Source organism: Marmota marmota, unplaced genomic scaffold (genome assembly GCF_001458135.2).
Source record: "Marmota marmota marmota unplaced genomic scaffold, marMar, whole genome shotgun sequence".
Lineage (NCBI taxonomy): Eukaryota > Metazoa > Chordata > Mammalia > Rodentia > Sciuridae > Marmota > Marmota marmota.
This window is the reverse complement of record NW_026000108.1, coordinates 19,843,728-19,915,816: the sequence shown is the minus strand read 5'-3', so window position 1 is coordinate 19,915,816 and position 72,089 is coordinate 19,843,728. Positions and strand designations below refer to the sequence as shown.

Below are 72,089 nucleotides of genomic sequence, written 5' to 3'. Positions count from 1 at the left end.
ATCATTTAAGAAGAACTAACATTAATCCTCAAACTTTTCCACAGAATTGAAGAAGAAGGAACATGTCTACTTATTCTGTAAGAATAATAATTCCTTGACACCAAAGCCAGACAAGACACTACAAGAGAAGAAAACTATAGGCCAAATAATCTTAAGAATATTGTAAAAACTCTCCACAAACTATTAAAGGCCCAGTTCCTCAGTGTAGTGAAAGGATTATACACCACAGCCACATGGAATTTATTCCTCAAGTAAGAGACTGGTTCAATATCTGAAAAGTATTGAGTATAATACAACATATTAACAAAATGAAGCAGGGAAACCACACAATTATCTCAATATAGAAAAGGCCTTAGACAAAATTCAGCATCCTTGCATGATTACAAAGCGCTCAAGAAACTAGGAATAGAAAGAAGCTTCTTGAAATGATAGAAGTCATATATGGAAATCCCCACAGCAAATGTCATACCCAACAGTGAAAGATGAAAAGTTTTTCCCTAAGACAAGGAACAAAGCAAAGATGCTTCTCATTACTGGAGTGGCCAGAGAGATTAGAAAAAGAAATAAAAGACACATGTTTTATTCAGCTTTTTCACTGCTGTGACTAAAAGACCTCACCAGAACAATTGTAGAGGAGGAAAGGTTTATTTGGGGCTCACAGTTTCAGAGGTCTCAGTCAATAGACAGCCTGCTCCATTCCTTGGGGCTTGAGATGAGGCAAAGTGAAGCAACTCCCATGATGACCAGAGAGCAGGGAAGGACTCTACTTGCCAGATATAAAATATATACCCCAAAGGCATGCCACCAATGACCCACCTCCTCCAGCCACACCCTACCCACCTTCAGTTACCACTGAGTTAATCTCATCAAGGGATTAATTAACTGATTGGGTTAAGAGTCTCAGAACCCAATCATTTCTTCCCTAAACTTTCTTGCATTGCCTCACATATGAGCTTTTGGGGGGACACCACACTTCTAAACCATAACAGAATAAAAATTGAAAAAAATCTAAAAGTGGCTCTATTCATGAATATGATCTTATCTGTAGTTTTCTAGATTCCATGAAAGATTTTTTAAAGATTCTACAAAAAGAATTGTTCCAATTTAGCAAAGTAGCTGAATATGAAGACAATCAACCCACAAAAATAAGTTTCATTTCCATACACTAACAATGAACAATCCAAAAAAAATTATGAAAGCAAATCCACTCATGATAACATCAAAATATTCAGGCTTAACCAAGGAGGTGAAATACTTGTACAATGAAAATTGTTTTTAAAATGCTGAAAATTTTAAAGAAGACATAAATAAATGGAAAGATACTCCATATTCATGGATTGGAAGATTAATTATTGTTAAGATGTCAATACTACCCAAAGTGATCTACAATTTTAAAGCAATCCCTATCAAAATTCTAATATTTTTTTCAGAAATAGAAAAATCTATCCTAAAGTTTATATGAAATGTCAAGAAACCCCAAATACTGCCTCCCCCGCAAAAAAAAAAAAAAAAAACTTCAAAAAGGGAAGAACAAAGCAAAACTTCAAAAATGAAAGAACAAAGCAGTAGGACTCAGACTTCTAATTCCAAAGCTTTCTTCAAAAGCTATAATAATCAACTATGTGATACCAACAAAAAGACTGGCACATAGGTCAACAGAATAGGACAGAGTCCAGGAAATAAGCCCTCACATACATAGTCAAATTATGTTCAACAAGGGTGCCAAGGTCATTCAGTAGGGAAAGGCCAGTCTTTTCAATAAATGGTACTGGGATAGATATCCACATCTTAAAAAAAAAAGTGAAGTTGGACTCTTACCTAACACCACATACAAAACTTAACTCAAAATGGATAAAAACCTAAACAGAACATAAAACTATAACACTCTTAGAAGAAAGCATAAGGTGTCATGACATTTGACTTGGCAAAGATTTTGGATGTGATACAAAAACATAGGCAATGATTTAATAAAAGAAAGATTGCCCTTCATGAAAATTTTTAAAATTTGTTCATCAAAAGACACAATTGGATAAAGAGAAAAGTCACAGAAGGGAAGAAAATTTATACATGGGTTCTATCTGCAAAGTCAATCAACAAAGGATTGAAAAATTTTAAATGAATTTCTACTGAACATGTATGGATTTTTTTCTTGTCATTAATTTCTACCAGTACAGTAAAACAACTCTTATTTATTAGAATTTATAAGTAATCAAGAGATAAATTAGAGTACACAGGAGGATGTGCATAGGTTATACCATTTTATATAAGAGACTTGAGCATCCATGGATGGCTATCTGCAGAGGTTCTTGCCAATCAGTCCTCTATGAATGATGCTGGCCTTGGCCTTAGCTTAGATAGCTTTTACAATGTTGGGGTATGTTCCTACTATCTCTAGTTTTTCTAGTGTTTTGAGCATGAAGGATGCTGTATTTTGTCAAATGCTTTTTCTGCATCTATTGAGATGATCATATGGTTCTTATCTTTAAGTCTATTGTTGTGATGCACTATGTTTTTTGATTTCCATATGTTGAACGAATCTTGCATCCCTGGGATGAACCCCACTCGACCATGTTGCACTATCTTTTAAATGTGTTTTATTTTTATGCAATTTGTCAGAATTTTATTGAGAATTTTTGCATCTATGTTCATCAGGGATATTGTTCTGAAGTTTTCTTTCCTTGATGTGTCTTTGTCTAGTTTTGGTATCAGGGTGATACTAGCTTCATAGAATGAGTTTGGAAGAGTTCCCTCCTTTTCTATTTCATGGAATAATTTGAGGAGTTTTGGTATTAGTTCTTCTTTGAAGGTCTTGCAGAACTTGGCTGAGAATCCATCTGGTCCTGGGCTTTTCTTAATTGTTAGGTTTCTGATGGCATCTTCTATTTCTTTTTTTTAATATTTATTTTTTAGTTTTAGGTGGACACAATATATTTATTTTATGTTTATGTGGTTCTGAGGACAGAACCCAGCACCCCATGCATGCTAGGCGAGCACTGTACCACCGAGCTACAATCCCAGCCCCAGCATCTTCTATTTCATTGCTTGAAATCAATCTATTCAAATTATGTATGTCCTCCTGATTCAGTTTTGGTAGGTCAAATGTCGCTAGAAATTTGTTGATGTCTTCAAGATTTTCAATTTTATTGGAGTATAAATTTTCAAAATAGTTTCTATCTTCTGTATTTCAGTAGTATCCATCATGATATTTCTTTTTTCATCATGAATTTTAGTAATTTGAGTGTTCTCTCTCTTTTTCTTCATTAGCATGGCTAAGGGTTTATCAATTTTATTTATTTTTTCAAAGAGCCAACTTTTTGTTTTGTCAATTTCTTGTATTGTTTCTTTTGTTTCAATTTCATTGATTTCAGCTCTGATTTTAATTATTTCCTGTATCCTACTGCTTTTAAGGCATTGATTTGTTCTTTTTATTCTAGGGCTTTGAGATGTAATGTCAGTTTATTTATTTGTTGACTCTCTATTCTTTTAGTGAATGAGCTTAATGCAATGAACTTTCCTTTTAGCACTGCCTTCATAGTGTCCCAGAGATTTTGGTTTGTTGTATCATTATCCTCATTTACCTCTAAATATTTTTTTTATTTCATCCCTGATTACTTCCACTATTCAGTCATAATTTAATAGTACAGTATTTAGTCTCTAGGTGTTAGAGTAGTTTCAATTTTTTAATTTTATCATTGATTTCCTAATTTCATTCCATTAAGGTCTGATAGAATGAAGAGTATTATCTCTATTTTTTTACTTTGGCTAAGAGTTTCTTTGTTGCATAAGATATGGTCTATTTTAGAGAAGGAGCCATGTGCTACTGAGAAGAAAATGTATTTGCTCATTAATGGATGAAATGTCCTATATGTATCTGTTAAGTCTAAATTATTGGTTATATTGTTTAGTTCTACAGTTTCTTTGTTTAGTTTTTGTTTGGAGGGTCTATCCAGTGGTGAAAGAGGTATGTTAAAGTCACCTAGTATTATTATATTGTGGTCTACCTGCTTATTGAAATTGAGAAGGGTTTGTTTGGTTTATGTAGGTGCTCCATTGTTTGGGGCATAAATATTTATGATTGTTATGTCTTGTTGATATATAATTTCTTTAAGTAACATGAAATGTCCTTCTTTGTCCCTTCTGATTAACTTTGGCTTGAAGTCCACTTTATCTGGTGTGAGGATAGAAACCCCTGATTATTTATGTGATCCATGTTGAGTGATGTGTTTTTTCCCATCCTTTTCCCTTCAGTCTGTGGATGTCTTTGCCTATGAGGTGAGTCTCTTGGAGACAGCATATTGTTGGGTCTTGTTTTTTAATCCAGTCTGTTGTCTATTTCTTTTGATTGATGAGTTTAGGCCACTAATGTTTAAAGTTATTATTGAGATATGATTTGTATTCTAGGTCATTTTGGTTTATTTCTGGGTTTTAATTTGAATTAGTTCCTCCTTTAATTGACTATTCCTTTAGTATAGCTCCTCCCTTGGCTTGTTTTCACTTGTTTTTTCATTTCATCTTCATGGAATATTTTGTTGAGAATGTTCTATAGTGCAGGCTTTCTAGTTGTAAATTCTTTTAACTTATGTTTATCATGGAAAGTTTATAGTTCATCTTCAAATATGAAGCTTAATTTTGCTGGATACAGAATTCTTGTATAGATATAGTTGTAGTCCATTTTCCTTCAGAGCTTGGTATATATTATTCTAGGGCCTCCTAACTTTGAGTGTCTGGGTTGAGAAATCAGCTGAGATCTGAATTGGTTTACCTCTAATTTAATATTTTCCTCTCATAGTCTTCAAAATTCTATCTTTATTCTGTATGCTATGGATTTTCATTAGAATGTGCCTTGGTATGGGTCTATTGTAATTTTTATATTTGGAGTCCTGTAAGCCTCTTGTATTTGATTTTCCATTTGATTCTTTCTTTAGGCTTGGAAATTTTTCTGATACGATTTCATTGAAAAGATTGTGCATGCCTTTGGTTTGCATCTCTGTGCTTTCATGTACCCTGATAAAAAAAATATTTTGTCTTTTTATGTTATTCCATAGGTCTTAGAAGTTCTGTTCATAGTTTCTTAACATTTCTCTGTGATCAACTCTATTTTTAAGATTAATATATTTGTCTTCATTGCCTGAGGTTCTATCTTCCAAGTGGTATTCTCTGTTGGTGATGCTTTCCATTGAATTTTTAATTTGGTTTAATGCTTCCTTCATTTCAAGGATTTCTGCTTGATTTCTTTTCAGAATCTCTCTCTCTTTATTGAAGTGATCTTTCATCTCCTGAATTTTATATCTGATTGCACTCCTTACATCATCCTTTATGTCACAGATCAGTTTAACTATGTACATTCTAAACTCTGTCTCTAACATTTCTTCCTCTGTGGTGTCAATGGATTCTATTATTGGAGCATCTTGGTTTGTTTGAAGTGATTTATTCCCTTGTTTTCTCATGTTGTTTGGAATCCTTCAGAGTACAGTTTTCTGCCCTTTAGATTTATAGTGTCCCTGAAGATTTCCAGTACCTTGCCTTTAAAATGGAGATAAATAATTACAGCACCCAATGCAAACAGTGTACATCCTTAAACCAAAAAGTTCCTGTTAAAACATCTACAGTTTTGTAGCAATAAACAGAAAAGATGTGTTCAATTACTGTCTACAATTAAACAGTTTTCAAAAGGGTTTACAATTTCAAATGGTGGATAAAGAGAGAACAGAAGTAGTATAGAATGTGATGTTTATGAGGAAGGAAGAAAGAAGATAGAAGTAAAAAATATTATACAAAGAGTAAAAGAGGAATTAATAGAGGTTGGCTGTTAGCAGAAGAAAAGAGAGAAAGAGAATCCAGGGAAATAGATAAGTGAGAGGAATAATATATTTAAAGTAAAACTTTTTTTAAAAAAAAATTATTTTTTAGTTGTAGTTGGACACAGCACTTTTGTTTATTTATTTAATTTTATGTGGTGCTGAGGATCGAACCCAGGGCCTCACATGCGCTAGGCGAGTGCTCTACCGCTGAGCCACAATCCCAGCCCCTAAAGTAAAATTTTTTAAAAAAAATTAAAAATAGAAAAAAGTGAAAATAAAAGAATACACAACAAATCTATAATATACTATTTAGATATTCCAGTCCTCAATAACTGATGCATGAAAAATACTTGATTTCAAAACTATAGAAATGTGAGAGAGAAAAGAAAAGAAAAGAAAAAAGAATCTTGATGAAAAATTGAACAATTGTTTCCATTGGAGTTCAAAAGTTTCTCAGTTTTCCTTCTCAGCATTGGTGGGATTGTCTGGAGTTTCAGGTCAGTGCACCTCCAAGGCCTAGCAATTTCCAGTCCATTTTGGAAAATTGCACCCCAGGATCTCCTTTGGGTTCCACTCAGGTGGTATAGGAGCCTTTTTTTAGCCCACTACTTTGCCTGTGGTCTCCACGATTCCTGGTCTCTGATTCAGTCTCCAAAGTCAATCTCTTCTGCCCCAACTCTTTTGAATTCCTGGTCAAGTGCTTCTCTCCCAGTCAGTCCTGCAAGCAGCTGGATTGGAAGGGCTGGGGGAAGCCAGTGAGTTTCCATAACCAATATTCCCCTGAGTAAACCTCTCTCCATGCTTGATTTTCTTCTAGTCATTTAGGCACTCTGTCCTGCAGCATGGGCTTGCCAGTTTTGGTTTTCAGGCCAGACTTGGGTCTGCCAGTAATCAACTCCCCCAGCTTCTGGTCCCCAAGCAGTCACTGCAAAATGGTTCCATCCACTGTCCTCTGTGTGTGCACACTACCAAGAGTGATGGTTCCTTCCCTCTGGTACACAGATACTGTGTAAGCATAGCTTACTGTTTTTTTTAGCAGTGTCTCTGATCTCTAAGCTTTCTGTACCCTGACATGCCTCAGTCTTCCTGAGAACAGGGGTTCCTCTAATGCCTTCATTGCTTTACTGCATTCGCACAGGGACTGTTCTGGTTTGTGCCTCCACCTGCTGTCTGTCACAGCTGTGGGGCTGGGGCTCTTTCCCTAGTTTTATTATACAAGATCTCCTGAGTCCCTAATCTGTTTTGGTTGTCCAGTATTAATTTCCAGTAAAGTCCCCCCTAATTCTTGATCATTTACCCACCTTCCACCTTGTTGAAAAGCTGCCTGTCTGCTTTTCTTAGTTCATGCCATGAAGCCATTCGGAGAATGATCCCTCTATTCTGCCATCTTGCCACCTTCCCCCGAAAAATAAATGTTTAGAATATTCATCTGAGATGAAGCTAAACAAGCCTTACACCACCAAGGAAACACTTGTCCTTCCCACGGGGAAACAATGTGGTTACAAACAAATACAAAGGCATCTGTTGCAAAATTGTTGGAAGATGTACCAAGAAATACTGCTGCAAAATTGAACAAATTAGAATGAGCATGAGTGAAATTATGGCATTTGCCAGTAAATGTATGGAGCTGGAGAATACCATGCAAGCAAAATAGTCCAGTCCCAAAGAACCAAAAGCCAAATGTTTTCTCTGATATGTGGATGCTATAAGGGCAGGGGGGCTAGGGAAGAAATAGAGATACTTTGGATTAGAATGAAGGAAGTGAAGGGAGGGGAGGGGGTATGAGGTTAGGAAGCATAATAGAATGAATTGGACATTGTTACCCTAGGTACATATATGACAACATGACCGGTTAATCCTACATTGTGTACAACCAGAAGAATGAGAAGTTATATGCCATTTATGTATGATGTGTCAAAGTGCATTCTATAGTCATGTATAACTAATGAGAACAACAGCTACAAAAAAGAACTGCGTGGCTCAGAGGTAGAGTGAGTGCTTAGCATGCAAAGCCTGGATCAATTGCGAGCAACAAAAGATGAGGAATAAGAATTACACATGTGTGTGTGTGTGTGTGTGTGTGTGTGTCCCTAAGGAAAGGTGTCAGTAGAAGAGTTCAGTAGTGACTCAATAAGAAATTACTTTCATTAAAAAACAAAAACAAACAAAACATAGGTTTTAGTTAAAACCTATGTTAGTGTAACTCCTGATAGGGCAAGAGCTTTGGTAGGAATAAATAAACACATTAAAGGGCAAGTTTCGAAGATAAATTCCTATGGAGGAATTTGCATAAGTATGCTTCAGTGAGATGAGACATGACTTCAGAAATCTTAGGAACCTGTGGTAAACAGAATTATTTTGGTCTCAATTCTTCATTCTCTTGCTATAAAATTACATTTCCATATCCTTGACACAGGCTTTGGTGGACAGACTATTCTTGCTGCTCTTGATCTTGGACTTAGGGTGTGACTCATCTTGGCCAATGGGATATAAGAAGCTGTCTCATGAGCCTTTAAACATACTTGCCAATTTCACTTGGCTCTACCCAGCATTCTTTCTGCTGTCCATTAGCCTGGAATGAGACACATGGAGCAGGCCTTCTGCCCAGAATGCACTCCAATCACCCACAGCCAAAAGCAGAGGTGTCCCTGATCTGTGAGCAAGAAATAATGCTTATACCAAAAGCCATCGAGATCCCAATGTTGCTGGTCGTTTGTCATTAATGCAGCAAGAGTGAATTAATATAGTTCACAAACAACACAATTCTCTCAAGGCAAAGGTATTGTCAAAAAGATGCTACTTATCTTTCTTTGATTTTAGTTTTGTTTTCTTTTGTTTATGGTGCTGGGGCTGGAAGCCAGCCTTGCAAATGCTCTAACACTGAGCTGCATCCCCAGCCCTCATCTTTCTTTTACAATAAACAGTATTGCAAGTTTGCCAATAACAAATGAATGTCATTAAAACAATGCCTAGCAAATATTTTTGAAGAAATGCAAATATATTTCATCTGTCCCTTCAAGGGGAAGGTAATTTTTTAAGGGAAAGGTAATTTTTAACAATGAGTAAAAAAGTTATTGCTTTCTAAAATATATTTATGCTATGAAAGGATCATTTTGAAAACTGGTGTTAAAAGTCTTCCATGATTATTTCATGATGCTTCTCCAAATAATTTGTTTGTCATCTGCAGAAACAGCCAAAGCTAGACACTCAAAAAACTTGCAAACTGGATTTCATAGTGCTTAAAAACTCTCTACTGAACTTTAGACAAATGTATTTTACTGTGCAAGTTATGGCTAAAAAAAAGGAAAAGAATTGTTTTTTTCCAAACAAAGAATTTCAGTGGTTTTAAAACCCATTTGTTAAATATATAGAGATAAAAAAACAGTTAATTTGCATGAGCAAATGATTGACATGAGGAAAGATGGAAATTTCCTAGCTGAATTTCAATAACAACTCTTGCATAATTGATGGATGGAAATGAAAAATGAGCATCATGATTTGGTAAGCAAAGCAAACGATTTACTCCTTCCAGTTGAACCTGCATATCTTTGTGAAGTGTCTTTTTCAGCTGTGACAGACATAAAATCAAGTAGCAAGCTAAAATTAGAACCAGACCTTTTGATTGCTATGATACAAAATGTTAAATTGAGAGTTGCAAAAAATGGTCATGCATATTCTATCCTTTTGCTGCTAATCAAAATATTTTTGTTACTATTGATGATAATAATGGAAATAAATGATATTTTGAGTACAAAAGATTTATGTATCATAAATAAAAACACTATTTGAAATATTTTTATAACATATTTTTAAAAATGCCCATTTTTGCACAATTCTATAATGTCTCTAGTAATGGTACATTAAGCAACTTAGAAATAAGTGAACTTACTTGTATGCAGAATAAACCCTCAAAACCATTTTACTGATAGAAATTTCCCAAGCAGAAAAATTTCATTCCCACCCACCTAAAAAATGAATGTCTATTTCATCAGGTCCGTGGGCTAACATTCATACCTTCCTTTTCAACGTCTTTAGTTTTCCTTAGTGGCTTTTTTTTTTTATTTGAGCATGCGCACTTCCATGTTGCTTTGAAATCAAGCATAGGAGCATCCACAGTTGATCCTGTAACCATCCTAGCTGAGGTTCTATTTCTCTCCTTTTTATGTGCCCACCAATGGTGCCCATGTTTCTTGAAATTGACGGACATATTGCACCTCCCTTGTTTTTTTGTTCTCACCATACACGCACATTCCTCTCGCACCACATGCTCAGTTCCCTTTCTTAAGATGCTACAATATGACTTCATGCCTCTGAAACTGGTGATTCTGTTGTCCCTACAGAGCTGAGTGACAAATCTAAAAGTCTTTTTTGGTCCTTGATTTTCTTGTCCCCAAGTAAATTGATCACTCCTGCATGTTATATTTTAAAAGTATATTAAAAGAAAATCTCATGCTCACATTTTGCATTACTACAGGAAATTCAGTTTCTTGCTGGATATAACTGAGGATTACTTGGTGAGGGATGCCAGCCATCGCTCTTAAAATGGTTGTACAAGGCTGCTCTGCTGGCTACATCTTGCAGTCCTGACACTGTTGCCCAAGTGTGGACATATCCCCTGTGCCAGTCCCCGTGGCCCTGATATACAAGTTTATTATGAAGAATTATCACATCGGACAAGAAAAATTAAATATCCTATCAATCATGAATCAGAGACCAAAAATCCCAAAATTCACTGGGTTGGCCCTTTCATTGGGAGGTAGTGATGGAATGATGTGGTGGTGGGGGGTGGGGCAGGCAATTGATATTGTCTACCTCCTTGGCTCTAAGCCAGGACTCGTGTTGCAGAGGACCCTCTCCTCAATCAAATTATATTTTCTCCAAGTTCCAATGTTCCATCTGCAGCCCCATAAAGAGGGAGCTAAACTTCCAAAAGCCTCATACAATCTCTGCCCCCAAGGAAGACCAAGCTTTTACCTTATATAAAGCAATTTAGTTCAATGGTTTTCAGCCCTGGATACATATTAGAGTCACTGGGGGAGCTTCTACAAAATTTCCAGTGATTGGACTGCACCTGTGGAGATTCTGATTCACATGTTCTGAATTGGTGCCAGGATACGGTTATATTTTAAAAGCCCCCCCATGTGGTGTAATGTGCAGAGTAGAGCTTAGTCCCGGCTTCCTTGTTCACTCTCTCAGCTTCTCAATTCCAGTATAAGGTTATTCTCTTTTGCATAGATAAAGGCCTGAAGACTCCTATCTACCACCAGGAATGGATTTCAACTTGCCCACCCTTAACAAAATAAATAATAGACAAAAGCTTTGAAATTATTCACTTTCCTTAAAGGCTGCAAAGCCCAGAGTTAACAAACAGGCTGGGCTCAAGGTCAAGGGCTCCAGGTTTTTGTTTGTTTGCTTGTTCTGTTTTTATGAGGAGAGATTTCCCTAACCCATGGGGAGACCGTCTATATGGGTTGAGTGGGATTGTGCTGGTGAGTCAAGTTTCATCTGTCTTTTCCAGAACAAACCTGGGGAAATAAGTATTCAAATATTTATTCTTTTCTGGGGGTACTGAAGTAAGCACTGCTATTTCACCATTTTCACTGCAACTTTCTCCTAACTTGGCCAACAGGATGCTCATAAGCCGGTCTCCCTTCTCACCTCTGGTTTATCATCACCTTTTCTTCCTGTTGCTTCCCAAACCTCAGCAATTGGCTCTCCACTTTGCTTTTTCCCCCACACTTCCTCAGATGGACGGTTCAAGATGATACATTCAGCAACGACATCAAACTGCATTCAAAGTATTTTATTCAGTGCTGGGGATACATTAGTATTATGGTTTGGATGTGAGGTATCCAAAAGCTTACGTGTGACACCATGCAAAAATGTTCAGAGAAGAAACACTTGGGTTGTGAGAGCCTAGATCCAAGCAGTGAATTAATCCCTGCTAGAGATTAACTGAGTGGTAACTGGAAGCAGGTGGGGTGTGGCTAGAGGAGGTGGGGCATTGGGGACATGGCTTTGGGGTATATATTTGTATCTGGCAAGTAGATCTCTCTCTCTCTCTCTCTCTCTCTCTCTCTCTCTCTCTCTCTCTGCTTTCTGATGACCATGATGTGAGCTGCTTCCCTCTGCCACTCTTCATCCTGATGTTCTACTTCCCCTCAAGCCCTGAGGAATGGAACCCGCTCTCTATGGGCTAAGGCTTCTAAAGCCACGAGCTCTCAAGTAAACTTTTCCTCCTAAAATCATTCTGGTCAGATCTTTTAGTCACAGCAGCAAAAAAAAGCTGACTGAAACAGCTGGAGAGTTTAAATCAACATGGCCTCTGCTCATAGGGCTTACCCTCTACTGGGAGGAAACCAATAAATTCAAAATGGTAAATATATAGACGCAAGGTGCTTTGAGGGAAGGGACGGATTCCCACGAGTGTCAGTAACAAAGGAATTCATCTAGTTTGGAAGACTAGGGAAGGTAGCTCTGACATTTCAGTTGGACCCTCATGGATGGGTAAGTGAAATTCCCATGTATAATGGCCTTGAGCCCAATTTACTTGGGAACTCCTTGAAGAAGGAGTCTCAAACTTTTGCTGTATCCTCCTGCTCTAGTTTAGGTCTCAAATGTCTCCCAAAGGCCCATATGTTAATTGCTTTTCCCCAGCTTAGTGCTATTGGGAGATGGTGGAGACCTTCAAGAGGTGTGACAAGTGGGAGGTCTTAGGTCATGGGGGTGTATCCTTAAAGGGGATTGTGGGATGCCAGTCTCTTTCTCTCTTTCTCTACCCAAAACTCCATGAGGTGAATGGCTTGAATATCATGTACTCCCCATCATGATGTACTGCCTCACCATGGGCCGAAAAGCTTTGTGGCCAGCTAACCATGGACTGAAATGTCCAAAACCATGAGCCAAAATAAACCTTTCCTCTTTTTAAGTTTCTTATCTCAAATGTTTTACTATAGTAATGGTGAACTGACTAACACATCAACCTTCAGTATACACTTCAGAGGCTCAGCAAATCTTGACGTAAGATTTATCCCAGATAGCCAAACACTTCTAGGTGACCACCTGCTTGTCTCTGCCTACCCAGCACAGAAGCATATCCTGCCACTCTGATAGAAAGTTATCCCATCCCGTTCCTTAGCCATTCTCTGTGGGCCATAGTCTCCTATTCCCTCGGACACAGAGAATGGTTTGAAGATGGAAAAACAAACAAAGTCTTTCTTTGGGACTTTCCCCCTTTCAAATTGAGGGGACAGGAAGAGAAAAACATGCAATGATGAAGCTGCTGGTGTCCTTTAATAGGTGAGAATCAACAGAGAGAGACCAAAAAATATGTCATGCAGATGAGGTCGAATCCTGGAGCATTAGGGTCCAGTTGCAATTCCAATGCACCTGAAGCTGCCACAATTCCTGCAAGACTTACTTTAAATACTGTGAGCTATTCCAGTCAGGGAGTTCACACCGAGTTTGCTTTGGATAGTTGCCATTAGTTAAAATTCTACGTCTGCCATTAGTTAAATTCTAACTTGTCTTGTCTGGATGGTCTAACTTGTCTTTAATTAGCAGGAAAATTAGTGGCCATGATTTATTATAAGTAAAACAACAAATGATATGGCAGGGGATGAAACAATGAAGAAGTGGGTACCACTGTTAGGAAGGTCCATAGGGAATCACTCAGGGAATAGCTGTCATTCAGTATGACAATGTCCATGACAGAATTATATATAGGATAACATGATCTATTACATTATAATTCTAATTTTATCTTGTTGTTTACAATTTTTAGAAAACAGTATTCAAACGATGCTTGTTTCTGTCTTCTTACTACCCTAAGCATGAAGGTAGGTGGAAGATTTATTTTGAAATGCAATGAAGTTTTTAAAATCTTACTATCTCTTTACTGCATGCCTATTTTTCTTTGCTGAAGAGTACAAAAGTATTTGATAGAGGGAATGTTCTAGATCTAATGTTTGTGTCCCCATTCATATGTTGAGACCTAAATCTCAGTGTGGTGGCACTGCGGGGTGGGGCACATGGGAAGCAACGAGGTCATGAGTGTAGAGGTCCTTTATAAAAGGATGACCCAGAGAGATCCCTCCCCCCTACTGCTACATGAAGTCCTCAGTCTATGGACTGAGAAGCAGGCTGGCACCAGACACTGAATCTGCCAGCACCTCCAGATGGACTTCCCAGCCTTCAGAACTGTGAGAAAAACTTTTCTATTGTTTATAAACCACACAGTTTATGGTATTTTTGTTATAACAGCCCAGAATGCACTAAGACAACATTATTAGAGCAGGAAAACAACCTGTTTCCCTCCTCCACCATGAACAAATTGGTCTTTATACCTTCTTACCCATTTCCATTCCTCTAAACCATCTTTCTTTGGCCCTTTGCAGATTGTGTCAAATCCTTTCTAACACAGAGATAATGAATTAGGACCCATAGCTCTAATTGCAGATAAGGAGAGCTTCTTGGGATTTTCCTGGGGGTATATTCATTGTGGTTGGGGTGCCAGATAGCATTGGGGCAGCCTGGGAAGGGGGAGGAGCTAAGTCCTGAAAGCCTGGGTGACCCAGGGCATTTAACTAACCTCTGTGAAGTGGGGATGATGACATCACCTCCTCTAGGACTCCACATGCCTGTCTCCTAACAGTGTCCCACCAACACCAGCTGCCATCTTTCTCTAGTGTCAGGGCCAGTGTGGGTGGCACTACAATGCCACACCTCCATTCTGTCCTGGTCACAAAGTCTTCCCCAGCCTGAAGCACACCCCCAAATTTCTCCCAAATTATCTAATGTGTTTCTCTTGAAGTTCACTTTGATTCGCATGGATCATTTTTCTCTCCAGTAAAGGTGACTTTGAATTATATTTATTTCCCCCAAAGTGGTAACAACAAGGCTCAGTGGAGTAATCAACCAGCAATGTAAATAAGCTTGGAGATGTTTTCACCCACATAATAAGAACTAAATCATTTTGACCTCTATCTCATAGGATACCAATCAGCATGCTTCTCCAGGGAGACTTTCAGTCTACTTATACCACATCTTTCTGATTTAATGAAGAAAATAATTATTGGATTTTTATTAATTGCTCAAAGCTGTGCTGGGTGGAGCGGGGGGGAGACAGAACCAGAAAAAAAAAATTAACGCAAGAACTTATGTTGAATAAAATATCAAAAGTGTAAATCAAAACAGGCTGTGGTGGGTTTGCTTTGTGATCCTGCAACAGAAACAGTCATTGCATGAGCCTGAGGTTCCCGGCCCCATGTTGTGAGAGCTGGTGGTGGCATGCCAACAGATTAGGCAGCTGGAGTCTTTACATGTAGTCATTTTTTTAAATGTAGAACTTTATTACCTTTTTCTAACTGGTGCAAAATACCAGAGGATATTTTGATAAACAAAGGGGCCCATGTGTTTTCATCGGCCTTGAGCTCCAATATAGTTCTGCAGGACATTGCGTCTTAGTGGGAAGGTTGAATCTGGATAGAGCCCAGAGGACAGAAAAGCAGATGGAGCAGGAACACAAATGTGGGGGTGTGAGCACGTAAAAGTGGTATTTAAACTACAGGACTAGTTGAGGTCAGAGTGGGCAAAGCACGAGGATCCAGGAGATAAGAGGTCTTAAGAGAAAGCCCTGCGGAGATCATGAGGAGGCCGAGAAGGAGCAGCCAGAAGAGGGGACTCAAGACAGAGCAATGTACCAGAACTCAAGAATGAGAGATCTTAGAAAAGGAAGGAGTGTAAATACAGTGTGTTCATGGGTCTTGTGCTGCCATCACAGAACACCTGAGGTTGAGTAATATATGAAGAACAGAGATTTTTTTGGCTCGCAGTTCTGAAGGCTGGGAAATCCAGGAGCACGGTGGGAATCTGGCGAGGCCCTTCTTGCTGTGTTCTAACATGGTGAAGGGCAAGCAAACGTGCGTGAGGAGAGGAAATTGGACTTTTATCAGGAGACATCCTCATAGTAACTAACCCACACCTGCAATAATAAGCATGAATCTTCCTGAGACGGAGTCCTCGTGACCTCTTCACCTCTCAAGGGCCCACCTCTTAACCGTGTTACAATGCCAACTAAATTTCAAAATGAGTTTTGGAGAGGATGCTCAAACCACATCTAAGAGATACTATTTCTTCATTCATAAGATTCATAAGATTGATGGAGTTTAACAAGGTTTAATAAACTTGTAGTGGGTTGAATGGTGAACTCCCAAAATATGTCCAGGTCCTAACCCCTGAAACCTGTGCAGGTGACCTTATTTGGGAAAAGGATTTTTTGTAATTAAGATAATAATTTTAAGATGAGACAATCCTGAATTATCCAAGCAGGCCCCAAATCTAATGACGAGTGTTCCTATCAGTATGAGGCAGACGGAGATTATGCAGACAGAAGATGAGAACCTGCAAGGAAATCAGAGATGGAGGGATGCAGGACTTGGAAGGCAAAAAATTCCCTGGGGAATTTTTCCTCCCTTTCCAGAGGGAGGAAAGCCCGGCTCTCCCCCCTTCCCCACCCCCAACTTGGACTTTGCACCTCTGGGAACTTGAGAAAGTAACTTTGTCATATAAGTACAAGTTTGTTCATTGACACATTATTTGTAGCAATAAACTAGAAACAATCTAAACATGTTGGTCTTTATGTTAAATGAACTGAACTCCAGAGTTCAATAAAAACTTAACTCTCAGCTAGGAATTGTGGGGTATGACTGTAATCCCAGTGACTTTGGAGGCTGAGGAAGGAGGACCACAAGATTATCCTCAGTAACACAGCAAGGCCCTAAGCAACTTAGCGGAGACTCTGTCTCAAAATTAAAAATAAAAAGAGTTGGGGATGTGGCTCAGTGGTTAAGTGCCCCTGGGTCCAATTCCCAGTACCAAAACAAAACAAAACAACTTAACTCTCTTTTTCTTTTCCTTCTGGGTTAGCTCTTTTCCACAACTAGATGAAGTTACAAGTTACTCTCATACTTTTCTTCAGATATTTAAAATAATAAAAAGACTATTGGTAGTTTTAATTATAAGATTGCTCCTATTGTATTAACTTAATATCTAGTTCAGGCTAATATTAAAATTGTCATATTCTTATCCTAATCAAGGCCCTTCCCTACGCTCATCCAAGTTTTGGGGCAGGGGGCAGAGGGCAGGGGACATGGAAGGCTGCCATTTTTCTTCCCTAGCTCCTCTCTTCCCAGCCCCATGTAGAGTCTGCCCAACTCCTCCAGGGTTGAAGCACCAGGGAATGCATGGGAGGAAAAGAGGTTAAGTAGGAAAGGCCTTAGCTGTTTGTTGCAGAGGAATCTGCAATGGTAGGTGTCAGAGTACACTAATGTTTATAATGACCGCAGTGTCAATCAGCATGCTCTCTTGCCCTCCCATGAAATCAGACTGATTTAACAGGAAAAGCTTATTTCTCCCCCAAGTCATTGGCAACTCCCTCCAACTCCTCAGGAGAGGAGTGGCCTCTGCACCACATAGTCTTTTAGAGCCCCGCTTCCTCTAGACTGTGGCTTCTCCTCTTGTTGGGCAAAGAGAAAAAAAAGCACAGAGGACCCCATAGGTAGTGCTTTGGAGCCAGCTAGAAGGTGTCTGTCACATTACTTCTGTTCATGCTCCATTGGTTGTGACTCAGTCCCAAGGTCCCCCCTCACCAGCAGGCAACACAACTGGAAAATATAGTCTATGCACCATGGAGTTGGGATGCACAGCAATGTCTTCATTGTATGCAGATTCCCAGAGGTGATTGGTTGTAGGGTGCATTCATGGACCCAGCATAGGTGCCCCCATGTGATTGTGGCTTCCTTAATGTAGACAGTTCCCCCCATTTGGCTAGCTATTTCAAACTCTTCCAAAGCCTGGGCACATCTGCCCTTCGCTCTTGCTGTTGGAGTCACAGCACCCTTCCAGAGAGTCCTTTGGTGGAGTTCAAGATGGCTCCAAGCAAAGTCGTCCCAAGGTGCGCCCAGCTGGTCCACCTCTGCTCCTCTCAGTGAAGGGTTTGCTACCGGTGTGGGCCTTTCGACTTGGCCACTCGGGCTACTCCACCCATTCACCTGCCTGCAGGATTTGTTGGAAGTGGGTCAATTACCAATCCTCAGGCTCCTGTGACTCCATAGGCACAGGCCAGGCTCTCAGATGTGGCTTGAGGTGGGAAGGTGGCCCCTCTTCTCTGCACTCATCACAGGAAGACAACTCACAACACAGGCAGCTTTCTTAGGAAGACCCTCGATCTTGACCCTGAAAGATCATCCACAGGACACCACCAAACAGGGTTTTAAAAAGATCCTTACAAGCCTTGCCTAGATGGTCTAGCATCTCGCTTTGAAATGTGGAGGTTCTGGATACATTGTTTGACTTATGTATCTTTTCCATGCAAATTTTTCTTGGGTCTTCAGAAAAGGGTGACCTAAGTGTCATTCTTTTGACCCTCAATCAAACAACAACAAAAAATCTTATTCTACTCCTTTTCATAGAACTTTGATTCTGTTTTCAGTCTTGCAATTACAGAGTGGCTGAGGGCAAGTTACGTTAAAGGTTTGAGCCTTAGTTTCTTTACCAATAAAAGGGACAAATAGCATGCAACTCATAGGTCAAGGTGGAGGTTAAGTGAAGGATTTTCTGTAAAAGCACCTCAGACCACACTCAGAGTAAATGTTCAGCAGAGCAGATGTATCTTTGCTTCTATTTTAGAACAGAGATAACCAAGCTATTTCCAACTGCAAATGAATAGATAAAATAATTTGTTTATGATTAAGAAATATTATTGAAGAGAGGTCCTAGCAAGAGGATAATTTGCTAGAAACCAGACCCAAACTTTCCCTTTCCTGATCCTGGGTTGAATGCTCTTCTTTTGTAGGCAATGGACCACTTATTTAAGGTAAACTAAAAGCTAAGAACAAAAGTTAGGTTTATATTTTGCTTACTTTCAAGCACCCCCAAACCCAGTCCTATATAAACAACATCAAATTATAAAGTCCACCTATTGCTCCCTGAGAATGTCTTTTCTGAACATGAAGTATCCTGGGTAGACTGGTGATAGGATCTGAAACAAAACAAAGAAAATAGATCCAGCATGCAATAGGCACTTGGGTTCCTTGTCAGTGTTTGGATAAGCTGTGGCATATCCAGAGACTTGCCAAGTTTGCACACATGAGGACAGTGCAGTGGGTGGTCCTGGTGAATTAAGCAACCCCTGGATGTGTAGTTCATACACTAAAATCACAAGCCAAACCAAAAGGCTTGCTGTGATCTTCTGGGTGGTTTCTCTCACACTGTTTTCTGTACAAAGCATCTTCTTTTGCTGAGAAACTGGATGTGTCTGAAAAATGGATAGATCTGTTAATTTCAGGAATCAGGGATGGAAATTTCATCTGTTTCAGATTCCACTGGTTTGAATGGCAATTATTAAGAATACAAGTAACAACAAATCTTGGCGAGGATGTGGAGGAAAAGGTACACTCACATTGCTAGTAAGACTACAAATTGGTGCAAACACTCAAAAAACTTGGAATGGAACCATCATTTAACCCAGCTATCCCACTCCTCGGTTTATACCCAAAGGACTTAAAATCAGCACACTACAGTGATGCAGACACATCAATGTTGATAGCAGCTCAGTTCACAACAGCTAAACTGTGGAACTAACCTAGGTGTCCTCTAATAGGTGAAAGATTAAGAAAATGTGATATATATATATATATATATATATATATATATATATAGAGAGAGAGAGAGAGAGAGAGAGAGAGAGAGACAATGGAGTATTACTCAGCCATAAAGAAGAAAGAAATTACAGATTTTCTGGTACATGGATGGAACTGGAGAATATCAATCTAGGTGAAATAAGCCAATCCCAAAAGAACAAAGACCGAATGTTCTCTCTGATATGCAGATGCTAGCTCACAATAAGGGGTGAGGAGGGAAAAAATAGAATTTCATTGGATTAGACAAAGGTGACGGGAGGAGAAAGGGGATAAGATTGGGGAAGACAGTAGAATGAATCACTTTCCTATGTTCATATATGAATACACGAAATTCCACCTCATGTACAACCGTAAGAATAGAAAGTTATACTCCATGTATGTATAATATGTCAAAATACACTCTACTGTCATATATATTTTTAAAAATTTTTTAAAAATCATATTCCACTAGCTTGAATTAAGCTCCTGCCATGTGCTAGGACCTTCAAAAGTTCTGAACATACTTTAGAAGTAAGACAATGGAGACAGGCAGATTGGACCCAAGTAGAGCCTTTATCTCTGATAAAGATGAGCAGTATGTCTGAAGGTAAGTGGATTTTATAATTATGAACCCCCAAATTAGATGCACCTCCCCTGATCCAGGTATCAAGGAACCAAATCCATATTCCCACTAAGGGAGGGTGTCTGTAGTGTGCAGGGCACAGAGAAGCAGCCAGAAAGAGGAAGAGCCAAGCTGAGCATGTGTGTTAGTTTCTCCCCATTCACCAACCCACTATGTCCTTCTCTGACTCCTAGATTGAAAGGAGTAAGAGGGACAGGGACAGGCCAGTCTCCTCAAGCAGTGGAGGGGGACAGCAAGGGTGAGGGAGAAGCGCTGAGGGTGCTGCGGGAGGACAAGGGACAGCATGTGCAAAGTCAGCAAGCAGCTCTCCAGCCAGCCACCTCTGCCTCCTGGTCCAGCCAAGACCAAGCCTGGCAACAGGTCTCAGCTCTGAATCCTTCATACGCCCCAGGGAGCCCCTACCCATCTCTCAGAGCTGCCTCCTACTGAGGAGCTTCTACTCCCAGGATCTCCCTGGGTCTTCCCAGCAACCTTACTGCTTTGTGTAAGGAACTTTCTTTAGTTACTATTTAGAGAATGAGGAAAAGGAACCCCAGACAGTCTTCGCTGAAAACTGGCCCATACCATACGCCTGCAGGTAGTCTCCAACTGCCAAGTTCATTGCATGCTATTTTAAGTTTTGAACCAAGAACACCAAGTGAGGAGTGTTTGGAACTGAGTCATATTATTGGCAGTTCTCTAGAAAAAAAATATCTAAGGCTAAAGGATGAAACACAAATTTCCTCCAGTTACCCTGGTTCCTGTCCTTCCAAAGTGTTAATTTTGACTCCCACTGGATTCTGTGAGCTGCCCTTAACTCCTAATGTAGTCCTGTCCTTGTGTCAGCTGGTTTGAGTGGCGTTTCTGTTGCTTGCAACTGAGACACTGGTATAGAAAGAGGCCACGTGGTTTTTTCAAAGGTACACACACACACACAATGACACAACTATGACTTGAAACTAATGCTCTGTTTCCAAGTCCTGATGCCCACTGCACCCTACCCACAGCCTCTCAGCATGAAGGTCCCAGGCTGCAGTTGCCCGTTTACTGACTTTTGGTAGCTGCCCACATTGTCAGGCTGGGCCATGGTCAGAGTCAGAAGCCCATAGGCTTTAGAGTCAGCCACACCTGGGTATGAATCCCGGTTGGCCATTCTTTAGCTATATGACTTGGTGCTATCGCTTTGCCAATGCTTGAGATTCAGTTTCTTCGAAGGTAAAATGCTGATAACATGGCACTTCCCTGATGGGGTAACTGTAAAGAGTTAATAAGCAGATGTCTGGGAAATGTTTGACAGAGTGCTTATAGAAACTGTGAAAAAATACTAGCAAAAATATATAGTCAGTCCTACTTATTTGCAGATTGCTTATCTGTGAATTCATCTACTCACTAAAATTTAACCCCAAATTAGTCCTCATGGTGCTTTTAGTCACCCAGCCTGTAAGTTCCCAGCTGAGGTGGAACAAGGAGAGTCTCTGCCTGAACGTTTCAGCCACACACTGTAAGTGTCCTTTTCTTGGACTGTGTTTTTCGTATTTTTGTTCATCTTGTTGGTGATTTTGCTTTTTAAAAGCACACAGCACAAAAAGGCTGTGATGTGCCTTAGAGAGAAAATATGGGTGTTAGATAAGATTGGTTCAGGTCCGAGTTTACCTGCTCTTGGCCACGAGTTCCGTGTTAATGATCAACAGTGCATGTTAAATAAGGTGCCTTTAAGCAGAAGCACACAGAAAACGAGATGAAAATGTGAGCAGAGAGAGGCCTGGAGGAATCTAGCCCTGTGTCTCCTGGAGGCACAGCAGTGTTTGCTAATTCAGAGTTCATGGCAATGTTACGGAATGTAACCACAGTGAATACTGAGAATCAACTGTGATAACAGCAAAAACAACAATATATCAATGGTCATCTGTTTTCATTAATGACACAATAACCAGAACTGTTATTATGGATAAGGTAGGACAATGGAGCATTGACTTCCAGTCCCTAGGTCTCAAGATCACCAGGACTCCATTTGGTCTCTGCACCTTATTCAGCCCTTTCTTAGGTTCACGTGATCTGGCAAGCTTTCCTTTCAGACCCTCCAAACATCCATTGCAGGCTGAGGTCAACTGGCTTTGATGAAGGGCTGTAAGATGTCATTTTTATCATGATTTGTTTGGCTGCTAATGGGAGGTGTTCACATGATGAAAGGGTTAGGGGAAATCATTTCTGGGAGAAAACACCAAGAAAATCAGCGTCATTTTCCTCCATGAAAGGGGAATAAGCATTAGGAGAGCTTTTCCGTAAGTGGAAGAATACTCTGGGACAGTCAGGCGTAAGTAGCTACTGTCTCTCTTTGGTTGAGCTATTGGTACAATGAAGATTGTTTCTGGAGTTGAAATTTCTAGAATATTCCATGGATTCCAAGTTAATAATGAGTCCTGAGCTACTTTTTTCCCTTTAAATTGACTCTGCTATTTTCTGTTGGCAATAAGAACAACATATGTTCACTTTTTTAAAAAAAAAGATTCAAACAATGCAGAAAAATGTACAGAAAAAAGTAAAGTTTGCCTGTAAACCTGTCACCCAGAGATGACTTATTAATATTGTGATGAATGGTCTTCCAGAACTTTTTTTTTCCTATACAATTCCTCTTACAGAGGAATCCTTGAAACAAATCTTCAAATTTCATCTGACACCTTTGGCGTGAGCTCATAATATGGTTTTGTTCCCCTGGAAACAAAGGAGCAAGCTGCTCCAGCCAAAGACTGGGCCTCTTTTCTTTAATGACAGAAAATCATCTACAAATCTCTGGAGTGCTTGTTTAGCTATCTTGTATGTTGGTTGTGTACACACACACACACACACACACACATTTTTATATTTATATCTCTGTCTTTAAACTAGAGAGAAATTTATTTTCAACCCAAGTAGGAAAAAGGAAGCTGTAAGTGAGTTTTTTCATTGGTCCATTATTGCTACCCTGGGGCAGAATTCCTTTTTTACTTGTTCAGAATAACTTTTGCAGGGAGAGGGAGCCTGCTTCTTATCTCCAATCCCAACCAAGAATACCAGCCTCAAGCCCAAGGATCATGGGGGAAAATAGATTCCCATCTTCAGGTAGGGACTGAAACAATACAGGAAAAAAATCACAGTAACACATAATCATGTAGCGTTTACTAGGTACTGGGTGCTGCCTTAAGGCCTTTGGGCATTAACTTACTAAAACCTATCAACGAACCAAAGAGGTTGAAAACATTTCATAGGTGAGGAAATAAAGGCACAGAGGGTTAAGGGGATTTGCTCAATATCCCAAAGCTGGTAAGTGACAGAGTGGAGCTGAGAAGCAAGGTCTGTGGTTCCAGAGTCTATGCATGCAACCATCATCCAAACAGACTCTTAGCATCTCGTGTTTTGGGGTATTGCATTGATAGAGAATACAAGGCTTGAGAAACTCCGGTATAAAAGGCATATGAAACCCTTGAGTAAGTCTTGAAGATTGCTTATCGGAAGAGTAGCGGATGAGAAGAGGCGTAGGGAACATGGTGAGGTGGGAAGACTCCGAGCAATGGTGTTGAGGGATGGGCGTGTGAGTGTTCCAGGTACTGCACTTCTGAGCTGGGTGCACTTGGAAACATGACTTCACGTCTCTAAGCCTCCACTTGCTCATTTGCCAGACCAGGCTGGTGATGCTCATCTCACAGGGTTGCTGACGAGATGAGACACTTCCTGGCCCCCTGTCTCCTGCACTCTGCCTTTTTGCTTTCTGGTGCCTAGGGAACCAGGTGCAGCCACCGTGCCCAGTTGCTTCCTGCTTGCCCACAAGCAGAACTCAATTTACTTTTTAGTTTTCTCCAAAGAATGCGCTGCACAGAAGCGGTTATGAGTAACGTAGATTATACTGAAGATTGTGCAAGGGCGATGATAAAGAGCTTTACCTATCACCCCTATAGCGAACATCTTAATGCTTCCTTCCCCAACTCTCTGCTAAGTAAGCTGCCATAGGAGTGGGTGGGTTGTGGGGCGGTTTGAATGCCAGATCCCTCTTCCTTTATTTGTCCCAAATCCACAAATCTACAGTTTCAGATTCCTCCTTCTCTTTCTAAGATCTTATTCCCCAAGCAATTCCATGCAATCATATTACTTGGGCTCTAAGCCAGCTCTGAATTCTACGCTCATGTATGCAAACTTGACACACTATTTAGCAACTAAGTCCTCCATAAAGGGTCACACTCTCTAGGATACTTATTTTGCATAAAAATTCTTCCAAACTCATGGGTTTCACATAACTGCAAGCATACATCACCTTGAGGTGACTGCACCCAGCCTGATGGTTCCTCTGGCCACAGGCTTCAGTGGGAAGCATCACAGCAGGAGATGGGAATGTTGGCAAAGGTGTTGGCTCTCTGCTTGGAGATGGACAGGAGAAACTCAGTTACCTCTTGGTGGCCTCTCCATGTGCCCACCCAGGTTTCTCACCCGATGAGAACTCAGCTCCAGGGGCGAGGATTTCAAACACTGAAATCAGAAGCTTCAGCTCCCGTAAGGCACAGCCTTGGTCATTCTATGTAAAAGCTTCCACCACTTTTCCATTGGTCAAAGCTGGAGCTAGCTCACATTTAGGGGAAGGGGAGACAAGGAATTGGAGTCCTCTTTAACCCACCACACCATTGTTCTGAAAAAGTGTTATAAATAGCAATACCTTTTCAGTTCCCTACTCAAAGTACTTGACGTACAAATGCCAGAATGAGATTTTCTAAACTTTTCTGTTTCTACTTGTAATGAAATGTGGACCCTGGACAATTGACATTAATGGGGGACGCCAAGGACAGAAAATACTGACCAAGAAAAGACCTAGATTTTCACATCTGTAAAATCTCAAATCACTGCCTTCAGGCCAATTAAGAGCATGTCTACCAGATAGCGTCTTTATCTCCTCTCCACCTAGGGCATATCGCTCATCCCCTGCAGTGGGTCAGAGATGAAGGAGTCCACCCAGCATCTGCTGCGCTCCCAGGCTCAGAACCACTATCACCACACTCCTCAGCTCATCACTGTGCCAAGACTGACCAATTTTTCTTTTCTTATTTTTTTTTTTTGCAGATTAAGTTTATTAATATCTGAATGCTGTGTTTTAATCTGACAGGAAATCAAAGGCATTATATTTTATATTGCCAGAAAAAGCAGTTATCAGACCCTGACTACCATGAATCCAAATCCAAATGGTTTCCGGTAGCCGTAATAAAAAGGAATAAAGAGGATTCTTTTGAACTGCCCCATGTCTGCCTCCACTTTAGCAATAATACATTCAGCAATAACCTTGTAAACAGAGCTGAGGGAGCTGGAGGAAAAATCTACTTCGTGACTGGAGTCATTCCTCTTTCTAATTAAAAGAATCTCATAAGTCTAGACATAGATTACTTAAATTCCTCTAAAAGACAGAAAGTAATTTGGACAATCAAAATAATTAAACTTTCCAAATATATAAGAGCAATTCTTAAGAGACTGGGGGAAACTAAAGCTCATCCCTTAGAAATGCTAATAATCTTCTAGAGTAGAACAGAGTTTCAGGCGATTCTGAGAGCCCGGAAAAAGTTTTATTTAGGACTGAAATTGTGTGATTCCTAACGACCATCCAAATAGATTTTATTCCCCTTACTTTAGCCTTATGTGTGTGTGTGTGTGTGTGTGTGTGTGTATTTTAAAGGGGGCAAACAACACCATGGGGTGATCAAATTGTTCATAGGTTTGACGTAAGAAAGACTGGATTTTTAAGTAGTTGAATCTATTGATCGGTTCCTTTGTGATCTCTTCTATTGCTTTTATGCTCCAAAAGTCCTCCTTAGTCCTAAGATTGGTTCAATATTCACCTATATCTTCTGCAGTTCCTTTTGTACAGGTTAATTCTTTAACTCATTAATTGCTAGAATTTGTTTTAAAGGATAGATGTGAACATTCATTGTATTTTTGGATGGCCAGCAATTCTGATGCATCCTATGAGTGGGAGAAGGGGGTGTCCAACCACCTTGTGAGTTTAACTTCCCCCATGGTAGAAGCCAAAACCCAGAATCCCGGCTGCCTTTGTAAACAGTACACAATTATGTGACCAAAGTCCCACTGATCAGTGGGTTTCAGGTGCCATCTCAATGGGAAACCAGTGATGAGCAGGATTAGGGGCCTCAAGAGGTCCAGTGAGAGGAGGGTGGTGGCACAGGCCTACTGATTTGGAGGCAGTGATGGCCGAGGTTCTGTGGCACTGCCCTTTGCCTGGCTGGAGCAGCGAGTTCCTCTGGTATGTGGGCGGCAGAGGTGGGGGTGTACGTGGGGACAGTAGATTTCCACTAGAGCTGGTCTGTGCTATAATCTTGGCATTGTCCCTAGATGTACTGTCCTCACATGTGATTCCTGTCCTTTTTAGAGAGTTCAAGGCTACCATATGCTTTAATTCTTTAATCATTTCCTTTCCCACTTCTATGAACTGGAAGGTTTCTGTTGTCTGCAACCAAAGAACACAAAGACTAATTCAAGTCTGCTGTGAGGGAAGGATACAATCTATTTTTTCCAGATAGCTAATCAATTGCTCAATATGAATTGTTGAATAATAATAATAATAATAATAATAATAATAATCCATATTTCCCCCAATTAACTTGAAATCCCATTTTATTTTCTTAAATACACCAGGTTGGTTTTGGTGCTCTCGATTCTGTTTGATTGATCAGCAGTCAGTGAAATTACCTGGGAAAGGAAGGAAAGCAGACAACCACAAACCTTATTCTGGGCTGTGACAGTGAATCTCTGCTTTCTGATTCCAACCGCAGATAATTGTGTTCTTGCCTTGACTGCTATTCATATCGTTTAAGGTAATATGATTTTTACATTCTGAGTCACCCCTCTGATTTTTTCCTTAAACAAAGCCAACTGAGGAGATGTCTAACCCTCTCCATACCCAAGCCAAGAAAATATTCTGAAGATGATTGGAGAATTCTGTCATTTAACAGTTTGAAGCTACCAAATAAAAATTTGGATGACAAACAGAATTTCCCCATTTTATTTTAGAGGATGAGAGTTAGGGACAGCTAGCGCACTCGCGCTCTCTCTCTCTCTCTCTCTCTCTCTCTCTCTCTCTCTCTCTGTTTTAGGAAGTGCAGGAATTAAGCAACAGAAACATTTAACCCATGATCTTATGATAAAGTAGACAGTGGTCAGCATTGATGTCCAGGTGTTCCTATGTGAACTCTGCCTCCAAGCCTCAAGCTTCAGAGGTCAACAGTCTTAATCGGAGTGGGGCTCATAACAACCAGGTTCAAATGCCAGTTGTTCCATTCACTGACTGTGATGTGGGCCTACAGATGACAGCCACATCTGCTTCCAGGTCATAAGAGGTGTATGAGTTTCCTAGGGCAACTGTAAAAAAAATTACCACAATCTTGGTGGCTCAAAACAACAGAAATTTATCCTTTCACAGGTCTAGAGGCTAGAAATCTGAAACCAAGTTTTGATGGATCAGTTTATTCCGAAACTTCTAAGAGGATTCGTTCCATGCCTCTCTCCCAGCCTCCAGGGGAGGTCAGCAATTCTTGGGCTTCCTTGGCTTGGAGGCGCAGCCCTCCAGTGTCTGCTACAGCTTCACATTACAGTCCACTCTGTGTGTCTCTGTGTCCTCACCAGTTCTTATAAGGACATCAGACGTCACAGAGAAGTCTGTCGTCAGTGGAGAATGATCTTTTCTCAAGACCCTTAGCTTAATCACGTCTGCAAAAGGCCTATTTCTAACTAAGGTCCCATTCTGATCACATAAATTTTGGAAGACACTCTTCAATCCTTTACAGGGAGCAAGGGGACAGTTGAATCCTGGAGTAGGGCTGAGGTCAGTCTCTGATTCTGTAATCTGGTAAGGATGCCTGGGAGCCCCAGAAAAGACATGGGTCAAAAACAGAGAATTAAATGAGGAAGCAAGAGACCCAGCTCATCACAGAAGAGCAGAACAAGAGTGAGAAATTGGGATGTCAACAAAACTAGCAGGAAGGGCAGGGATACTGGGGAAGTAGGAAATAACCAAAGGACCAACGGAGGTTGGACAGAAGGGACGGTTTCCTGCCCTGACTACCTACATTGCCCTTCTGCTTCTGTAAGAATTGATTCTGGGTCATTTGGATGGGGCCCCAGCCTCTGGCTCCACAGGAGAGTCCTTAAGTTGATGCTGACCAGACAGTCGGTTCCCACCCATCAGCAGATGGAGTCTGGAATTTGTTTTGCAGAATAGATATCTGTTGTGCCCAGGGAAGCTTGACTCTCCAGAGCAGCATCCAGGCCAGTCTGTAAGCCACGTCTGTGCTCGATCCATTCCCAGGCCCCTTTGGCATCAGTCCCTGATGTTCACCAGGATTCTCTACTTGGAGTGCCACTTCGGCTCATCTACTGGCCAGGGTACCACTCCACTGCGGCCGGGGGCTGCTCCAGAATGCCTGGCCTGCTTTTGCTACTAACATACACTTGCCCTCTTCTAGTTCTTCTCTGAAGGATGGCTTCCTCATCCACTTTCCATCCTTGTGCTACCAGTGGCTTTAACTGCACTGTAGTTCTCAGGTGGGCTTGTGACTTGGGTGCAGCCAAGCAGCTGAATTTCCCTCACACTACTGATGAGTTGAGGGAAACATGTCACCAGTCAGAGTCAATGAACCATAACTAGGCTTCTCCTGGGACTTCCTGGAGAGAGAGGTATGCACTGTTTCCTGATGATTGTGAACATGGGGGATGTAGCTCTGGAGCTGTTAGTAGCCATCTTGCTTCTGAGGTGAAAGAACAGACCAAACACATAGGAAGGTGGAGTTCAGAGATGGAGAGGGGCTCCTAAGGACTTCAATTGAATCTCTGGATCAAATGTTGAAAGTCAGAATATTGCCAGAAATTTCCAATTTCTTGAGGTAATGAATTCCCTTTTTGCTTAAGGTAATTTGACTTTGTTTTTATTTCTTGAAATTAAAAATTCTCATCAATGCTCACTCAAAATTTGATGGATCCTATTCACCCTAGAACCCTGCCAATGCCTGCCCTCTGGGATCACTGATGCCCGGTGTCTTGCGGTTATGCTTTTACTCTGGACCCCAGTACCACTTAGGATTATCTGGATTTGATGGTCACTCATTACTTTTAGCTACCCATAATCTGCATATCCCACCATTTCTATTCAAATGGATCCCTCTTTGACTCCAGATCATTATGGCATGAATACCTGGCCCAGGGTTCCTTTCTGTTTTGGTGGGTTTGGGGATTGATTCCAGGGCCTTGTACAAGCTTGGTAAGCTCTCTACCTGAGCTCCATCCCCTCTCCTATGACCAATCAGTTCTTCCACCCAGAGAATGGTACAGAAACGGAGGGACAATATTCATAGCAGAAATGATAGTTTGAATCCAGTGGCCGCATTAACTGTGGTAGCATGGTCAGAAAGTTCCAGAGGTGTGGTCTTGTCTATGTTTCTGCTAACCTGGGTTTCTATCGCTTTTTCCCAATTGGTTTTCTAAATCTTCCATCCTTTCTGTTAGAAACACAACACTGTCTTAATGACTCCTTAACTGTCTGCCCAGGTTTTGCAACCAAACACTCTGATGATACACTTGGATGTGCACAGTAGTCCCCTGAAGCCATGAATACCATGGCCCACTGTCACTACTTTTTGTATGGAAGGCGGGGGAACTCAGGAAGAAGCAATCAAGAGCAGTGATGAACAATTTTTTCTTCCTAAATTGAAGTGAAGCCAGAAATATGCACTACTCACAGGAGGCCCAGTGAGTCTTCTTAACAAGCCACCTAAACCCTGTGTCCTTTTCTTTCCTCATATGTACAGTAGATATGATAACGTGAAACCTGCAAGATTCAGCAATAACGAAACCCCTCACTAGGTCGCATGTCCTGTGGGACAGGCACCTGTATATCATGCTCACTGTGGTATTCTTAATGCCATCAGTGCCTAAAATCTGTCAGCACTCTGTAAATCATTCCTGAATAACTTAAAATTTAATAAAACAATGCTTATAAATCAACTAATGCTATGATTAAATGTTTATGCCTCTCCCAAAATTCATGCAGAAATCCTGTGTTTTAAAAGGAAAAGAGCTCATGTGAGTGGAGGCCACCTGAATGAGATTAATGCCCTCATAAAAGAAGTGCCCCTCCCCATTTTACCATTAGGGCACCGTGAGAAGATGGCCATCTATGAACCAGGAAGCTGACCCTCTGCATGCCCAAAGCTTCTGGCACCTTAATCTTGGAATTCTCATCCTTCAGAACTATGAGAAACAAGTTTGTTGTTTATAAGCCTCCCAGTCTAGAATGTTTTGTTATAACAACCCAAATGGATGAAGACAGATCCCCTTTGTGAATTCAGTATCATGAATCTCCATCAAAGAAAAAATGTGTACTCCCCAATGAAGAAAATGTGCACACAATTTTAGGAAGTTCATGAACTTGGCAAGACCCAGTCAAACTACAGGTTAAGAACCAATGTGACAACATCCTTAAACTATGGAGTCAAATAACACTTGTTACAGCAGACTTAGCAAACTAAGACTGTTGTCCCACTATAGAGAGTAACTCTGATTATAACAAGATTATCAGGATTATGATGGTCAGCTCCAGGATTATCATTCAAGTGTGGTAAATCTCCAGGGTCAGGTTATCATTGAAGAAATATTCCTAGTTTAGAGGAGCATCAGAAAAGTCAGACTTTTTCTCTGGATTTTCTAGACGACAGTGATTTAAGTGTTTATATTAGTTAGGATGAGTAACTCTAGCTGCTGTAACACATGCCAGTGGCTCATACGGTAGCGTGGTCAGAAAAAAACAAAAAAACAAAACAACAACAACAAAAACCCCACACATTTATTTCTAGTTTACACAAAGTTCAATATAGGTTAGATGACAATTGCCTTCCTTAGTGACTCAGGGACCTAAGCTCTGTCTACCACATGACTCCTTTATCTTTAGAGACCTTTGCTTCAAGCCATGTAGAGAACAAAATAGCATGGAAAATGGCACAGTAGATGGGGGGTTTCCAAAGAGATAGAACTAATGTGAATGTTTACATAAATAGACAATGATCTATTTTAAGGAACTATCTCAAGCAATAAGATTCCAGAGTCTGTATGCTACAGTTTGGATTTTAAATGTTCCCCCAAAATCCCATGTGTGAAAGGGTTGGTCTTCAGGGTGGAATTATTGGGAGGCAGTGGAACCTTCAGAAAATGGAGGCTAATGCCATATTCTTAGGTCATTGGAGGTATGCCTTCAAAGGAGATTGTGGGACCCCGTCTCTTCCTCTCTGTTCCCTAGTCCATAATGAGGGTGGTTTTGCTCCACCACACATTCCCGTCATGATATACTGTTCCATTACAATACCAAAGCAATGGGACCAATTGATGGACTGGGACCTCCAAACATATGAGCCAAAATAAACCTTAGCTCTTTATAAGTTAATCATCTCAAGTATTTTGTTATAGTAATGGAAAGCTGACTAGCACACTTCAGGATGGGCCAGAAATCTGAAGACCAGGAAAGGATAAATGCTGCACTTTGAGTCTGAAGGCCATCTACTGGCAGAATTCCTTCTTCAGAATGGTCTTTCATTTTATATAGAAATTCAGCTGATTGGATGAGGCCCACTCACATTATGGAGGATAATCTGTATTAGCCTACTAATTTAAGTTTTGATTTTATGCAAAAACACTCTCACAGAAACATCCAAAATAAGATTTGAGCACATATGTGGGCACTGTGGCTCAGCTACTTTGATACATAAACCCAGTCCTCAGTCCTCACACATTGTACACCTTATTTTCAGTCCTGAAAGTGGTATTACCTCTGACCACCTTCCACTGTCGCTAACTTATGAGAAAGCCCCAACCTATATTCAAGGGAAGCCAAGGAATGCTATTTTCCCATGTGTCTAGAAAGAGGAATTGGTGAACACCCAGCTAGTCTTGGTTTGTAGTGGGTTTTCAACAGAAAGGATCTTGATCTGGCAAAGAACTGTCCAGAAGTGTTGGAAAGTTGCCAAAGAGGGCAGAGGATGCCAGGATATAGGACAAGCTGGAAACTCAGAGCAGAGGGCAGGTCAAGATCACACTAACTAAATTTACCATCAGGAATCTTGTTTTAAGAGTTTAGTCCAATTAAACTAATGGTAAGACTTGACCAATAGCCTATGTTGAATTTTTTTTTCTGGGAAGACATAGCTGTAAAAATCAGTGAATAAAAAAAATGCATTATTATGCTTTAGAGTTTTTCACTTCCCAATTCTTAGTGCATGGGAAGTCCCTTTCAAGAAGGAACTTTTGACACAGACATGGAAACCAGAGGGCAGAGACAGAATAAAAAGTGATGGTTTTCAGGTAGTGAGGGTAATGGTTAGATAACATGAAGAAGCCAAGTCACAAATCACCACTATTGCCTAGGGCCTGTCATTTACAAGAAGGATGACATGATGACATATCTTACAATGAGACAAATAGAGTTTAGGACTGAGTCTCCCACAGTACATCCCAGGCAAGGTACTCTTTTTCAGTTTTATTTATTATTACCATCATTATCATTTGTTGGAATCAAATCCAGGGCCTTGCTTATGCTAAGCACACACTCTGCCACTGAACTACATCCTCAAGTCCTTCTTCATTATTTTTTATATGAAGATTTAAAATCTTACTGGTAAAAAAGAATATGGAGCACATGATCAGTGCTCAGACTTAAAGTTGCATAAGAAAGCATCACTTATAACAATTCAAAAGTCTTAAATGCTCATCATGTCTTATTCCGTTCAAGCATCACAACATCATAAGACTGGTACTATCATTGTTCCTATTTTCCAGATGAGGACAACAAAGTCAAGAGTTATTAGCTTGCCCAGTCACACAGCTAGTGAGGGAGACGGCTGTGATTTTAGCGCAGGCAGTCTGATTCCAGAGCTGTGCTTTTAACCACATAGTCCATACAATGTACAATCTCGAGTGTAGGTAAATGGCAACTCTGGTTCCAATTACACAGACACATTATTTTTGGAACAGAAATGGTGAATTTATAAAGAGATTAAAGACAGACTTAGAAAACATGATGGACGTCGCACTTCAAATCAGAAGAAAAAGGATTCAGCTGCTATTTACTAAAGTATGTGGGAATAATTGACTACTAACTAGAAAATTAAGTTCCTACTTCTCACCCTATGAAGAAAAGTAAAATAAAGTATTGAAAATATGTTGAGGAAAAAAATGACTATTGATTGAGGAAAATTTTCCCAAAGAAAAGAAATCAAGATGACTGAATCAGGAAAAACTGACCAATACATAAAAATGTATTCAGCTACGTAAAAATGGAGGAATAGTCACTGCAGTATTTATAACAACATCAAGAGTCTTGTTGGTGCATGGCACATACCTGTAATCCCAATGGCTCTGGAGGATGAGGCAGGAGGATCGCAAGTTCAATTCCAGCCTCAGCAACTTAGCAAGGCCCTAAGCAACTTAGTGAGGCCCTTTCTCAAAATAAAAAATAGAAAGAAAGGGCTGGGGATGTGGCTCAGTGATTGAGTACCTCTGGGTTCAATCCCTGGGACCAAAAAAAAAAAAAAAGAAAATCTATAAAATCAATAAGAAAAATTTTAAACTTGACAGAAATATAATCAATTATAAGGACAATTCACTAAAGAAATATTTATGGTTAACAAATATTAAGAAAGTAACAAATTTCTCACAATAGTAAAAAACAGTGAATTATTTTTGGTACTGGGGATTGAAGTCAGGGGCACTAAGCCACTGAGCCACTTCCCCAGCCTTATTTTGTATTTTATTTAGAGACAGGTTCTCACTGAGTTGCTTAGCGCCTCACTTTTGCTGAGGCTGGCTTTGAACTTGTGATCCTCGTGCCTCAACCTCCAGAGCCACTGGGATTACAGGTGTGAGCCTCCATGCCTGGCAAAAAATAATGAATTTAAAATAGCAACAGGATTTCATTTTTTACCTGCTGCCTTGTTAAAAAGGAAGGAAGGAAGGAAGGAAGGAAGGAAGAAATTGATTACTGCCATGTGTTAGCCAGCATTTTTTTTTAAATAGGCACTTTCATACACTTTGGAGGTATATAAACTGATATAGCCTTTTTGGAGTGTTACTCAACAATATCTATCAAAAATATGGATAAGTGTAATCTCTGACCCAGACATTCCAGTTTGAGAAATAGAACATTCAGAAATACTAGTGTCGGTGTGCAAAGATCTGTGTACGAGGATATGTATTGCTATATTATTTATAATCATGACACAATTTAAGTAACCATTGATATGAGTACAAGAAATATTATAGGATTATTGACTGCTGACTCTATTACCTAGTGAATGTGTACTGACTGAACAGTGAACGACTATAAGCATGTCTCCATGATGTAAGGTGGACTGCACAACTTAGACAGACTTAGTGATGTAAGAGTCCACACCTGGGGCGTAACCAGATACACCGCAGACCTCACCCAGTTATCAGCTGCAAGCACAACTGATCTAGGACTCCAAAACCCAAACTTCTGGGGGCTGATGGAACTAACCAGGACCTGAACAGAGAGACTGAGACTCCCATTACTGTTGGCCCCCTGCACCAGATTCCTCCAGCCTGGATTGAGTTCCAGCGACCTGGACTTAAGACACATCACAGGTGAGCATCTGGGACCCTTGGGTGTAGACTCAGTAGGATGTGTGTCTGAAGTGTGATGAGCATCAATAAAATAGATTTGATTGAATCTGACTGCACCCAGACTGAGTCTATGGTAACCACTCATGACCACCATCAATTGGACAATGGTTAAATAAATCATGATTTGACCAAACTACGAATCTTATATAACATTTGTGAAGAATGAGGTACAAGCTATATGTGTTCACCTGATAAGTATTTATCATATACTCTGAAATAAAAATAAATGACTACAGAGTAGTGTAAAACAGTCTCAATGACTCCCCCAAGGGAGCGGAAATTGAGAATGAGCAGAAGTAAATATTTTCTTTACACATATACATGCTGTTTTATTTTTTTTTTCAAAGAATATGTTTGAAATGCATAAAAATGTAATTTGTTGACAGCAGTTATTTCTAGAGAGCTGAACAGGGTAGAGTGGGTTCGTGGACAGTAGGACTGTTTTCAATTTGAAGCTAATATTCAAAATGTTTGCAGTAAATATATATCAATTTTGTGATAACAAAAATCATTGAGAGGAAACCATACACAATAAAAAGCCAAAGAAAGAGACAGGAAACATAATCACTAGGTCAGCAGGTTTTACTGATTTTTTTTCCTTTAATCTTTGTCTCTACAGAGAGGGTGACCCAGAGTACTTAGGTGCCAAACACGTTGATTAGCCAGGCTCCAAGGCATTTATTCTTAGGTGCTCAGGGAATGGGACCACATTACTGCAAAGCCATTAACTATTATTTTTTTAGTTCTTTGGAAGGATAAAGGAAGCCCTGGAAAAATGAGACAAGGTCACCACTCTACTCAAAATTTTAAAAAAAGGATGACTTTGAGCATTGTAGGCTGGGCATTTTTAACTCTGTTTTTACACTGAAAAGCTGTTACACAAGGTCCTTAAACAACTAAAAAACACAGCTGCTGGGGAAACGGAAGTTCTGGGGCAGGGAGGGGTAGCCTCATAGCGAATGGCCCCTGAGGCTTTCCAGTCTCTCTCCAAGGGGGAACACCTCGGGTGCTTTGAAAATGGCCCTGAGCAGAGTCCAACATCCTAGTCTAGGAGTCAGCTGAGCTGGGTCGTGTGACCTCTGCCATCTTAGAACATGTGGGTTGTGATCAGGACTTGGTAGCAGACTCCCAGGTCACTGGGCGCAAGCTAGAGAGCGTCTTGGCTTTTGCAACCAAAACTTTCATCTAGGTTGTAAAGATGCCGACTTTTTATAAATTCTGCATTCTTCCAAGTCAATTCCACCTTCAGCTGCCTCTTCTCTGGGGGGGTGTCCTTCTTCAAGTTTTATATCTAGTAAAAAGTAGGCCCTTTTCCAGGTCATTCTCAATATGAATTCTGGTCAGCTTAGACAGGGTCATTGACCAATTTCCAGTGGTTCCCAAGTATCATATAACTCTCATATCCATGTGTGGAACTCTTGGGTCAATTCAACTTTATTGGAGCTAACCTCTCCTGAGAGTGGAGAGATTAGCTCCAATAAAAATTGGTATAGTGCCAATAAAAGGGAGAATGGATTCTAGGTAAACAACAAACTACGATCACATGAGGCCAATCATTAAAAATAACTGAGTCTCAGTTTCCTCATCTGTATAATGTACATAAAGGCCCCATCTCACAACATCATTGAGGGGATTAAAGTAATATAAATAAAAGCACTTGTATTCAGAAAACACTATTCAAATGTTTATATCACCATTGACCTTGAATAATAGAAAAATTCAAATGAACAAAATAAAAATAAAAAGAGAGAAATAAATTCAGAAAAAGGTATGCCACTCAGAGGGGGGAAAAAATCAACCTTGGCCACAAGTTTAAAAATAAAGGAGTGAAAAGATCAATGGCTGTTAGGGATTGGAAGAGGATGAATAAATAGGTGGAGCACAGATGATGTTTAGAGTAGTGAAAATTCTCCCTTTGACACTGTGGTGTGGACACATATCACATATTGTCCACACCTATGGGAGGTAGAACACCAAGAGTGAACCTTAGTGTAAACAGCAGACTTTGGTGACAATGATGTGCCATGGGGTTCATCAACTGTAAAATGTACCACTCGGTGTGAGGGTGTTGATAATGGAGGAGGCTGTGCATTTGTGGGAACCTCCTGGGGAAAAAAATTTACATACCTTCCTCTCGGTTTTGCCATGAACCTAAAATTAATCTAACAACACACAATTTGTTTAAATTAAGGGTCAACGTGGAAGTTTGTTGAAGAATTACTCCTGACATTGGCATTGGAAATGTCTGTCTGAAACTGGGAACAAGGGAAGTCTCTGACATGAGAATGAGTAGGGACTCTCCTTCTTGGTGGCCAGGGACTGGAACAGCAGTGGCTCAGCCTCCAGCCCAGAATAGGCTCTCAAGATGGAGGATCACTAGCGCTACTCTGCAGCCCTTCTTGAAATGTAAATACAGGCGCACTTGGGCTGCCTCCGTTCCCTGGCTCCCAGACGGCCTAGAGTGGGAACTATACACATTTGGAAAGATAAAGGCATTAAGGTTTGTTTTATGAAAAGCAAACATTTGTCCAACATTTAGCTTGTCAGGGCCTGCGTGGGCAGCGCATTAGATAAGGCTGACTTCTCGGGAGGGAACAGGCCTTTTTCTTTTCTGTGATAGAATGAGTCTCCATTAAGAGCACAGCTAGGAAGGAGGCTGCCTCCTGGTTTAACTCTCACCTCTGCCAAGACCCTGGCAGGTGCTTCAAGACCTCTGACCTTCATTTGCCTTGTCCATAGGTTGGGGCCAATACGAATACTCATTCACTTTATAGATACACTGTGAGGATTAAATGAATTAATTCACGGGAACCCTAAGTGTATAACAAAAATTATTAGCTAAAATCATTATTACCCTAACTAATCAAAATTTTATCAATGAGGGCATTTCCCATCTACACAGGATAGGCGATCTATCAGATTTCAATGAGATCCATTTTTTTTTTGGTGGGGTGGGGACACCAAGGATTGAACCTAGGGGCACTTAACCACTGAGTCCCATCCCCAGCCTTTTTTAGTACTTTATGTAGAAACAGGGTATCGCTGAGTTTCTTAGGGCCTCGCTAAGTTGCTGAGGCTGGCTTTGAACTCATGATCCTCCTGCCTCAGCCTTGCCTACCGCTGGGATTATAGGTGTGTACCACCACCATGCCCGGTCCCCAGTTTTCTTTTTGGTTGCATGATTACCTAAACTCAAATGCCCCCTAACATTAAGAAAAGGAAGATTAAAATTACCATTTATCAAGACTCAAAAGGATCAGAACTGTGTCTGTCCTGGCTTATGGCCGTGTTCTTCCCAAATAGAATAGTGACAGGGGCCTACGAGTGTTCAGTAGTTGGGCATCAAGCAATTTTACTCACATTTTTTATTTAGACCTTACGATACCAAAAAGTGGGTGTTTATTGTCAGTTTAAACATAACCCAAATAAACCAAGGCCATCTTACAGGAAGCTCAGTCAGACCTGAGGACATAGAAAGAACACAAGTCTTCACTGCAATGGTGTTGGGCTGGGGTGAAGCAGGACAAGAAGGCCAAGCAGATGATGGCAGAGAAGGAACTGCCCTGCAGAGCCCACCCAGGTCCCCTTCCCATAGCTCAGGATGCCCCTGGCCGGGAGCTCCCATCTCATCCCACCGCCCCATGATGCTATTCTCCCTCAGCCACCTCACATTCTGTATCCCCCTCTCCTTCCCATCCCAAGTCATTTCTCCCGGTTAGAAGTCCAATCCTGGGCTGGGGATGTGGCTCAAGCAGTAGTGCGCTCTCCTGGCATGAGTGCGGCTCTGGGTTCGATCCTCAGCACCACATACAAATAAAATAAAGATGTTGTGTCCACCGAAAACTGAAAAATAAATATTAAAAAATTCTCTCTCTCTCTCTCTCTAAAAAAAAAAAAAAAAAAAAGTCCAATCATGTTCTTTTTTCCCAAAACATAATTACATTTTATTTATATAATATATGAAATTAGTTTCCAATTCCTCTCTTTGCTGTGGTCTGAGTCCTGCTGAATTCTTGTCCATACTTGTTTCTTTTTCAGGGTTCTGAAGCAGAACTTGCCCTTATTCCATCAATCTTCACCTTGACCTTTGTGCTGATTTTTTTTCTCTATGTAAGTTGACTTTCCTTGACACCTTGGCTGCTATCTGCTCTCTGATTCCCAGGCATTTCTGGTGTCCCCCTCCTCCTTTTCCCTGCTGGTGCAATTCCACACTCGGTACTAGTACTTCCCTCATCCAGAAACTCTGACTCTGGAGTGGCTAGTTTTTCAGTATCTTCTCAGGATCATTTAAAACACATTATAACTTTATTCTTCAAAAATAAGCTCATTTACAATTCCTATAGTTCACAATATTAAAAGACAAGGCCTTTAAAAACAAATGTGGAGGGCTGGGGACATAGCTCAGTTGGTCGAGTGCCTGCCTCGTATGCACGAGGCCCTGGGTTCAGTCCCCAGCACCACAAAAAAAAAAAAAAAGTGTAAAAATATGTGATAGTCCTTCCTTTCAATGGAGAAGGTGCCTATCTGCTCCTTGCAATAGGAACAAGGCTAATTTTAAGCCATTGCCACCGCTGATCTTGACTAAGTTCTTACTATGTTCTAAGGTCTGAGTATTTGCCTTCCCTGCTCCAAATTCATATGCTGATACCTAACCATCAGTGTCCTGCTATCAGGAGGTTAGGCCTCTGGGAGGTGATTAGGGCATGAGTTTAGGGTTCCCATAAATTAGGTCTAAGGTAGCTTGTCCATCCTTCTACCATGTGACCCAGCTAGCAGTTTCCAGGAACCAGAAAGTGGGTCCTCACCAGACACCAAATCTAATGGCACCTCGATCTTGGATATTCCAGCCTCTAGAGCTGTATAAAAATAAATATTTATTGCTTAAAAACTACAAAGTTTATGATATTTTGCTCAAGCAGGTCAAACAGACTGAGAAAACATTTCTCACTGTTTAAACTTTATTTACCAATACTGTGACAGAATCACAAAACCCCTGTATTTATATAAACAAATGAATGTCTTCACATTTTGCCTGCTTTGCTACCTTTATATTCAAATGACTCACTTGCTCCTAGATTTGGATTTCTCCCTGGTAAGAATCCTTTGCTTGTCTATAAGTTTGAGCTATAACAGAAGGGGCATTGCCCTTTTCAGAGTTTTCTCACGGCTATAAGTTTTTTGGTACTAAACAATGAAATTTATAAAAGGTGAGTTTCTCCCATATTCTCCAGTGTTCCAATAGGAATGAGGACAAATAGGCTACTAGTTCCCACCCTCCTTATTGACAGGGTGTATTCACTGCATGAATTGCCCATATCAGTTAAAGATCTCTGCAACCATCGCTTCCGTGAGTCTTTTTTTCCTCCAGGATTAATTCTGTAATGGTGATAGATGTTAGAGATTTGCATAAAGGGCTTCCTTCCATCCCTACGTTCATAGGGTTTTTCTCCAGCAGGAAGTCTGTGTCAGGCAAGGCTGGAGCGCTGACTGAGGGGCCTGCCTTCTCCAGTCACCACATTCATAGGTTTCATCTTTGTTATAAATTCTTTGATGTCCTGTAAAGAATTGAGCATTTGCTAAAAGCCTTGCTCCACCCACCGCATTCACAGGGTCTATCCACAGGATGAATTCTGTAATACAGTGTAAATACAGAGTACTGGCTAAAAGCCTCCTCACAATTATTTATACCCCTACCATTTTCCTCTGGCATATATTCCTTGATGTTGGGCAAAATGAGATTCTCACTAAAGCTAAAGACCTCCCTCCATTCATTACCCTCATGGGTTTTGTTCCTTTATGAATTATGTAATGCTAATCACATTTTGAGCATTGATGAAGGTCATCCCGTAGTTCTTACGATGAAAGGGTTTCCGCCCAGAGTGAAATTGCTGCTCTTACACAGAAGAATCAAATCCTTTTCAAATTCGTGACATATCAAGATTTTTTCATCTTGCAGAGGTAATTTTGTGCTTTATTGTGAATGTTTCTTTTGAAACTTTGATCATGTGGATGATATTTATGTGTTCTCATGATAACAGGGTTTTGGACAAAAAAGAACTAATTTCAGATGAAAACTTTCCCCAAACTTGTTATATTTGTGTTCTTTTCACAGAGGGTGTTTTGATATGGCTACTTCTGCTTTCAAATGGATTCTCTTCTCTTTATTTTTTTTCCTGAACAAAAATATGGGCTTATATATTTTTTTCCATCAAGAACATTCTGCATCATTCTTGATTAAAAAAAATCCCACTTTGGAGTTCACCTCTCTGCCACAAAACCAAACTGCTTCCCTCTCTCTATCCCTGGCTGGGATAGATGGGGCACAAAATTGGAACTGAAAACTCACAGCCACTATGACAGGCAGAAAAATGGCCCCACAAAGATGCCCACCCCCTAATTCCTGGACTTTAGTAACATGTTACCTTACCTGGCAAACAGGAGGTTGCAGACGTGATTAAGTCAAAGATCTTGACATGGGAAAATTAGCCCCAATTATCCAAGCAGGATCAGTATAATCACAGGGGCCCTTAAAAGTCAAAGAGGTAAGCAAAAGAGGGAGATGTGACTACAGAATAAAAGGTCAGAAGGATGGGATGGAAGGACTCCAGACACTGTCACTGCCTTTCAAGATAGATTAGCCATGAGCCTCTACAACCCGGAAAAGATTAAAAAACAAATTCTCCCCTGCAGCCTGCAGAAAGAAACATAGCCTTGTGTGACATTTGCTTTCAGCCAAGTGAGACCCTTGTCAGATTTCTAACCTGCAGGAATACATTTGTGTTGTTTTAAGCCATCAAGTTCATGGTGATTGTTATAGAACAATAGTACACGAACACAGCAACAGTGGCCATCACACCTGCCGCCATGAGGGTACAGAACAAGAGAAGCTCATCCATCGCCATCTTCTGTGACAGATGTGGGAATGAGGAGAGTCGTAGCTGACAGTACCTATAGCAAGCCCGCCCAGGTCTAAGCGCAGACGATGACTGAGCATGGCCAGGTTCCCAGAGCCCAGCCACTCCTGCCCAACAGGACACTCCAATGGACACTCTGCCCTGGGCTCCCCATCCTGCAAACAGAGGCACATCTACTCAATCCTTCCTTCCTTCTCTTTATTCACAGATTTCAACCTTCTTCTGCTTCTCCTGTTCTCTTCCCTTCTATCCTTACAGGCATTTCTCCCAGCAAATCTCTGTTCTTCTAACTTCATCCGGTGTCTGCTTCTTGAAAGATCTAAAATGATCTATCTTCTAAAGCCTAGCTCCAAACTCCCACGTCCTTATTATATTTTGCCAGGAAAAAGGCTCCCACTTACTCCCTCTGACTCACCACTACCACATCATTTTTTTTGGGGGGGGGGGCACCAGGGATTGAACTCAGGGGCACCTGACCACTGAGCAACATCCCCAGCCCTATTTTGTATTTTATTTAGAGACAGGGTCTCACTGAGTTTCTTAGCGCCTCACTGTTACTGAGGCTGCCTTTGAATTTGAGATCCTCCTATCCCAGTCGCACAGGTCACTGGGATTACAGGCGTGCACTACCAGGCCCAGCCACATCTTTCTTAAATAGCATAATTGGGACTCTCTTGGTTTCTTTCTCATCACCTCTTATCCTGATGGAACCTATCCCTAATAACTGTTCAAGCAGTCAAAGAATCCTTGCTGTTATAATGACTCTGTGTGTGTATGGGTAACACTGCAAGTGTTCATAATCTCCTATCATCTTTCCTTTTTTTCTCTGTCACACCAAGATAAGAGACCCAAAGCTTTGAAAGGAAGTGATTTGACCAAGGTCACACACTGAGCATATGATAAGATCACTTTTAGTTCCAGGTCTTGCTAAGGGTAAAGCCCAGCATATTTCAACCAAAGCAAGCACATCCTTTGTGTGAAAGTGTATTTGTTGGAACTCCAATGGGTGTTTGCTTTAGGCTTCAGATGCACCTGGAGGAGTAGTGGGGAGAATCTTATCAAGATCTCATTCTTCTGAAGAACTGAGGATCCTCCTGGGGAACAACTCATCCCAGGCTAGAGTCAGGTGCACAGCCGTCATCCAAGCTTAGCAGGATCAGAACCAGGAGGAAGAAGGAACCTCTTGAGCCCAACATGGAGTCCCATTGTCACCTCCATAGTTTGCCCTCTGACCCAGACCCAGAGACTCATTCCTGAGTCCTGGGAGGAAGGAATTACAACAATGAACTGCTCTTCAATGTATTTGTCAAAGTGAAAATACACAGTATTATCATATTCAGTTTTAATAAGGCAAAGAAAAACATCCAGGGCACAGAGACAGTGTGGAAAATACTAATCATAAATAAAGTCCCTCTCAAGGCAGCCAGAAGCAAGAGCAGGCTGGATATTGAGTAGTCTGTTCCTGCAAGTGAGGGGAATTGCAATAAGACAAGAGCTGGAGGGGGTGGTGGAGATAACAAGGTAAAAATTCTGAGAGCAGCTGCCCATCGGTCCTGCGGCTCAAACAATACTGAAGTCAGTCTCCAGAATATTCAATGCCTCATAAAACACTCTCCATGATTTATAAGCAACAGGGATTACTCTATATCAGGGCTGTTCTCCCAAATTCTGTTTTTTTTTTTTTCTCACTTAAAAGGGAGGTGATGCTTTCTACCTTCTGAGAGCCATAGCTCAGTTGGTAGAGTGCTTGCCTCGCATGCACAAAGCCCTGGGTTCAGTCCTCCACACCACAAAAAAACAAGACAAACAAACTGAGAGCCTTCTCTTTGAATTCAGTGCCCCGTGTGGCACAGTCCTGGCAGGTGGACTATGCCTGATACATGAATGATGGCTCATCCACCTAAAGCAAAACAGCACATGCTCACTGCAAGCAATTCCGAAAGTAAAAGAGGCCACCCTCCCCTCTCCACCCAAATGCCTCCACTATAGGAAAGCATAGCGTTTTTTTTTTTTTTTTTTTCCTTCCCATTAGGCCTGAAACCCTGTGCCTGAGCCTTTACTTCATGGCTGGGGTCATCCACAGATGCCACGTTGGTTGTTGAGAAGAGTCAGCTCCTTGACAGGGGAAAGGCTGCCAAGGCTTCCTACAGCAGAGTAAAGATGTGAGAAAGCCAATGCCCTTGACGATCTTTGGGAGATCCAACAACCCACCGCTGGCTCTGCGCATGCTCCTGTGTTCCCCCTGGGTCCCCTGTGTCAGCTCTGAGCCCGGCTCCTCCCACCTCCAAGGCAAGTGCATGAGGCAGCTCACTGAGGGTGAGGCTATTCTGTCTTAAAAATTTCCCACATAATTTATAAATAATGAACTAGATCTCTAATAGGAATGCATGCTCAAAATTTTTTAACTGATGAAGGACAGATGAACAAAATTTAGGTACCTATTTTAGTCTCTTATATTTCAAACTTTCCAGATCTTTGAAGCTATCCATCCCCCCCCACCCCTATTCTTTCAGTCATCAAATATTTATTGAGTGTCTTCTGTATGCCAGCCTTGTTCCAGATGTGGGAATATATAGCATGTTTGATTTTCCTTGGCTTCATAGAACTTCCTGGGAGATATAGGTGGGGAGAAACTATTTTATTTATTATGATATTATTACATAGTGATAGGCCTAATTTTAAAAGTAAGCAGGGGCTAGAGATGATGGGTGGTACTCCTCTACATCTGGTCTTCTGAGAAGGGGGCAGTCAAGTGTGAGTTTTAAATACAGATTCCAGCCATGTAAGCTCGGGAGAGGCTGATGTGACGGAGACTGTGCAGAGCAGCTGCCTAGACAAGGCATTTATTTTTGTCTCCAATACAAGCAATTCAGAGCTGATACATAGGGACCTGGGAGCTCTCTCTGGAATATCCATTTTGTGGTGTTATGTCAGAATACCACAGACTGGATAATTTATGATAAACAGAAGTTTATCATGGTTCTTCAATGGGGCAGTGCAAGGCATCTGGGAGGGTCTGTGTGCTCCGCCATTCCCTGGTGGAGCCCTTCTGAGCTACTTATCTCTCATTAGGCTTTACCTTCCAACACTGTTGCCTTGGGGACCTGGTTTCTGGCACTTGAATTTTGAAGGAGACATTTAAACCAGAGCATCTCCCATCCCCAGAGTTTACAATAGCAAACTATGATACACTCATGGGCCAAATCCAAGCCGCTCTGTGTTTGCAAATTCTTATGGAATACAGCCATGTTTACCTATCATCTATGGGCTTCCTTCACACTCCAAGTAGAGCTGAGTAGATGTGACAGAGACCCCATCACCCACAAAGCCAAAGCTGTTGACTCTCTGCCCTGTTATGCGAAAAGCTTGCTGAGCACTGCTGACTTACTGGTTCACTTTCCCCAGGGTAAGCAGTCAGCATCACTGGAGATGTTAGAGGTATGGGCTCTTTCTGTGGACCTCAGCTCATAGAGTTCTTTAGGGTGACCAGGGATTAAGGGTTTATGGTAAATTCTGTGGCCTCCATTCCCCTTCCCCACCTCCCTACAATAGCTTTTTACATCAGACTCATCACTCCCATAAACATGGCACCCCAGCCCTGAGTCCTGCCTCATCAATGCTCTGTGAACTGCAGGCTGCAGGGGAAAGGAGGGGAGGCCCTGCTGTAGGACAAAGGAGCCCCCCCTGTGCCTGCTGGCCCCTCAATGCAGGGGGGCCCATAGAGTGCAGGACTCTGAGCTGTGAAACCAGGAGCAATGTGATTCCTGAAATGAGGAACTCCCAGAAGCCAATCAGGAAGCTGCACTCCAGGGAGGGGCAGGGGACAGGAGATGGGGGGCTGGGGCCCCCTGAAATGCCATCTCCAGCGCGCATACACTGCAGGCTGTTGAGAGCCACAGCCGAAGGGGCCCCAGCAAACTTCCAGCTGCCAGCAAACTTCCAGCTGCGGGCTGATGATTGGCTCACAGCGGCCCCAGCAACATCTAGCTGATTGGCTCCTCAGCCCCAGCAACATCTAGCTGATTGGCTCCTCTGCGGTGATGCTCATTGGGCTGTTTCCCTGCCCTTTCAGACCACGGAGCTGCTCATTGGGGGACTTTTTTGGCTCCGCCCACGTGACCCAGCCAATCGGCCTCAAGAGCAGGAGGATTGTGGGAGGTGGAGAGAAGCTTGTGTGGGAGAGAGAGGCTTGTGGAAAGCCGGTGGTGGCAGTTGAGGCTCTGAGGGTTTTTCCTGAGAGGCTGTTTTGTTTGGCGTGTGTGGTTCTAAAAATAGAGTTAGTTTCTTTTGACAAGTGGCTCCTGATTGTGCCCAGCCAGACTGCGGCAGCAGGCCCTGCTTGAGGCCTTCCAGCTGTACACCAAACGCCAGTGCAGGCTGTTCCACACCTCGGCCCAGCTGGACAGAGGCCCATTGGAAGACCATGGATCTGCATTGCATCAAGATTTCACGATTTTGTGAAGTTGGTCCAGAATGAAGCAACTCAAGTAACACCACGATTTGTAGATATGAGGTCTTATCTCATCATATTTCATTGACAGGACTGTGTTTACAATCACAGATTAAAGAATACCAGGCTTGAAATATTTCACATAGATGAGGAGGCAGTGGTGTCTCTTCCTGCCTTCACCCTCTAGCCTGTGTTATATGTGGATTTCTGGGCCTCCCTCTCATGGCCACCTTGGTGTCCATTTAGGAGGGTACGTACATAATTAGACCCAAGAAATAAGCCAGGACACGAGAAGTCATTTATCTGAAGCTGTATATGTCCGTGATCTAAAAGTGTCAGACCTGCTTCTCAGGCTTTATCCCAACAGAATGGAAGGCTGGGTGACATGAGCCAGTCCTACCGTGGTCACCATGGGAGAACAATGGGAGAACGAGAGAAATGTGTGGGAGAAAAGAAGGGAAAGGGTGGGAGTCACCTGCTCCATTATGGAGAGTCAGAGTGTAAGGGTAAAAGAAATTGAAGTTAAAGCGTAAAAGTTAAAGGGTAAAAGACCGGGTGTTGTAAAGTTTTTAAGCTGCAAGGTCTGAGTTAAAATGTAAAGGATTAGGTATTGTTAGGTTTCTATGCTACCTGCAAAACCTGAAATCCCTGTAGCTGTTAGGACAATACTGGAACTGCCCAGTAAATATTCCCACTGACTCCCTGGTTGTCCAATAACTCGGGACTCTGTGTAACTGGTCACGTAGTCCTTTAGGCCCTAAAACCAATCAGTTTGAATGTGTACCCCGTTTAGAAATGACCTATCACTCCAGCCTGACCTGTTCCCGCCAATGAATGAACCAATCATGTTTAGGAGTTGTTATTCAATTTTCCCGCGCCTCATGATGATTTGTTCTGATGTATACAAAGCCCTCCGCCCTCCCCAAAAAGTGTACTTAAGCAGTGCTCAGCCCCTGCTCGGGGCTCTGGGCTGCTTTCCCTTCTCGAGTGGGCATGGAGCCCCAGCATGCTGGTTCAATAAATCCCCTTCTGCCAATTGCATGAGTGGTCACTTGGTGGTCTCTTTCTCCGATGTTTCGCGGGACCCTTACAAGAGTGTGAGTGGCCCAGGCCTTGGGACAGACACCCAGGCTTGGCCTCTTCTCAGGGCCTCTTCCCCTGGATCCCTGTAGAGGCCCAGCTTCTTCTGAGTGTTCTATTTCCAGTACCCGAGTTCACACTCAGCAAGCACTGGATGTGGTTTATTCTAAGGAAAAAGACTAACAAGCCCAGTATGGCCCTGCTTTCACATCCGCCCTTGTTGTGGTCTGGCTGTGAGGTGCCCCCAAAGCTCATGTGAGATACTGCAGGGCACGTTCAGAGGTAATTGGATGATAGGTGCCATGCCCTGAGCAGTGGATTGATCCATATGATAGATTAATAGTTTGAAAGGAATACTGTACAGGGTGCTAACTGTAGGCAGGTGAAATGTGACCGAAGGAATTAGGTCACTGGAGGCGTTTCCTTGGGGATAATATGTCTTGTGCCTGGTTCCGCATGCTTTCTCTCTCTGCTCCCAGCTGCCATCAGCTGAGCAGCCTTCCTCTGCCACCATGCTGTCTCACCTCAGGTAGAGATGTAGCCAGCCATGGACACAGCCTCTCAAACTGTGAGCCCAAATTAAACATTTCCTCCTATAAGCTGTTCTTGTCAGACCGTTTGGTCCTGATGATGAAAACCTAACATTGCCTCCAACAGGAATGCAAGGTAGAATCGGGGGCTGTGGGAGGGAGGACCCTGAAACTCAGGAGGGAAAGCCTGGTGGGGACGGGGGCATCTTGCAGTGCCTTAATCCACATGGCAGTGGCTGTCACCTTGGTCCTGGTGGTCAGGGAAGCACCCAGCATACTGAACGGAGCACTGGAAACCTGGGAAAGGGGTTCTATCCCAAGAAAGCATGAGGGGGTGCTGTTTGGTTTTGCTTTTGTTTTTTTGGGTTGCATGGTATGAAGGGAAGAATGTTTGACAGAGCCACCCTGGAAAACTGTTTTACAATTTCTTAAAAAGTTAAACATATACTTAGCACAAGATCCAATAGCCCCGCCCCTGGGAATGGACCCTAGGGAAATCTAAACTTAGCCTTGCACAAAAGCCAGTACAAGAATGCTCCTCGCAGCTCTACTCATTATCACCCGAAACTGGAAATAACCCAAATTGCCTTCTGCAGGCGAATGGACAAGTGCACCGTCGTCCATCCACACCCAAGAATACTGCTCAGCAATAAAAAGAACAAACAACAGTGTGGATGGATTTCTAGTGCATCAGGCTTCGAGAAAGAAGTCATCTTCAAAAGGTCACATATTTTAGATGCCATTTGTAAGATACTCTCAAAAGACAAAATGATAGTGATCGAGAATGAACAAGATGGGCTTGGGAAGCTGTGGCTACAAAGGGCATCACTGGAGTTTTGTGGTAATGGAACAGGCTGTGACTTGATTGTGGACATGAGTATATGAATATGTGCATGTGTTAAAATTCAGAGAGATCTGCATATAAACCCCCAAAGCCATTTTTACTCTATGATCATTTAAACCACTATTTTAACATCTTAAATACATTTAAAGAAGTGCTTGGTATGGTTTATGGAGACATGGGTACTATGTCTCACCAGGTATGATACTGACTAAATCCTTCCATTCGTTCATCCATCCTTCCACTCACCCATCTACCCTTCCACGCATTCACACAAGGCTGGTAGTTAGGGTGCACAGAAGGGAGAGTTTCTGCTCATAAGGAACCCATCTAGCAGAGGGGAACCATGGAGTGAGGCTGATCACACAGAAAGGCTTAAGATCATTCAGCCTCAGAGGGAACTGTGTGGTCTCTCAGAACAAATAGGTGGTCTTACGAACAAAGATTTTGTGGGTAATTTTTCAGAAGGAAGAAGAGGACAGGATGTCTCTGCATCTCCACAGGCTGAGGCTGTTATGAAAAATGTTTTTATGAATTTGCTTTAAAGTTTTTTGAATGAAAACAGAATTTGACTTCTATTCAGGCTTTTCCCTGCTGTGCTGACAATTTTATTTCTACAACATTGGCCGGAAGTGAAAATAAAACAGAGCTGGTGTACAAGTTACGAACTAAAATCAGATGTAATACTTTTCTATCATTCAACATGAAAAACCTTCAGCTTTTGTTTTCTTGTAGAAAATAGATCCATACTCAATGGGTAGAAGTTGGGGGGTGAGATATTATTTTGGCTATACATGGAAGAATCTTTTTAAAATTAGCCATGAATAACAATAAATAATTATCTTTGAACAATTATAAATGTCAGGTAATGAGCCAAGCATTTTATAGCTACTGCTGCTACTTCTACATCACATGGAAGGAATCTAAAGCTCAGACAGGTATTTTTTGAAGTCATCAGAAGTCAACGTTAGTGCCCGGATTCCAATCCAGGTGTATAAATTACGAGGACAAGCCAGACTAAGAGAAAATATCTGTAACATAGTGAGAAAATATTTAGTATCAGAATAGCAAGCTAATGTACCAATAACAAAAAGAAAATACATAGAAAAATGAGCAAAAGAAATAAGAAATTCACAAAAGAAAAATACAAATTGTCAATAAAATATAAAAAATGTTCAATATCACTAGCAATTAAAAATGTTAACTAAAATAATGAGAAATAATTTTTTATTCATTAGATCGGGGGAAACTGAGGATTGATAAAAGTAATGGTTCAACATGAACAAATGATAGATTTTATACATTGATGGAGAGAGTACAAATCGACTTCACCATTTCTCAGGGAAATTTGAGATATATATATATATTATATATATTTTTTAATTTGGTACTTGGGATTAAACTCAGCGATATAACCACTGAGCCATATCAGCACTTTTTATGTTTAATTTTGAGTCAGGTTTTTGCTAAATTGTTTAGGGCCTCACTAAGTTGCTGAGGCTGGCTTTGAAATTATGATCCTCCTGCCTCAGCCTCCCAAGCTGCTGGGATTACGGGTATGTGCTACCATACCTGGCTCATTTATATATTTTGAAATGTACATATTCTATGACTCAGTAATTCTACTATTTTGATGTTTCTTTGAGAGAAACACCTGCCCAAGTGGCTGAGAAAAATACACAAAAGTTTTCTGTGCAGCTTTGTTTGGAATAGAAAAATACTAGAAACAACCTAAAATCAGTTAGCAAGACCTGAGCTATGGTGTGGTACATCATGGAATACACAGGAAACTAAAAAAGGTCAATTTCCAGGAAAAAAAAGCAATATAGTATCACTTGGGTAAACTCCCTCATGATATACAACCTTATCACATAATTTTCGTAGATATATTGGCATTTAACAGGTTTTTTAAAAAAAATATATAAAGTGAGATGATCACAATGGTTATTTTGAGGAAGGGACTTGTATTTGGGTAATAGGGAATTTAGACATCTAAAATTTGAATTTTCATTAGAGAAGATATAACACTGTATTACCTCATAACTAACAATACTTTTAATAAAAGAGAAAGAAACCAGAAACCTCAGGGCCTGAGGATGTTGTTAAATTGGTTCTCAATCTATGGTTCCTGGTGAACAAGTTCATGAACTTCCTAAAGTTATGTGCACTTTGTATGTGTGTTGGGGAGTGCACTTTCTTTCTTTCTTTCTTTTTTTAATAGAGATTCATAATATTGGATTCCCAAAGGCATATATCACTTAGTCCATCCTGGCTGCTTATGGGAAAAAAAAAAAAACCTATGGACTAGTCTGGCTTATAACCCACAGACAGGCATTTATTTCTTACAGCTCTGGAGGTGGTAACGCCTCCAAGATCAAGGCAGACTCAGGTCTGGTGAAGGCCCACTTCCTGGTTCACAGACAGAAGGTTACTACATCCTCCTGTGACAGGAGGGCACTCTTTGTGACCTGATCACCTTCCCAAAAGCCCAATCTCCAAAAGCCAGGACTTTGGGAGGTTAGGACTTGACCCGTGAATGGGGTAGGAGCGCAAGCATTCAGTCCAAAGCTGGGTCCAAGACCCAGAGAAGGTCAAGAACAACTTTAGTGGGAAATGTTGCTGTTCTATTGTTGCCTTGGGAAAGTGTCTCAGCCTCTGGGGAAAATGGGCCCCACAGCAAGAGTCTCTCCTGAGGGTAAGTGAGGACCAGATGAGCCAACGTGCATAAGGCACTTGAAATTGAACGCAAAAAAAGGTCGGTTGTTATTATTTTTGTTGTTGTTCCATTATTAATGGGTGGGGAAAAGCAATTCATTAAAAAGACTTGAGTTCTCAAAATATGTTTGTCACGAATAAAACTGATTTGACCCAGTCTGAAAATCCTGTAATTTCAGACTTTTAAGTTGTCTTCCATCTGTGGGGATGATAAGTGACATTGAATGACACCAGTCCTCCCATCTTTAGTGAATGCATACAGTGCACTAGACATTGGAGAGAGGGCTGGAGGTACGACGGGTGTGACCAGGGCCTACAGGGCGCTGCCCTCAGGAGCCTCCAGTCCACTGTGGAAAGTCTGAGGACCTCACTGTGGAGGGCTTTCTGAGGTGACCAAATTTCAAATCCAAGCTTGGATTATTGACTGACATAAAACAAATATATTTTTCCTCCTTAAATCTGATGCTCCTTTGTCTGTTGGGTCATGAGGGAGCTGAAATCAAGAGTCTCATTCAGCCCCACTTCCCCAGGAATCAGGCCAGATAAGCCTTGTGTGCCTCAACACTTCAGGCCACTTATATCTCTGATTGCTTTCACTGTTAGTCCTGCTAATGGACTCAGTAGCTGTTACGACCCTAAAATAGAACGGGGACATGTGGGTGGACCAGATGCCCTCTGCGTGTGACTCTGAACGGTCCCTATAAGAGGCAGGCTGTGTGCTACCCACACCACTGAGGCATGTGCACCTCGGGGTTTTGGTGACCTCAGGGTGCTCAGCAGCCCCAGCCTGACGTAAGGGGACCGACCAGGGACGGTGATAACCATGCGGTAGTAGGGCAACTGGAGGCTGAGCTGAGACATAGACTTCTTGCCACCCCCCAGAGGCACATCTGGCCCTCACACCCTCTGGTTTTCCTGGGGGCTTTTGTCTCTCAGTTTTCAGAGGCAAAAAGAAAGGGAAGAGGCCTTTGGACGGGGGCTGGTGGCCGCAGTTGATGGGATTTCCACAGGAGCTTTCTGCCATCTGGCCCCAGAGGGGGTGCTTGGGTGCTCCGTCCTCACCTGTGCCACTGGTCCTCAAGGATCCCTGGGCAAGGACAGATGGAGAAGCATCCTGTCCCTGGGCTCTCATGGGGGATTCCAGAGGGTTCTCCTGCATCTCTCTGGAGTTCAGACCAAACTGGCACACACACCATGAGACCATGTGACCTGGCGAGTTGTACACTATGATCTGGACCTTAGGGACAAGAACCAGAAACACAGAGTGAGGGAGGTCAGCGATGGACCGGCCCGAGGAGGATCCGTGGAGCCGCACAGCAGGGACACAGACTAGCATCCTCCTAGCTGCTCTCGCAGCCGGTCCCTCCTGGCATCCTCCCTGCGTAGCCCTGGGGTGAAACATTCTAGAGTAATCCACTTTGGCTTCCCGTTGACTCCCAACTGCAGGGAGACCCATACGTCTCTGCCAGTTTCTGCCATGCATCTGAAATTCCACTCAGAGACTCGTGCCCTGAGCCTTGGAGGCTCACGAGCCCCCTCCACCATCGAGCTGAGGACCACACAGGAGTGAGAGTCACTGTTGGCCTCTGCCCCCATCAGACCTGGAGAATTGTTCTGGTAACACTTATGCCGTATCCGTGTAATGAAAGGAGTGTGGCCTTTGGCACCAATCCTACGGGTCTGCATGCCTCCTCTGCAAAAGGGAACTACAATATCTATCTCCAGGGGGTTTTGTGGGGCATGGAGGGGTTACTATAGCGACATGCAAAGCTCAGGGCTCCTGTCTTCATAGAGCTTCACTCTAGTGGGGAGACAGATGGGACTCAAAAATCACACGAACAGAATATTCCAAACCACACTGAGGGCTGTGAGAGAAAGGACCCTGGAGCCACGGAAGCATCCAACAGGGAAACCTGTTCTGGTCTGGTCCCATGGGAGAGTCCTCCAGAGGAGGAGGCAGCCGTGTGGGTGGCGTGGTTAATGGGGGTACGACTACGGTGGGCAGAACCGTCCAGATAGGGAGAACAAAGACTCTGGAGGAGGCGGAGGATACAGGCTGAGAGGTTGGCCCAGGGAGAAAGAGAGGTGGGAGCTGGGGAAGGGTGCAAGAGGAGACCACTGAGGGAGGAAGGATCATCCTCGTCCTGCTGGCCCTTCCTGGATTGGGCGGGAGAGTTCTAAGTAGGAACGACATTCTGGTTGATAGTTCAAAAACAGCGGGCAGACTACTACATGGAGAAGGGATCAGGAAAAGCAGGGAGACCAGGGAAGGGAGGCCCTGCCATCTTCCGTGTGAGAGGTGGGGGTCACATGCACTAGGGCCATAGCTGGGGAGACGAGCACAGTGAACACTTTGGGCTGAAACCTACATTGATTGTAGGGGATCCAGACTCCCTCTACTCTCTTGACCTGCTATAGTCAACAAAGACACCCACCTTGTGGAGCGAGATGGCTGCTCCAGCTCCAGCAATCAAATCTTCATTCTACTCAAAGTAAAGATGAAAAAGAAAGCAAAGGGCACACTCCCTGTTTGTAAGGTTACTTCTCAGAAGCTGCATGTTCATTCCTTCCTCCTATTGGCCAGACCTTTGTCACATATCCCTATCTAGCTGCAAAGGAGCTGGATAGGGCTATGTGAAAATATAGCATTAATTCTTGGCATCAAGTATCTAAGTAAAAACCAGGGACACCTGTGACTATATAAGGAGGGAAGAGAAGCGGTCTCTACTCCATGCAGCAGTTTATGGTAGTCATTTATAAATTAAACATCACCTTTTTAAAATAGGCTTCCGATGGCTTGATAGAGAAAACATTAAGACCAAATATATACCCCCCGTCTGGAATGGTCTTGCGCAGACTGTTCTGTGGCTCATTCCCTCCGATCCCCACCACTCCCCCAAGCCGCCTTGTTCCCCTTTGTGACACTGTCCACCCTGACTCCCTCTGTTCACGTGTCAGGCTGCTATGTCCCTCAGGAGGGCTCAGGAGGGGACAGACAGGGTCCCGCTCTCTGCTGGGGATGGAGCCTCATCAGTTCCTGCCACTGAGTGGTGTTCCATGCACCTGTGGTGACGGATAGGAATCGGGCAAAGTCCATGATCGTCACGGATGCTCTGGGCTGTCGTAGATTTGATTAAGTGACAAAAGAAGAAATAACAGTCAACACAGGGGAGGCTCAGCGGGCACCTCTGGGGACGGAAAGCACGCAAATTAAAGCAGTAACCAGGTACCTTTTCAGTGTTAAAGTAGCTCAATGAAAATGTTACAAGAATGCTGAGTCCTGACAAAAACATGCTAAGCCAGGCTTACTAGCAGCCTTCCACATCAGGATGGTCCTCAGGGAAGCCGCTGCCCAGGCCTGCCAGGGGGCCAGGACCTTCCAGGGACAGTGCCACAGGATGACATTCACACTGACCCCACCCCCTATGGAGGTGGCCTGATGGCTGTCCTGAAGTCACCAATGCATAAGAAATGCCGCAAAAATATGTGTGCACAAGTGTTCACCACAGTGCCACTTATAAAGACAAATAGCTAAAAATAAAACCTAAACATCCAACTATTTGGGAATATTTTAGTAAACTCAAGTATCTATTCTTAATAGAACAACAGACATCTCTGCAGTACCAAACCACTGCAGCATTAAACCAAAAGGAACGTTCAAAATAATATTTATTAAAATCGTTTTTAAATTCTCAGAATGATGGGATTTTTTTACTTTCTCTTTTATCTGAATTTTTTTAAAAAGAAATAAACACATTTCCTCATAACATTACAGAGCTATAATTCTGATTTAGAAGAAAAAAATTATCTTAAAATTGCATGTTCAGAAAGTGAACGTAGAAAGAGCACCATATACAGAGTATTACTCCAGTTGTTTGGTTTTCGAAACAACTCATTTAGAGGATGAGCTGGGAGGACACCTGCTAACTACTAACACAGTATCATCTTGAGGCAGCAGCAATGAGGATGATTCTGACATTCCTATCAACATACACCATGGTACATTATTCTATTGTCTTTTGGGGGGGGGAGGGTACCAGGGATTGAACTCAGGGACACCGGACCACTGAGCCACATCCCAGCCCTATCCCCTATTTTGTATTTTATTTAGAGACAGGGTATCACTGAGTTGCTGAACACCTCATTTTTGCTGAGGCTGGCTTTGAACTTGAGATCCTCCTGCCTCAGCCTCCCGAGCCACTGGGATTACAAAAGTTTATTGAGCCCTGGTGCCATGTCTTGCATGTACTGGGTATTTATTCACACATGCCATGACATTTAATGTCCCATCAGCCCCTGAGGTGAGTGGATCACTGCGAACCCATTTTACAGGTGAGGAAGTGGAGACTCAGGCAAAGCTACTTGACCCATGCCTGGCAAATGACAGCCTCAGGCAGATGTGGTCTGGCCTTCCTCTGTAGTGAGGAGTGGGTTGTCATCAGATAGGATCCACTGTCAGACAGGATGTCTCCAAGAAGAGCGGCCAGGAGGTGGCCCCAGGCACCTGCCCTCCCTGGTGGCTGCAGCTTGGCTGGCACCCAGTGGGGAGCCAGAGGGGAGTCCCACCCAGCCACTTCCAGAAGGCTGAGATGGCTAGGGGAAGGGAAGGGGAGAAGGCTGTCAGGCTGCAGCCTGGAGGAGCTGCTCACGAGGAGCGAGGAGCGGTGAGGAATTCAGACATTGACGCCCTGAGCAACAGGCTGTGGGGAGACCGCTGAGAGGGAGGATGACGTTAAGAAATGTCATGCTGCCCCGTGAATCGGCTCTTACGCACCCTCAATGAGCCGCTAACCACCTCAGGCTCCTAGACTGAGCTCCTCTGGGAGGGACGTCACTCTAAGAACAAACCATGCCGGCCCTGAAATCTGCTTGTGTTTACGTAGACCTGTCTCTTTTTCTTAATCAAAGACATCGGCGTTGAGCATGAGATAATGTTACAATGAGTACAGAAGTACACCCGGGGCTCTGCAGGGTTGAAAAGGATCACTCCTTAAGAGGGAGAAGGGTGTGGGGAGCAGTGATTAATCTCATTTCTCCGGGAACCCATTGCCATTCCTCATTTTTCTTTCTTTCTAGACCAGTATTTGGTGAAAAAGAAAGGCCCTGTACCCACAGGGTTTGCAGGAGGCTGTGGGCTTATGCTCTGCCCAGGATCACAGGTCTCAGTGGGGGGGAGGAACCCAAACCGTTCTGACTCCCTTTCGCCCGTGTGCGTCAACTTGACCTGGAGCAGCGTCCCACCAGAGGACAGGGCACCAAGTGAGAAGGCACTGCTGTTTGCCGATCTGCTGATCGCACATCTCCCGTGGTGGACGGGCCTTCAGGAGGACAGGAACGTGTCTGCATAGCTGCAGATCCCTAGCACCTAGCGCAGCTCCCGCCACTGACAAGGCACTCAGTAGACGTCTGTTGAGGAGTGAAAGGGGGACTGACACCTGGGAACGCAGCAGCTTTTCCTGGAAAACTCTGGCCTTTGCCACGGGAGTCTCTTCTTTAGTGTAACGGTTAGATCACCCTGGCTCACCAGCCCAGAGCAAAACGACCAGGAGGAAGAGAACCAGAGCTGAATCCTAAAAGGGCACAAAAGGGCCTAGCTTCTCATTTATTCTCATCTCTCTCTCTCTCTCTCTCTCTCTCACACACACACACACACACACACACACACACACCACGCACACGTCTGCACGCACACAATACACCACACTAGTGTACTAGAGAGACAGACCATCCATCTGGCCAAGATAATAGGGCTAAAGACAGCATCCCTAAAATTATTTTTCCATTAATAATAACAATTAGGATCCAGCACTGTGTTCTGGGATTGTTTGCTGTGTACCACTTCGTTTACAGGTAGCATTATTTTATGTCTATTTTCTAGAAGAGCAAACTGAGACTTGGAAGGGTTAAGTGCTTTGTTCATGCTCCACAACTGGCCAGTGGTGAAGACCAGGCTTAGAGCCCCTCAGCCTGCTGCCTGCCCGCCCACTCTGCATGCTCCCAGGGAGCCTCCCCATGGGTCTTCAAATTGCCAGGATTACTGAATTAAAAGGCAGATTCCCAGAATCAAAATGGAGCAAATTATGTACTATGCATTTGTGAAAATGTCAAAATGAACCTCATAATTACATAAAACAAAAATGCACTAATAAAACATAAATTGGTTTAAAAGTCCCCAAATGCTGATTCCCAGGCCTTGGGGCTGAAGTTATCAGAATCTCTGGGAGGTAATTCTGGAAATCTCCACCTTGTGTGTGTGTGTGTGTGTGTGTGTTACCAGGGATTGAACCTAGAGCAGTTAACCACTGAGCCACCTCCTCAGTCCTTTTTATTTTTTATTTTGAGACAGGGTCTCCCTAAGTTGCCTAGTGCTTCACTAAGTTGCTGAGATTGGCTTTGAACCTGTGTAAGTCTCCAATTTTTTAACCACTAACCTACGTAGTTTGGATGTGCACTAAAACTTGTGAACCAGCACTCAGATATGCTGCATCCCCCTTGTGATAATACAGAATCTCTAGCACCCCACCCCCACTTCTTAACAACCAATGGACGTGGAAGATCAGATAAAGAATGAAGGGAAGGAGGGAGACGGAAGGAAGGAACTTGCCCCCAGTTAGTCTCCATTCTAGTTAGGGGGTGGGGGTGGGGGGCAGTCAGCTCTGCTCTTCTGGCTTTGGGACCGGCAGCTTCCCCAACTGCTCAGGGGCCCCTCTGTAGCCAGTGATGCCTGCCCAGGAAAAGCAGATTAAGCAGCCTGTACCAGCAACAGCAATGGGGTGACATCTAGCTGTATCCAGGACTCAAACCTGAGTGCTGTTCCCTACCCAGATCAGGACACTGCTGCTCAGGGTCAGCTCCCAGTGGGCAGGCCGCAGGGGAAAAGTCAACCAACAGACACATGACGGGAGGAGAAACAGAGAGCAGACCTCTAACTCTAAACGGGCCACAGGATGTTAGAATAATGGAGAAGTTTCCACGCTGCAGGAAGTGGCCTGAGGATGGGGCTTGCTGAGTCTCCCAGGGGATGTCCTCCGATGGTTCTCACCAGCAAAACAAGGGGCCACCCTGGATCTCAGTCTCCTCTTTGTAAAAAGAAAATAGCCATTATTATTGGAAGCCTATTAATACTGTCATCTATGATTCAGTGAAAGCTTTTTGTGCATCAGACACTGTCCTGAGTCAATCAGTCAATCTTCCTTACAAATATCTATGAAGTCATTTTGATCTCATTTGACACATGAAGAAGGCTAAGCCAGTGAGCTACCTTCAGGTAGCCCGTGAGGCTGAGATCTGATCCCACATCTGATCTGAGATCAAAGCTTGTCCTAATAACTACTCATTGCTTCACCAATGTCCCTCCCACTTATGGTTTTTAAGATTATTTGCCCCAAACAGCAGGTGTTCATGGTTTCAAAGGGAGGAGGTACCACTGTGTCTCCCCAGCCCCACATCCTCAGCCCTGGTGGGGAACTGCCAGTTCATCTGGCAGCAACTCGGCAGAGACCTCACATGTGAGTGCACAGGGGCCCCAGAGCTCTCTCTCAGTCTGACCAATAGATCAACTCTCAGCCTGACCAAGTATGGCTCAGAAAAGCAGATTCCTATGCTGTCATCCACTGCCCAAGTGTCTAGACTGAAGAGACCCTCTGTACAATGGGTGGCAAGGGGGTTTCAAGGGCTACAGGGCTTCCTGGAAGACCCAGACCCCTGAGCTGGTCCCCACTCTAACCTCCCCTCCTATCATCTGTTCTTCACTTATTCCTACTTCTATCTCTTCTTCAAGCAGGCCACTCTCATTCCCACCACACCATAGGGCCTTTGCACTGCCTGTGACCCCTACTTAAAAAAGGTTTATTCTTTCTACCTAGAAATAGCATTCCCCAGATCTTCATAAGCCTTCCTCCTCCTCCTTGTCACTTATATCTCAGATCATGATCCCCTTCTCAGGGAGGCCTTTCCTGACTGTCCATCTAAATTGGCACCCTGAATCCTTTCCTGCCCATTACCTCTCCCTGCTTAGCTTCCTTCATGGTGTTTAACACCATGTGAGACAATCTTACTCATTATGTGCTGATGTGCTAAGAAAGTGCCTTGCAAATGGTAGGCTCTCCGTGTGCATACGTGTGTGTGCGTGTGTGTGTATGTGTGTGTGTGTGTGTATGTGTGTGAGTGTGGTGTGTGTGCTGTGTGAATGGAAAAATGAATGAACGAAATCTTACTCACTTTGTGGTAGTCAGGATCCAGGAACCCGTATTCAAGTGTCCCCCTCCTTCTGGTTAACAAGGGCAGAGACCACAGAGACAGCACTGAGCTTGGTAACAACTGCACCACCACCCAGGAGCTGTGTCCACACACAGCTGGGCATTGTTCCAAAGATAAAAAGGCACTAATTGCTTTTCTATAGGGAGGTAGGAACACAGTCCCTCCATGTCCCTTCATCCTGAGGGTCTGCATTGTTGGATCTGTTACTATGTTAATTGGTCCTGCCTCACCCAGCCAGCGTGGGCTTCATCCTGCATGTTGGGGATGGTGACAGGTTCCTCTACAGAGAAGACAGGTACCAGAGTGGTGCCTGTGTGCACATCTGTGCAGGCGGAAGTGTGTGTGCGTGCGTGTGTATAAAGCGGCACATTCTGGGAAGGGTTAACTGGCAGCCAGGCTGCTCAGGGACCTCAGACTGGCCAGGCACGGGAGGGGTGGGCCTGGAAGGTGGAGCAGGCTGGGCTCACACCAGCTGCCTTTCCACCACAGGAGTGCAGATGCCTGCCCAGCCGGGGCGCAGAGCTCAAGCTGCCCTTAGGGATGGCTGAAGGAGGGCACACCTGGACACGGCTCCCTCCCTGCCCCTCCAGGCAGGGTGCACCGAGGAGGCTGTCAGGAGAGGAATGAGCCTGGAGTGAACGATCCACCGGCTCTCCGGCACTTGGAGAGCAGCAGCAGGCAAGGATGGACGTGGTCGACAGCCTTCTCGTGAATGGGAGCAATGTCGCTCCCCTCTGCGAACTGGGGCTCGACAACGGGACGCTGTTCTGCTTGGATCAGCCCCGGCGCTCCAAAGGTAGGTGCCAGAAGTGATTCTTTTAATTCAGAAAACTACTGAGTTCAGGGAGAAGTCAGCACAGGCAAGACTGATAAAGAAAATATAATAAAGTCATTGTGAGACAGAGTCATACGTGCCAAAGTCTGGCTAGAAGACCAAAAGCAGACGAAAGTCAAAAGAGTGGTATTGTGTGTCATGGGAGAGTTGGAGACGCGTGTGCAGGACAGGAAGGGGACAAAGGCAGCGTGAGGCAGAGCTGAGAGCAGCAAGAAAGGAGAACCAAGTGTAGAAGCCTGGACTTACAAGCCGGACAGAAAGGGCACTGTCACAATTCAGCAGCGGCCTTTTCTTGGGGAAACCCGGCGTGAAGAAGCAATTAAAGCAAAATAATGGTCAGTGTCTAGGAGAGAAAGCCATCACGATTCAGAAGTGTTGTCCTTAAGAAAAAGGGTTTCCCGGGGCAGCTCTTTTAACAAACCAACCTTTTAGAAGCAACTGAATCACACGGTGCTTTTCTCAGTTTGTTTCTGCAAAAATGATGGATGTCAGTTCGGGACTATTTGGGTTTGAAGATGCCCACCCCTGGGGGCACAGGTTGGCAGGAAGGAGCCATCCGCTGGTGTGCTGAGGTTTTAACATTCTGCTCCCATCACCTCATCCCTCCCGGCAGAGTGGCAGCCGGCAGTACAGATTTTCCTGTACTCCTTGATATTCCTGCTGAGCGTGCTGGGGAACACGCTGGTCATCACCGTGCTGATCCGGAACAAGAGGATGAGGACCGTCACCAACATCTTCCTGCTGTCCCTGGCTGTCAGCGACCTCATGCTCTGCCTCTTCTGCATGCCCTTCAACCTCATCCCCAACCTGCTCAAGGATTTCATCTTCGGGAGTGCTGTCTGCAAGACCACCACCTACTTCATGGGTGAGTTGCTGCAGGTGACTATTTCTAGAGTTCTCCCCAGACCCCTGCTCAGCCCAGAGCTTCCCAAGCCCAGGTAGCCAGGGCAGGGGAGCCTTGTTGAGTTTGAAAACACAGAGCAGGTGGCTGTGTCCGGCTGTGCACAAGGACAAGGACGCTGGCAATGGCTAAATGGTAGGACAGTCCTCGCACATCTCCAGAAGTTGGTTCCTTGTCGTGTGTCAGAAGTTGATGTGGAAACACAGAAGGGGTTGTTGTTTCTGTTCTGTCTTCAAGTTTCTGTTCTGTCTGTGCCTTTCTGGATGCCATTCATCGTATTCTGATCTCTTCCCAACTTGAACTTGGGTCAGGGCTTCGAGGGATGGTAAGGGTCATGGAGGAGGGTTCTCTGAGGTTGGGCCTCTTATTTTCTTAGGGAACGAGGTTATTTTGAGCCAGTTTTATCACAGGTCAAGTTTTTCTCTCAGGATTCACTTCCCAGACTGTTCCCCCTCATAGGGCTAGGACCTGCTCAGGCAGAGAGAGAGTCTCTGTCCCTGAAGAGGAGTAGAATGTGTTCTGGGGGCAGTGGTCAATGAAATGACCCTGACTGGCTAGGATAGTGCAGCTCTCTGCTAATGCAAATCAAAATTAAAATGACGATTATTGAACAAATCTCAAGAGCTACTATCTTGTGGGTGCTTTTAATGCATCCGATGTTGTGCTAATTGCTTTTATTTCCATGGTCCTATTTTATCTTCCAACTACCCTACGGAGTAAATACAGTTATTCTTCCCTTTCTCATCAGGAAGGAACAGAGCATAGAGAGTCAAAAATGTGCCTGAGGACACACGGGCGCTAAGTGACATAGCAGGGATTTGACCCAGGTTAGCGGCCACCACAGTGTGAGCACACAGCATTAGTTTGTCAACTTCTGTAGTTCTCCTGAAGCTGAAAAAAAAGAAAGAAAGAATGTGTTTCTTGGTTCCCTGTGTCTGCCAGATTGCCTTGTCCCTTGCCTGTTGTGCAAACTCATTGAGAGAAAGGGAGAAATGGAAATGAGAGGGGATTTGTTTTTAGTTCTGACCCAAATCTTATAAAATATACAGCACTGAGCTGGTGAGGGCAGTCCTCAATGACTGGAAAGCTTTAAAAGCCTTTATTTTTCCCAACTGAGGAAGCGGGATTCAGTACAGACAAAATGAAGATGAATTGCTGAGCCTCGTGCCAGGGACAAGTAACCAAGAACACGTCAGCCGAGTCCAAGGCCGACTCTGAACTTATCATTTAGAAAAGGACTTACAAATGACAAGGATCACTGTTAAGCAGTGAAGCGCTAACAATAACGAACATTTCAGAGTGCTTTACATTTGCAAGTCCTGTCCACGTACACCGTAGGGTCCTTCTGTTTGAGAACCTTCCTCAGAGTGCATGAAAGATCGAAAGGGAGCCCTTGCTTTCATGGTTGCACAACGTTATGAGCACCAGGAAAGGGTTTGTCTTTAAATGGTTAACTTTGTGCTATGTGAATTTCACTTGGCTTCTAATAAGAAAACTTTTAAATTTTTAAAAATTACAGTAGGAAAAAAAAAGAAAAATTAAATAACCAAAATAGGAAATCAAGACAATTCAGAAAGTATTTGGAATGTCATATGACTTTGTTAGATTTTTAATTTCAGCGATTTAGAGTCTTCTGTCAAATTTGTGGTCTCCTCAATATCAACAATGAATACTCATTAAACTACTAATTTGTAGCAAAAAGAAAGAAAGAAAAGAGTGCTTGCCCGACAGTGTGAAAGTGGGTTTTACAGTTACCCAGTGTAACCCATTACACAAGCTGATAGAGTTTGGGGCTGTCCTGTCCACTTTCATGTTGTTCTGTAGGGTGACAATGGTTTGGGGATTGATAGAACTTCTTTAAGACTCTAAGGACAGCTAGGCTAGGCTCCCTAGAAAAAAGAATTTTTGTACATAGCTAAAGATAATTAATTTATATCCATACACATGGTAAGTTGCCAGGTTAAGAACCTCTGTTCCTAATTCTTCATTAATTCTGAGATTTAAGAAATCATAGTGGGCTTGAAGGCCTAGCTCAGTGGTAGAGCACTTGTTTAGCATATCCAAGACCCTAGATTATCCCCAGCACCAAAAAGAAAAAAAAATCATAGTAAGAGGAAATGATAAGAGTTGACAGAAGTCATAGCTGAAGGGGTTCAAGGGTAATTTAAAGACATTATAATAAACATATATACATAATATAAAAATTATGGGAAATTAAGTTTTTTGACTATGACCAAGAACATGTTTTGAAGTGAGATGTATTTCCCACTATAATGGTGATGTACACTTAATAAAATACAGAAAAACAAAAGAACAAAAAGGAAAACCCTAGTTCTCTCATCTGTAGAAATCTTTAATTGTACTATAGAACATTTCTCTTGCATTTTTTTACTGAATATTTTTTTTCAACAAACTACATTTTAAAATGTAGGATGTTTCAGTCTTAAAAATAACAAGTACTAGAGCCTTCAAAAAATTAATGCTTCTAGCTCAAATCCCAGTGACCTTTTGGGTCAGAGCCCTGAGAGTCTTGGGTTTTTAAGGTTAATTTAACCAAACAGATCATGTGTAAAATCAGAGCTTTTCTTTAGGTTTCTGTGTAGGGGGGCGCCATATTTTTATCCCCCTGTTATTAATTAATGAGCACCCTCAGCCTAGGCAAGAGTTCAATTGCAATCAAAGCTCAATAAACTTATCTCAGCATTGGCAGGGAGATGTATTTGCAAATACATTTTGTTAACTGCCTTAAATCCTTTCAGAACAAAGCTGGGAATAGATCATCTTTCTGAAATATGCATGCACAGTATTTCTTTACCCCTGGAGCATTCTCCTTTGAGATTAGACCTGTGCAGATCAGATATGCTTTATGCTTTAGCTAAAGTGCAAATAAACTTTGGATTTCAGTGCCAACATAATCAGCTTCTTTCTTCCTTCCCAGGCACCTCTGTGAGTGTTTCCACCTTTAATCTGGTGGCCATATCTCTGGAGAGATATGGTGCAATTTGTAGGCCCTTACAGTCCCGCGTTTGGCAGACGAAATCCCACGCTCTGAAGGTGATTGCTGCTACCTGGTGCCTCTCCTTTACCATCATGACTCCGTACCCCATTTATAGCAACTTGGTGCCTTTTACCAAAAATAACAACCAGACCGCAAATATGTGCCGCTTCCTACTGCCAAATGATGTTATGCAGCAGTCCTGGTAAGAAGGCACTGTGTTTATTTTTTTTAAATATAACTTGATACATCTGCAGCATGAAAATCTGGAATGCCTTGGCCAGAATACTTGGGGGATCAGGGTCCTGGAGACTTTTTGAGTTGCTAACCCCTAATGAGGCATTCTAACCTCATCCTAGAGTAAGAGTAAGCAAACGCACAGCTGGAAAGCTCTTTTTAAAATGCCATATGTAGATTGCTTCAATCTATTACTATTGAAACCCTATAGGGTAGATAATATCATTGTGCCCATTTTACAGATGAGGGAACAGAGTCCTGGAAAGGTCAAGTGGCCCAAACTCATAAACCAAACTCACATGGAGCAGAGCCTCTAAGCTTATCGACTCTGCAGTATGCTTGCAAAAGGTCCAGTGGAGGTTTAAGCCAGGTGACTCAGAAAGCTACAATTTTCTAAAGAACTGAAGATAGAACAGAGAGTGACTCCCAGATCCCGCGTGGCTATTAGAGCTGCATTGTGATGCTTGCTCAGAACACTTGACCAGAGAAAGGCGAGATTCTAATACCTGTTCCTTGGCTTACTAGCTGGGTAACTCTGGGAAAGTTCACACAATTCCCTAGGCCTCAGGGTCTTCATCTCTGCAAGGGATTAATACAATAAATCTACCGTATTGGGTGGCTCTAAAGGCTCCAGTAAGAACATGAGTAGAAAAATGTCTTTATAAAGAGGCGATACAAATACAGAGCATCATGTTTACTAATTCCAAGCATGTTTTAGAAGCCAGAAGCAGGCATTCAGAAACAGAGGCTCAAGACGGAGATCATCTCTGCTTTCTCTGCCTTCCTCTTTTCATTTTAACTGAGTAGCACACGCACACACACAAAGAATTATGCTACATGGGCTGAGGTTGTGCTCAGAGGTAGAGTGCTCGCCTAGCATGTGTGAGGCACTGGGCTCCATCCTCAGCACCACATAAAAATAAAAAAGATATTGTGTCCACCTATAATTTAAAAAAAAAGAATTATGTTACAAAGGAGAGGGATATCTCTAAGACCTGAAAAGGAATCTTATCAACATGTCCAGTTGTGATGAGAAACGGCCCAGCCGCGGTCAGCCTCTGACAATTTGATGGCCTAATTTTGCAGCCTTACACTTGCCAGGTTGCAGAAGTGATTTAGGGGACGGACTCATAGAGAGGAGGCCGCGGTGCCTCGGGAAACAAATGTGTTTAGAGGAAGCAGAGTTCTACCCAGCCAGGCACTCTACCAAGCATGCCACCGTGGAGAATAAACACCCAAGGAAATCTTTGAGCTGCTGGGGGGTCAGAAAGAGACAGGATGCCATATTTCATAAAACAAAAAGGAGATTTTCTATCACCCCTGTGTAGGCATTTGATTATTCTCTTGCTATAAAGTCAACAAACTGTATATTGTGATGCTTATGAGTAGTAACTCCAAAGTTGTATTGCTTGGGTTCAAATTTCAACTCTGTCACTAGCTGCGTGACTTTAGACATGTTATTTAGGTCTCAATTTCCTCTTCTCTGAAATAGGAATTAGAATAATAGTGTCTACTTCAAAGGTTATTATGGGAGTTAAATGTACTATTTTATGTAAAATGCTTAACCTGGTGTTTAGCACATATTACAAATCATCAAAGAATGTAATCTCTATTATTATGATTATTATTTTTGGTGACATATATAATGTATAAATCACATATTCTCATTTTTAAGCTACTATTATTTTTTAAATGTATTTTTAATTTATTCTTTTTAGATATACATGCCTATAGGATGTATTTTGACATATCATACATACATGGAGTATAACTTCCCATTCTTGTGGTTGTACATAATGTGATATTCATGTATGAACATAGGAAAGTAATGTCCGATCCATTCTACTCTCTTTCCTATTCCCATCCCCTTCCCTGTTATTGTCTTATTTTTTTTAAGACAGGGTCTCCCTAGGTCACTTAGGCTGTCCTCAAGCTTCTCTACCCTCTGTCCCAGACACCTGACATCTGGGGTCACATGCATACATCACCAAGCCCAGATTTTTATTATTTTCTAACATGTAAACTTGTTCCGGGCACAAAGTCATGCCAACCTTTTTCAATTTGACTCGTCCTTCACAAGACGTTCCATCTAAAAAGAGAAAAGACGAAAACAACTTCTAATGACGGAACCTCCAGACATGGAATTTTCAAGGGTATTAAAGACTAGTAATGAATGTGTCTGCTCAGACCAGCTCAAATAAAGATGCCCCCAGATCATCCCTTCCCATTTGAGTCTGAAGGTCCAGAGTTGCTGGTAATTGGATTTCTTTCAATTTTATTAGGCACACGTTCCTGCTGCTCATCCTCTTTCTTATTCCTGGAATTGTGATGATGGTGGCATACGGATTAATCTCTTTGGAACTCTATCAAGGAATAAAATTTGATGCTAGCCAGAAGAAATCTGCTAAAGGTAAATATCTTCTAACTGTCTGTTTACGTCAAAAGAGCATGAAAGCGTGTTGTCTTGACTTGAGAGGACACACCAGACCGTTCACAGAGTATACTGAAGTCTTTGAAGACAATTCTTATGAAACTCTGTGTCATAGGCCCAGGATTGGTTCCCACCCTCTATTTCTTCATCTATAAGATGGGTAAATAATTCCTTTCAAAAGGGCACCAAGAGGAATAAAAAGAGATAATACACATATCACCCAATTATCAGCAGAGAGCCACACGTCCCAGACCTTTCGTCCCCCTGTATTCAAGTGGACACCCTGCAATAACCAAAGCTAATTATAATCCTGGCCTGTGTTTGGGTCTCTCCAAAGGCCTCAGAAGAGATCTGACCCACACTCCACAAGCCCCATCCTCTCTCCCCCCTCTCATGCTCACTCTGCAGTGACCACAAAGCCTGACCCTTTCCCCCACTCACTAAAATTGTACCAACACCTGTATTGACATAGCCTCTTCCTTTTCACTCCACCTCCTCACTTAGCTTTTTACTATGTAGATAACTTAGTCTCTCTGACTTCTGTGGGTTTCCTTGACTCTTTCTCACTATCTAGATTCCTCACAATAAAAACTCTCTGAAACTTAGCAAGCAAGCAGGAGCTTCCCCTGGGGACCAGGAAAGACAGGAAAATTATCTAATAATTTTTATCCTTATACTATTTTGTCCCAGGTATTATTATACATTGTGTCATTCACATATATTATTAAAATCACATTACATTTTATTTGTACACACACACACACACACACACACTAGTTTTAAGTGGCTTTTCATTCCAAGGAGAGAACTAGTACAGATCAATTCTTACCCAAGGTCAGTGTAGGTCAAGGTGGCCTGTCTAATTCTCCAGTTCAGGTTTGTCTTGGCCTCCCAGATGGAGGGAGGCTGAGGCTCCATGCCCTCTGTCTGGCATGACCCTTCCTGAGCAATAAGTGATGTCCCTTGCCCTCCCAGAGAGGAAACCGAGCACGGGCAGTGGCAGCCGATTCGAGGACAGCGACGGCTGCTACCTGCAGAAGTCCGGGTCCCCGAGGAGGCTGGAGCTCCAGCAGCTGTCCACCCGCAGCGGCAGCGGCAGGCTCCACCGCGTCCGGAGCAGCAGCTCGGCCGCCAACCTGATGGCCAAGAAGCGGGTCATCCGCATGCTCATGGTCATCGTGGTCCTCTTCTTCCTGTGCTGGATGCCCATCTTCAGCGCCAACGCCTGGCGGGCCTATGACACCACCTCTGCCGAGCGCCACCTCTCAGGGACCCCCATCTCCTTCATCCTCCTGCTGTCCTACACCTCCTCCTGTGTGAACCCCATCATCTACTGCTTCATGAACAAACGGTTCCGCCTCGGCTTCATGGCCACCTTTCCCTGCTGCCCCAACCCGGGGCCCCCGGGGGCGAGAGGAGAGGTGGGAGAGGAGGAGGAAGGCAGGACCTCGGGGGCGTCCCTGTCCAGGTACTCCTACAGCCACATGAGCGCCTCTGCTGCACCCAGGTGAGCGGCCTGCCCTCCACTGCGCTGGGAGGAGGGGGCCAGGGAGCGGGAGGAGGAGGGAAGTGCAGCAGGCAGGCCCCATGTCCTATGGAAGCGCTTCCCTGGCTGCTTTTCATCCTTCCTCCAGTTCCAGAAGGAGATGCACTGGCGGGGGAGGGGGGCCCTGACTTGGTTTCCAGTTAGGTCAAGGCAAGACATTCCCAGTAACATTCACCATCAGAAAGCCTCAGCAAGCTGGTGGGAGTCCCCCAGGTTCAGGCTGCAAATGTAATTACCAAGCACCTGTTCAAAGTGGAGATTCAGACCCTGCTGAGCTTCAGAAGGTTCTGGAACACCCAAGGTGGGTTCTTGCTTCTGGTAGTGATACTTCTATTCTCTGTTTCTTCTGCTACTGAAGAGTGGTTTAAGCTCCTTGCCCCCAGGGAGTACCCTGGGCTTTCACTACATACAGTAACCTCCACCAAAAGAAGCAAAGCAGACCTCCTCTGACCATTTTTGTAGGAAGAGAACAATATGATTTTTTTTTCATCTTGAAGTTACTCAGGAAAGAGGCCCATGTTGTCATCAGACAAGCAAAAAGAATGTTTTCTGAAACACAGAATTTAGAGCTCATGTTTCCACAAAGAGAAGAGAGTACAAGGAAATAGCCAGATGGAATGTGATCTTACCATACAGAATGTTGAGCAGCAGAAGGTGCATAGGATGTTTTTGCTACTTTCGTGATATAGATTGCTTAACTTCTCCTTTATGTGGTAATTTAACATCATAATTTCTTTGCCTTCACTAATTTTTCATATTCATCTATACTTCCTCTTCCAGAAGGACTTTCCAGGTACTGGAGAATTGTAAGGCCAAGGGTAAAAATGTCTATAGTCAAGCCCCCAAAGCAGACTCATCATAATTGGAGGTAGTCAGCAAACAGCTTTTGAATGCCAACACTGTCTATGTTTCTAAATGCAACTTGCTAATAACCTGTTAATTGTATGTGTGTATATACATTGGACATATAATCATGGTCTTTACATATAAGGAAACTCTTTGTTGTTTAAAAATAGAATTATTAATGGATGTTGGAATTCAGCTAGTACTAATCATTTTATTATCCTTCATGTGAACTTGTTCCTGGCAAAGTTAATGTTGAAACCTCTCTTCTCTAAGAAATATCAATTTAAAACAAGATGTGCATTACACACTCAGATACCAAGAAGTGCATTTCTAGAATAGTATGTACCAGTCTAGTCTACCAGCACTGCTTTGTTTTTCTTTTAAGAGTAACCTTGTCCTCTTTGTTTAGATAAATTAATATGGACATATTTAAAAAAAATGCAGACCACTTTGACAGAAGCATGCTTGCATGCTAGCATGGGAAGTAAACAAGTACACAAATTTTAAAAAAGGAAGTCCCCAGCTTCACGCCTCCAAGTATCTGAGAAGAAGTGAGCTTGTCTTTTGCTTCTTCTTTCAGGGGCCATAACCAAACACTGATCCAGGCCTGATGCTCTGGGTGGTATAGGGTGAGGGATTTCTATTGTCAAAAAAAAAGGTGGAAGGGGAACAGAAGAGCGTGACAAGAAGTGATGGGTAAAGGACATTGTAGAATTTGCAAAATGTGAGCACTGCTTTTGCTTAATAGCCGGTAATCTACATGAGGGTTTTTAAGCTACAGCATTCCTTCCTCTGACCACAGTCTTAAAGATTTCAAGTAAAAGTTCAATCAACTAAAATGTACACTGCTAAAATAGTAATGATAAAAGGCCTAAAAAATAAAAATAGCTCCAATATTTGAGTATGTCCTACACTAGCTACAATTTTCCTGTGAGAAGAATAAGTCTTCTCCTCTGGCAGTAATTAGCATATAAATGAAGATAAATTAGTAATCCCCCACTATTGGAAACCTCTGGAAGTTCCAAAGATATGTTATCCTGAAAATAAAGTTCCCAGATTTAGCTAATAAAAATACAGATGCACAGCTAAATTCTAATAGATAAGCAATCAGTAGTTCTTAGCATGAGTATGTTCCATGCACTAAAATACATCTTGCATTTTATATAGCAACGCTACCCTGAAAACTTTGAAAAAGCATGTAAAAATATATATATATAAGATTCCCAACATAAATTAATTTATTGGTAGGTCTTTCGCTTAAGGGAAGCTTTTTTGTACAAAGAGGGAAAAAAGCTATTAACTTTCAGAATCTGATCTTTGGAAAGGTTTGTTTTGCTGATTAAAACTTTTTTAATATAATGCTTCTCTCATACTTTGCTTACTGCCTCTATTCCAAGCTAAAGTAGTTTACTAATTTGACTTTAAACTGAATCGGCCAATAGAGTTAAGAAAACAAGTACATCAATTTTATGGTATTTTTCCAGTGTCTTTGGTACTTTCCTTCATCACCGGAGTGGTGAGTTAGAGCACTGGAATGGAGAGTTGTGTCTCTGCTCTTTAATTAAATTGTGTGTCTCAGTGACTTCTTGTGCTCCAGTCACCGTGGTAACCTCTCCTAACATACTTTTGGGGGTAAAAAGAGCAGTGCCTGGATTTCCAGAGCTTGGTTACACATGTCCCTGTATGCTTAATAGTGTCTGCTCCGTTCAAGCAAAATGTGATCCCCATGAAATGAGTGATGAGTTGAGCCTCCGTTGTACTTCCCTCCTGTGTTTTGCCAGTAAATGCATACAGTAAGTGTTCAATAAATGTAGTGACTACTGTCACTCCTCCTGTGCTTTGGGTGGCCTCTCTTTCTGTCTGCAGGTGTGGGGAAGACTCATTTGTGGGGGTGGGAGGAGCAGAATTTCTACTAGACTTTTCCCAGTCCATCTGCATCTCACCCAAGATCCTGAAGTGGGACAGTGGGTGGGACCTTTCCCTCCCTCTTCCCATAGCCTTGGCTGTGACCTCTCTCTCCTCGGTGGTGTGTGTGTGTGTAGGTAAAGGGTGAATGTAATCCATGATGTTACTAAAGGGAGGTGTCGTTGCTGTTGATGGGGTAACAAGGGCTGGGAGCTCCTGGTTGGTAGAGTCCTTAGCTCTGATATCCCTGATCTCATTGCCTTTGAATGAGTAAACAGACAGACATTTCTACTTCATGCTCAAGAACCCAGCTCCCCCCTAGCCCACTACAGACTCTCAACAAATGCTTCAAGAATAGAGGATGAGTGAGTGAGTGAATGAATGAAAGAAACTGAATAGATTGTTCTCCGTGCAGGCCCTTCTCAGGCAGGGCACATGGGCAGGGCACACCTTCCCAGCCAGGGCTTCCTGGGCAGTGGCAGTGAAGCTTGATTAGGTGAAGCTGAGCAGGAAGTGGTATTCTCTTTCCTCCCAACCACACAGTATGTGACATCCAGCACATCTTGCTTGCTAGATTGATGACCCTAAAAACCACTTCTGTGGGTAAAGAGGTAAAGTCCAGAGATCTGTTTCCCAATCTCAGTGACTGTCACTAACCGGCTGTATGATGACAGGCCAAGTCACATCCCCTGCCTGGGGACCTGTCTCCTCCTGTGCATATTGAGGGAGGAGGGGTTGTGGCTTCATATCTGATGCTGTATGACTTGGAGGGGCAGAGTTTGCTGTCCTTTATTGT

At 42.7% G+C, this 72,089-nt stretch overlaps 1 protein-coding gene across 1 annotated transcript; it reads left to right on the top strand.

Annotated features, from left to right (window-relative positions):
- Window positions 1–60,053: 60,053 nt before the first annotated feature.
- On the top strand, window positions 60,054–71,225 carry Cckar (cholecystokinin A receptor). Its single transcript, XM_015481796.2, has 5 exons — window positions 60,054–60,393; window positions 61,046–61,297; window positions 64,272–64,533; window positions 66,848–66,975; window positions 67,972–71,225. The coding sequence occupies exons 1-5, from the start codon at window positions 60,282–60,284 to the stop codon at window positions 68,505–68,507; spliced, it is 1,290 nt and encodes a 429-aa protein (XP_015337282.1). The 5' UTR covers window positions 60,054–60,281; the 3' UTR covers window positions 68,508–71,225.
- Window positions 71,226–72,089: the final 864 nt, after the last annotated feature.

Bases quoted from the DNA above. Each gene is read 5' to 3' on its own strand.
- Cckar (XM_015481796.2), top strand. From the start codon at position 60,282: ATGGACGTGGTCGACAGCCTTCTCGTGAATGGGAGCAATGTCGCTCCC. The intron at 61,298-64,271 runs GTGAGTTGCTGC...CTTCCTTCCCAG, and splicing joins GACCACCACCTACTTCATGG to GCACCTCTGTGAGTGTTTCC. The intron at 64,534-66,847 runs GTAAGAAGGCAC...CAATTTTATTAG, and splicing joins GATGTTATGCAGCAGTCCTG to GCACACGTTCCTGCTGCTCA.